Raw genomic sequence first — 72,089 nt, 5'->3', positions numbered from 1 at the left:
ATTCTTTTAGAAAATATATGGTGTTCTGTGAAGCTGCATTAGGTATGTATATAAAATGTAATTATCTGTTTTATGAAACCAGTACTTTAATGGCCAAAAGTAACTAAACCGTAAGTGTAACCATACATTCTCAAAGACAAGAACAACCAGAGAGCATGGGAATTAGAATCATCAATAACCATTTAAAAAACACAGAAATATCTTGATCTTAAATTGTACTTTAGATATATGGGGATTTGTAGATTAATATGTTGGAAATATTTAGTATCTCCCAAAGTTTTGAGTAAAACATGGAACTCAGTGAGGCTTACTATTGAAAGCAATAGGTCTCAGTAATTACATTTTAACCAATTTAAATCTTTGCTTCATTTACAACTTGAAAAATAATATGAAAGTAAATCACATTTTATATTTATAGGATTATCATTTTAACTTCAAAAACTTAAAGAAAATTGATTTTGAGATTACAAGATTGCTCAGTGAGTAAAGAAGTATCCCACAAAGCTTGAAGACCTAGATAAATCCTATGCACTCATATGGCAAAAGGAGAGAACAGACTGTTACGGGATGTCCCTGACCTACACATGCATGTCTTAGCACACATGTGTGCAAGCATGTGCACACACATGCACATACACACAAACACACACACACACTAATAAAGAAAAAGAAAATAATTTGTAAAATGAAAGCTAATTTTTAGACTAGTTTAGCACACAGTGCCTTAAGTCTCCATATGTGAATATTTGTATGTGGTTGTGAATTATGTGTGCATATTCATATATGGACATGTGTATGTTGAAGCTGAAGCTGAATGTATCTCTTGTCACTTTTCTTTTACTTGTCATTTACGCACTTGATTAGGCTGAGTGGCCTGTGCATCCCAAGGGTCTTTCTCTGCCTTATCATTGCTAAAATTTTGAGTGGCTACCACCTCTCCTTTATGTGAGTGTTGGTGATTCAAAATCACTTCATTATGTTTCTAAAACAAGCAGTTTACCAACTGATCTATATTCAAGGCTCTACTATTAAGTCTTTTAGGGACTTCTGCCATGCTTTCATAACAGTTCTATCATGGGAGACTCCACAATTAAGCAGGGAGTTCAATTTTGTCCACACAAGCATCAAAAGCCCTTGACTCTGATTTGCATACTAGTGGTCCTGAGGTGTTTTGTAAAATCTCTTAAAAAATTATATATTCCCAGCAGTTTGAAATAAGTTCTTTGCAACCTTCCTAAATCACGGTGGGTTCATGTCATCACTGAAAGTTGAAACAACAAATACAGACAGAGATCAAGGAAAGGAGAATTAGAAAAGCGATCTGAAATGTGATACGATTTCTGCAATCTCATGACCAGCTTTAACAGATGCATTATTTCTTTACAATAAGCAAAGCAAGTGCTTCCTCGAATTGGAATTTAATCCTATGGATGACACCATGAACACTGATGAAAGGATATTATACTGAGAACATTCCAGAATAACTTGATGATAAAGCAATAACAGGTACTGAGAGAATTGACTTGATATTGAGAGAAGTTTTACTGTGAAGGAAAATGTCAAAAATCATGATATGTTATGGAAAAATCTGCTGGGAAAAGAAAAGCCACTGTATTTGTAACTTCACTGCTGCCTCACTTTAAGAAGCAACTGTAGATAACCCAGTCTGCAACTACCACCACTCTGACATAGGCAAAGCCTTACACATCAAGGCAAAATCTTTCACCACCAAAGCTACTGTTGAGAGAACAAAAGTTTGTGAGTATTTTGTAGTTACATAGTATTTGAAATGTTGTATATTTACATTTAAAATACATTATTATTAATTGCAAACCTAAAAGAAAGAATACAGTAGAATATTATCAAAACTTCCATATACATAAAAAAGTTCACATGACTTCCTTCTCTGAGGTTCACTTTACTATTTTAGTCTCTAATCAAAACCATTGTAACTCTTAACACTGAACAGCATTTTAAAGAAAACACACAAACTGAAACTGAAAGACAAGCTCTTTCACTTTCGTTCTCTCTCTCTCCATATATATATATATATATATATATATGTATGTATATATATTCATATGTGATTAAATTTAAAAAGAAAGCCTGAGTTCTGTGCACATGCATAATAGTTAAAAACTTAACCAACTCTAGAATATGTTCGGAATAAATAATTTGCTATATCTAAAGTGAAATTTTTGCTTTCTTTGGAAACTCCATTGTGTCATGCGATGTTTTTTGGAAGCTGTCTTGTGAGAGGATGTTTAGCTGAAGCAGAGATGTAAGAGTACATTTTCCTGAAGCAGAAACATGGGAAAACATGTGATGTTTTGCTGGGGCAGATGTCAGAAAGGGTCTGTGGTGTTTGGAAAGATTATAAATGGAACCCCAGAAACAGTGAGAGGTTGCTCTTGCTTCCCTAATCTTCCTCGGGCTTTGCTTGTCTTTGTTCGCCATGCAACACTTTCTGGTCTTCATCACATTTCAGTAGAAGTGGCCAGAATCAGCAAGAAGACCATGAGAAGTTCTTTGGTACATCTCTCTAAGGCCAGCAAAGAGCAAGGGAGGACCAGAGAAAAAGTGATACCAGGGAAGCATTGTGCAGCCAATGAAGACCAGTTACATCCAGCAAATAGTTGCCTGTTGTTTTCACTGTCCAGGGTTTTTTGTTTTTCCAAATGAAATTGAGAATTGTTCTTTCCATGTCTTTGAAGTATTATGTTGGAATTTCAATGGGAATAATATTGAATTGTAGATTGCCATTTGTAGAATGTCCATTTTTACTATGTTAATCCTATCAATCTATGAGCATAGGGAAATCTCTCCATTTTATGAAGTCTTCCTTGATATCATTCTTAAAAGACTTGAAGTTCCTGTCATACAAATATATCACTTGTTTGGTTAGAGTTATTTCAAGATATTTTATGTTATGTTTTACTTTTGTGACTTTTGTTTCATTATTTTTTTGTCAGATCGTTTATCATTTATTTTAATTTTATATGCGACCATTATGTTGGAGTTATCAGCTGTAGAAGTTTTCTGGTAGAATTTTTGGGGTCGCTTATGTATACTTTCTTATCATCTGCAAATAGTGATACTTCAGCCTCTTTACCTATTTTTCCCCTTATCTCCTTTTGGTGTCTTATTTCTCTGGCTAGAATGTCAAGTACTATATTGAATAGACATGGGGAGAGTGGGCATCCTTGTCTTATTCCTGATTTTTGTGGGATTAATTGAAGTATCTCTCCATTTGATTTGATATTGACCATTGGTTTGCTGTATATTGCTTTCATTGTGTGAGCTATGGGCCTTGACTTCCTGACCTCTTCAATACTTTTAATATGAAGGGGTGCTGTATTTTGTCAAATGCCTTTTCAGCATCTAATCAGATAAACATGTGGTTTTTTCCTTTGAGTTTGTTTATATTGCAGAGTCAGTTAATGAACCTTCATAGATTGAACCACCTTGCATCCGTAGAATGAAGCCTACTTGATCAAGATGAATGATTGTTTCAATATGTTCTTGGATTCTTTTTGGTAGACTTTTTTCCGGAGCTGGGGACTGAACCCAGGGCCTTGCACCTGCTAGGCAAGGACTCTACCACTGACCTAAATCCCCAACCCCTGTTAGACTTTTATTTAGTATTTTTGCATCAATATTCATAAATGAAACTGGTATGAAGTTCTCTTTCTTTGTTGTGTCTCTTTGTGGTTAGGAATCAGAGTAATTGTGTCTTCATTGAATGAATTAGGTAGTGTTCCTTCTGTTTCAATTTTATAGAATAGTTTGAAGAGTGTTGGTAGTAGTTGTCCTTTGAAGGTCTGGTAGAATTCTGCACTAAAGCCAGCTGGCCCTGAGCTGCTTTTTTTTTCCAGTTCGGAAGTTTTTAATGGCTTCTGTTACCTTAGGGGAAATGAGCCTGTTTAGAAAGAATATTTACTCTTGATTTAAGTTTGGTATCTGTCTAGAATATCATCCATTTCATCTAGATTTGCCAGTTTTTGTTTTGTTTTGCTTTAGTTATGTTTTTTTTGTTTTTGTTTTTGTTTTTTTAGTATAGGCTTTTGTAGTAGGGTCTAATTATTTTTTGAATTTCCCCTGTTTCTCTTGTTATATTTCCCTTTTCATTTCTGATTTTTGTTAATTTGTATACTGTCTCTGTGAACTTTAGTTACTTTGTTTAGGGGTTTATCTATCTTGTTGATTTTCTCCAAGAACCAGTTTTTGGTTTTCTTGATTCCTTGTACTGTTTGTTGTCTTTGGTGTGTTTGCTACTTTTGGTTCTAGGTGTGCTATGAAGTTGTTAATGTGGAGTCTCTCCAACTGGTTTTTTAATGCGTTCTAAATTTTCTTAATCTTTTTTTATAGCCCAGACTTTATCCCCCTCCCAACATACCCTCTTACAGGGCACTAAGTGCTCTGAATTATTTTTAGAATTAACATTGTGCTTAAAAATCATTAGTTCATTAGACTTTTCTAATGTGTTTATAGTTACTTTGATTCATTGTTAACTACAGTTAGTAAAGAAAATACATAAAATGGATCTGTACTCATGATGTAGAGAAACTTTTTCTACAGTGTTCAATACTTACAAGAATGAGAAAATGAAAAGGTGTTTTATAAGTAAGTTTTAACATATTTCCCAGACTAACCAATGCAGTCAATAATGAACTCATGAAAATGGAGGGCTCTGATATTCTCATTTTTATATCTAAAAAAGAAAAGCAAAAAATAAAATTAATACTAGCACAGTCTTCACAGCTTCAAGACAGTATAACCTGCACATAAACTCTGTGTTTAAGAACACAGAACTCAGTCAAAATGTCTTCATCATTGTTTGCTTCAAGTGGTTTTATTTCCAATTCAATGTACATTATATTCTTGATGACCAACATACAATTGACTGGCAATGATATTCACAAAGTATGCATATTCTCTTGTGATTGCATGAATTACATCTATTTTTTAGACTGTATGACTTTAAATAATATTTGCTATTAGGAAACAATCATGAAAAATAGTTTGTATTCATGATAACTTTCTAAGTACTAATTCTTCCAACATCAAAATTAGTGGAAGTTAGAGAGCTTCATGTCAGTGACAGATTCTGACTTGAGGTTCTGAACTCCAATAACACATATGTAAATGCACACACACACACACACACACACACAAACGCACACAAAATAATTTAGGAACTAAACATTTGCACCTCTTAGATTTCCAGAGGGTTGTAAAAGCAAACATAGCAGGCTAGAAATTACATTGTACATAAATAAATTACTACAAGGCAGTAAACATCAATCTCTTCAAAAGTCTGAAAAACAGTATATCAAATGCTGTGAAAACTATTAGTATCGATAAAATATACAAAGAAAATTGTGATGCTCCATATTTCATTATATTTATACTTAATTATATTTAAGGATGTTATAGAAAATATTAAGACCTGTCCTAATTAGTTTCAAATGTTTGTGTAATTTACCAATGTCAAAATGATATGAAAATGTTAATAAGATACCATTCTCTGTTTATAATGTTTTCAAAAATACTACTTGTAATTCTATACTCTGGAGGATTCATGCAGAAAAGACGTATATTTAAAAGGGTAAGAAAAATCCAGCTATCCAGAAAGATTAAGATACATTATGTGGAAAAAGAAAATTCTTGAGAGCGATGGAGAACCAATAAAAATCCCCAGCATTCACTCAAAAGTTAAGACTTAGACAATAGAAAATTCTACATTTGAAAAAACACGTTGTAAGGATTTCAAAATTGGAGAGAAGTAAGTATATTTAATGAAGTAGTCATTTTAAGTAATAAACAGAATAAATAAAACCATCCATATGTAGACCATAATGAAAATGTTATTCTTTAAAGATGAAATCATTCAGAAACATTGCTATCAAAAAGAGACAGCTTAATAGTTAAGGAGTGACCGAATGACAGAGGCCATGTGATTTACAACAATAGGTGCCAAAAATGAATGTAGTAATATCTTCATGCTGCTAAGAGAAAATAACTGGAACATGTAATTTTAAACTCAAGCATAAAAAATTTCCAGAAGTTAGTACAATAAAAACGCTTTTCAGTGTCAGACACAAAATAACAGGAGATGTGACCACCCACCAAATCTGCTAAAAAAAAGTCTTTGAAAGAAAGCCACCAGCGGATGAATACATAAGAAACTCTGTTGGGAGCAGAAATTGATAAGATACAACAACCATGTATTGAAGAACTTGGTTAAAGAAAAAATTCTTATATTAAAAATAAAAAATTAGTTGAGTATTTAGATTGGATTTAGCATATTCTGTACTACATGATAAGATATGAGTGATAAGAATATTCTTACATTACGTTAAAGACATTTTTAATTATGTATCTTTCTCCCTTTTTCTCTGTGTCTGTCTTTCTGTCTCTGTCTCTTTGGCTCTGTTTCTTTGTCTCTTTCTGTGTCTGTGTCTGTGTCTCTGTCTGTGTCTGTGTCTGTGTCTGTGTCTGTGTCTGTGTCTGTCTGTCTGTCTGTCTGTCTGTCTCTCTCTCTCTCTCTCTGTGTGTGTGTGTGTGTGTGTGTGTGTGTGTGTGTGTGTGTGTGTGTGTTCCTGCGTTCAGGTGTCCTCAAAAGGCCAAAGTGTCAAGTTTTCCTCCTGAAGGTGGTCTTTCAGGTGACTGTTAGCCATGTGTATCAGAAAGGAAACATGGCTCCCCTACAGGATGCTTTCAACTCTTGAGCCATATCTTCAGAACTTTGGAAAATTTATTAGCCAGAAATACCTTGAAAAATTTTATAGCAGTCAAACCAACTAATAACAGAAGAATCATAACCAAACCCATAATAACTAGATGCATTGTATCAGTAAAAGACAAAAAGCTTAATATATTCTATACTCAAATTTGGGGTGTGCTGTTGCAAATGGTCAAAAATCATACACACAACTACCAGCAGACATGGTGTTTGAACAATATTTTCAATTCGTTCTAATGTAAGCGGAAACGGGGAGTAGGCATGATGTATCCATGAGGAGATAAACCTGTGGTTTTAACCTTGCAGAATGCTAAAATAAAAGCAAGCATAATCCTGAACTGCTTTGTTTGTTCTTGGTTTGTTTACCGAACCCTTCACTAAATAAAACTGTAAGTTAACACCAGCCAAACGGTATTGACTGGCTTTTGCATGAGGAACTTTACAGGACAGTTTCCCGAGTAGTTTGCTACAGCTAATCAAATACTATCTTTGCTCCTACTTGCTATCACACTGTGAAATTATTTTTCTCATGTTGGTTTGGAAAACACTAGTTTGCAGTTATTTTAGGAATTACTAGAACTAAAATTTAAAATTGTATCACACCTCATTTTAGTATTTAAAACTTTCACACATGAACTGTTTAGGTAAAATCCTGAAGTAAAATAAATAAAAGAAAATGAAGAAAAGTAAAAGAAAGGAACAAAGTGCTTCTTTGGTTTTCCCCTAAGAAGCAACATTCAGATCTAATTCCGAACTCATTGTGGAAATGCTCCACAATGAAGAGTATTCTTTTTGGCTCGGTCACCAAAAAAAAAAAAAAAAAAAAAATCAAGAAACAGATTTGATCGTAGCTACAATGACTAATAATCTGTGTACAATAAGGAAAATGTAATGTACTAATCTTGTGTCCATTTTGAAAGCTGAATTTAAGTTGTAAAACTTAAGGTGAAATTGTCTATGGCCTAGTCCAAACAACTACACAACTACTGATTTACCGGTTGAGTAATTTGCTGTATCTGAATAATAAATTATCAAACACTGAGCATATAAAGAGAAATATCCATCAATTTACAGGATCTTGACATATTGTCACATGACCACTGGAGTCACCACCTAGTGACTCCTCAGCAAAATGGCAAGTCAAGGGATGGATAGTTTGAGTTCTTTTATGTTTTCAATTATTTTTCCCAAGCTATGTTGCTGTTAGCAGAAATAATTATTTAAAAGATATATTTTATTATTTATTTATATGTATATGTATGTGTATATGTGTGTCTGTAAGTGTGGTTTTACATGTGTATGTAGTTAGCCACAGAAGTCAAAAGAAGATTACTGGAGTTTTAATTACAGGCATTGTGACCTATCTGATATTTTAGGGTCTACTAGAATTGCAGCAAAGGTCCAAAAAGTATGTTTTTTTCTTTTTCTTTTCTATTTTACTTTTTATTTTATTGGACTTTTTAAATTTACATTTCAAATGTTATCCCCTTTCCTGCTCTCCCCTCTGGAAATCCCCTATCCCATTCCCTTCCCTCTGCTCCTATGAAGGTGCACCCAACCTACCCATTACCTCCTGCCTCCCTACCCTGGAATTACCCTAAAATAGGACATCAAACCTTCATGGGACCAAGGTTTTCTCCTCCCATCGATGCCCAATAAGGCCATCCTCTTCTACTTATGCTGCTGGAGCCATCAATCGCTCCATGGGTGTTCACTGGTTGGTGGTTTAGTCCCAGGGATCTCTGTGGGTTCTGGTAGGTTGATATTGTTGTTCTTCCTATGGGGTTGCAAATCCCTTCAGTTATTTCACTCCTTTCTCTAACTCCTCTATTTGGGACCCTGTTCTCAGTCCAGTGGTTGGATGAGAGTATCTCCCTCTGTATTTGTCAGACTCTGGCAGAGCCTCTTAGGAAACAGCTATATCAGGCTTCTGTCAAAATGTACTTCTTGGCATCTGAAATAATGTCAGAGTTTGGTGACTGTATGTGTGATGTATTCTCGAGGTGTGGCATTCTCTGGATGGCCTTTCCTTCAGTCTCTGCTCCATGCTTTATCATCTCAGACTCCTGTGAGTATTTTGTTCCCCCTTCTAAGGACTGAAGCATCCATACTTTACTCTTCCTTCTTCTTGAGATTCTTGTGGTCTGAAAATTGTATCTTAGATATTTCAAGCATTTGGTCTAATATCTCCTTATCAGTGAGTGCATATCATTTGTCCTTCCTGTGATCCTGGTTGTGTTGAAACTGCTCACAGTTCAGCTGTCTCTGGGATCCTATGATTCTGAGATCCTGTGATCCTCAGGTCCTTGGAGTGACAGACCTAATCAAGCTATCTCAGAATGTTGTAATAGTGGGTGGGGAGCCAAAACCCTGGGTTTGCTCCAGGCACATATACAAGCTAAAAGAATCCCATTCCTCTGGTTGGGTGGAGTTTGGGTTTCTATGGTTCCTGTGGGAGTCCCAGTTATACTGGGTATTGGAAAAGATATTGTGGCCTCAAATGTGGGCGTCAGTGTGTCAGAGCTCCCATGCTTCTGGTTGTGTCCTATCTCATGGGAGTCTAGCTTCCTCAGTGATCCTGTGATACTATGATCCTGGGCATTTCAGAGCACCTGGGATTTGAGTTCCCTCTGGGACTTGTAAGAGTGGGTGCAGAGGCACTCAGACCTATGAGTTTTCCTCTTTCATAGCTTTCATTGTGTCCCATACGTTTGGCTATGTTGTACCTTCTTTTTCGATAAATTCTAAGAAGTCTTTAATTTCTTTCTTATTTCTTCCTTGACCAAATTATCATTGAGTAGAGCATTGTTCAACTTCCATGTATCAGTGGGCATTCCGTCATTATTGTTATTGAAGACCAGCCTTTTTCCATGGTGATCTAATAGGATGCATGGGATTATTTCTATCTTCCTGTATCTGTTGAGGCCTATTTTGTGACTGATTATATGGTCAATATTGGCGAAAGTACCATGAGGTGCTGAGAAGAAAGTATATCCTTTAATTTTAGGATGGAATGTTCTATAAATATCCATTAAGTCCATTTAGTTCATAACTTCTGTTAGTTTTTCAATGTCTCTCTGATTAATTTCTGTTTCCATGATCTGCCATAGATGAGAGTGGGGTGTTGAAATTCCCTACTATTATTGAGTGAGGTACATTGTACAATTTGAACTTTGGTAAGTTTCTTTTATGAATGTAGTTGCCCTTGCATTTGGAGCATAGTTATTTAGGATTGAGAGTTCATCTTGGTCACCCAAGAGGAGTAGAAGGCAGGAAATAATCAAACTCTGGGTTGAAATCAATCAAGTAGAAACAAAAAGGACTATACAAAGAGTCAAGAAAACCAGGAGCTGGTTCTTTGAGAAAATCAACAATATGGATAAACTTTTAGCCAGACTAAACAGAGGACACAGAGAATGTACGCAAATTAACAAAATCAGAAATGAAAAGGGAGACATAGCAACAAAATCTGAGAAAGCTCAGAAAATCATCAGCTCCTAATACAAAAGCCTATATTCAACAAAACTTGAAAATCTGGAGGAAATGGACAATTTTCTTGACAAATACCAGGTACTAAAGTTAATCCAGGACAGATAAACAATTTAAACAACCCCATAACTCATAAGTACATAGAAGCATTTATTAAAAGACTCCCAACCAAAAAGAGTCGAGGGCCAGATGGGATCAGTGCAGAATTCTACCAGACCTTTTCAGAAGACCTCATACCAATACTGTCCAAACTATTATACAAAATAGAAACAGACAGGACACTAACAAATTCCTTCTATGAAGCCACAATTACTTTTATACCTAAACCATACATAGACCCAACAAAGAAAGGGAACCTTAGACGAATGTCCCTTATGAATATTGACATAAAATTACTCAATAAAATTCTTGCAAACCAAATTCAAGAACACATCAAACTGATCATACATTATGATCAAGTAGGCTTCATCCCAGTTATGCAGGGATTGTTCAATATACAGAAATGTACCAATGTAATCCACTATATAAACAAACTCAAATATAAAAACCACATGATCATTCTTTAGATGTTCAGAAAGCATTTGACAACATTCAACACCCCTTCATCATAAAAGTCCCATAAAGATCAGGAATTCAAGACCCATACCTAAACATAGTAAAAGAAATATATAGCAAACCAGTAAATAACATCAAAATAAATGGAGAGAAACTTGTAGCAATCCCACTAAAAATCAGGAACTAAACAAGACTGCCTACTCTCTCCTTTCTTACTCAATATAGTACTCAAAGTCCTAGCCCGAGCAATCAGAAAATGAAAGGAGATCAAAGGGATACAAATTGGAAAGGAAGAAATCAAAATATCATTATTTTCAGATGATAAGATAGTAGACTTAAGTGACCCCAAATGTTCCACCAGAGAAATACTAAGCCTGATAAACAACTTCAGCAAAGTGGCTAGGTATAAAATTAACTCAAACAAATTAGTAGCCTTCCTCTACTCAAAGGATAATCAGTCTGAGAAAGAAATTAGGGAAATAACACCATTTGTAATAGTCCCAAATAATATAAAATACCTCAGTGTGACTTTAACCAAGCAAATAAAATATTTTTATGGGGGTTGGGGATTTAGCTCAGCGGTAGAGTGCTTGCATAGTGAGTGCAAGGCCCTGAGTTCGGTCCCCAGCTCCGAAAAAAAGAAAAGAAAAATAATTTTTATGACAAGAACTTCAAATCTCTGAAGGAAAAAAAAACTGAGGAAGATCAAAGAAGACGGAAAGACCTCCAATGCTCATGGATTGACAGGATTAATATAGTAAAAATTATCATTTTGTCAAAAGCTATCTACAGATTCAGTGCAATCCCCATCAAAATTCCATCTCAATTCTTCATAGAGTTAGAAATAGCAATGTGCAAATTCAGTTGGAATAATAAAAACACCAGGATAGGGAAACTATATTTAACAATAAAAGAACATCTGAGGGAATCACCATCCCTGACCTCAAACAGTATAACAGAGCAATAGTCATAAAATCTGTATGGTATTGGTACAGAGACAGGCAGATAGATCAGTGGAACAGAATTGAAGACAGGAAATGAACCCACACACCTATGGTTACTTGATCTTTGACAAAGGAGTCAAAACCACCCAATGGAAAAAAGAATTTCCACAAATGGTGTTGTTTCAACTGGAGGGTAGCATGTAGAAGAATGCATATCGATCCACTCTTATGGCCCTGTACAAGTCCAAGTGGATCAAGGACCTTGACATCAAACTAGATACACTCAAACTATTAGAAGAAAAAGTGGGGAAGATTGTGTAACACATGAGCACTGGCAAAAATTTCCTGAACAAATCATCAATGGCTTATGGTCTAAGATCTAGAATCAACAAATGGGACCTCATAAAACTGCAAAGCTTCTGTAAGGCAAAGGACACTGTCATTAGGACAAAACAGCAACCAACAGATTGGGAAAATATCTTTACCAATCCTACATCCGAAGAAGGGTTAACGTTCAAAATATACAAGGAACTCAAGAAGTTAAACTCCAGAGAACCAAATAACCCTATTAAAATGGGGTACAGACCTAGACAAAGAATTCTCAGCTGAGGAATATCAAAAGGCAAAGAAGCACCCAATTAAATACTCCACATCCTTATTCATCAGGGAAATGCAAATCAAAATAACCCTGAGATTCCACCTCACACCAGTCAGAATGGCTAAGATAAAAACTCAGGCGACAGCAGATGCTGGCAAGGATGTGGGGAAAGAGGAACACTCCTCCATTGTTGATGGGATTGCAAACTGGTATAACCATGCTGTAAATCAGTCTGGAGTTTCCTCAGAAAATTGGACATTGCCCTTCCTGTGGACCCAGCTATACCTCTCCTGGGCATATAACCGAACGATGCTCCAATATACAACAAAGAGACGTGCTCCACTATGTTCATAGCAGACTTATTTATAGTAGCCAGAAGCTGGAAAGAACCCAGATGCCCTTCAACAGAGGAATGGATTCAAAAAATGTGGTACATCTACACAATGGAGTACTTCTCAGCTATCAAAAACAATGGCTTCATTAAACTCATAGGCAAATAGAATGAACTAGAAAGTATCATCCTGAGTGAGGTAACCCAATTAGAGAAAAATACACATGGTATGCACTCACTGATAAATGAATATTAGCCTAAAAGTTTGAATTACCCTAGATGCAATCCACAGACCACATGAAGCTAATGTGAATGTGTCACTCCTTCTTAAAAAGTGGAACAAATGTATCCATAGGAGGGGATAAGGAAGCGAAGTTTAGAGCAGAGACTGAAGGAATGGCCATTCTGAAGCTGCCCCCATGTGGCCCATATATATATATACAGCCATCAAAACTAGATATGATGGATGAAGCTAAGAAGTGCATGCTGACAGGGACTGGATATAGATCTCTCCTGAGAGACACAACCTGAACATATCAAATACAGAGGAAAATGCTAGCAGCAAACCACTGAACTGAGAATAGGACCCCCGTTGGAGGAATTAGAAAAAGGATTGAAAGAGCTGAAGGGGCTTGTAACCCCATAAGTACAGCAATGCCAACCAACTTGAGCTTCCAGGGACTACACCACTACCCAAGACTATACATGGACTGACCCATGGCTCCAACTGCATTCAGAGCAGAGGGTGGACTTGCTGGTTACCAATGGAAGGAGAAGTCCTTGGTCCTGCCTAGGTTGGACCTTCATTGTAGGGGATCGTCTGGGTGGGTAAGTGGGGGTTGATGTGGAAGGGAACACCCTGATAGGAAAATGGGATTGGGAAGTGTTAGGGGGTTTATGGACAGAAAACCGTGAAAGGGAATAACATTTGAAATGTAAATAAAGAAATATCTAATAAAAATGCATAGATGCAGAGGTAGCACCCCATGTCTGCTCTTGGTGCCTGTTCAAACTAGAAGGTACCCAGGCCACTGGCCAATCGTGGATTCCTGTTTCTCTTGATCCCAGTGGTTCTAGTCACTCCTGGCATTGGGGCAGTTGTCTCCTTCCCACCTGTGATTTTGGACATGTTAGAGCACCTGGGAGTTGGGTTTCCTCTGGGTGTTGTGAGAATGGGTGCACAGCCAGTACCCATGGTCTGCTTTGGGCACAGTTTCAGACTCAAAGGAACCGTGACACTGGTTGGATATGGGTTCCTGTATCCCTGGAAGATATTGTGGCCTCTCCTGTGATCCTGGTTTGTCAGAGCATCTAGTAGTTGGACTCCCTCTGGGACTTGTAGGAGTGGTTGTATAACCAGGGTCCAAGGTCTTCTCCAGGTGCAGGTTTAAACTGTAAGGTACCCGTGCCACTGGCTTCCTGGATCCCAGAGTCCCAGTTACTCCAGATTTGGGGGCAGTTGTGGCCTCCTCACCTGTTGTCATGGGCATGTTAGTGCACCTGGGAATCGGGTTTTATCTGAGTGTTGTCATGAGTCTTTTTCAATGAGTCATTATCTGTGGTTTCAGGCAAGTTCAAAGATTTTATCCTGTCTCTAAATATTGGACCACCCTGGGTTCCTAAAATCACTTTATTGAAACAGTCACTATAACACAGTTTATAATAGTGATATTTATGTATGAGGAGGGATGCTCCATTAACTAGCTGAGCAAATGCTCCTGGGTTTGGAAGCTCCTATGTACATAATGCTAGTTGTCTTAATGTCAACCAAATTCTGAATTCATTTACATCTACTGAACTTCATCATAACACAATACAAGTTAAAATTGGACTAGAATCTAATGCAGTAACATGAAAACTTCCAAGAATCTTCAAAAGAGAGTATTTCAAACTTACACCTAACATGATACTGAAAACCAGATGTAACTAAACGACTAGACTGGAATAGCAAGCACACTGTCTATTTTCTGTAGAAAATTAATAGTAAAGATTAGCTTTGATATAGATCTAAACTGAACCAAAAGGAAATCTTACAGTACACCCACCATTTAAAGGGTTAAAACAAGGTTCAAAAAAGTAAACTGATATACAAATATATAAACAATATCCTAAGGAGAATAATATGTCAACACTACTAATTACCTTATAAAGTATAGGTGCATTCAATAATATAGACAATATCAATGACACATAAAAGAAAAAAAAATTGGATGCCCAGACATGGAAACATTTGTGGAGAGTCTTAATTAAGGGGTTCTCTGCAAGCACCAAGGCCAGCCAGTAATGATTTGAGATAGGCAAGAAGGAATTCTGGTTCAAAGGACTCAGTAGCTGGTTTTCAGTCCAATACCAAACAATTAATTTTAGGCATATTTAAGCACAACATAATTTGAAAAAAAGAGTTTCTTGGTGATAGTGAAATCCCATATCGATAATAGAATGAAGGCATGGATACATCGAAACTTTATCTAAAGTACGTGTGACATCTTCTATAAAAATGGCTTCCGTAAGTTAATTAATGGTGACATCTTAAGGATCTGAGGAAGATCTTGTATGATATCCGCCATACACATAGTACAAAGGTCACCAGGCTTTTTACTCACCTCCTCTCTGTATATAAAACAGGTCATCCCTCTCTTCCTCGGATGAGATAGCACTGTGTGTTAAAAAGTCCGGGTTTCCCAGGTACTTATCGGTGAGAAGAATAAACCCTATGCCTCCACCATCTGAAGGGGAAAAAATAGAAACAGCCTCGGGAAACACAGATAAAGTGAGAAGATTAAGGATTTAACAAAGATTATATTATCTTCAGTCAAGTAATAAAAAAAAGAAGTTTGCTCTTTGCCATCTCCTGAGACCCTGTACAAGAGGTAAACCCACTATGGAAAATAACCCCAACTAGTACTCATTTTCAGTGTCCAGTTTCATCCCTACAAACCTAGATTCCTACTCTATGCCTGACCCTTTACACAGATCCAGCCCCTCATTTGTCACAAAACGAAATAAATTTCAAGAGCTTTCTACTATAACACTAGGACCCAAGATCACAGCTATCTGGCCTTCTTACTGGCATGTCAGTATCTTTGAGCCTAGGTATTATGCCTTGTCTGACAGACTTATGCAATAGAAACTCAAGCTGAAACATAAACTCAGTGGATTGTAGTGATACATTTTAATAAAAATATATCTTGACACGTTCCTCCAACGACAGAGCTTTTGGACAATCTCATAGCAAAATTAATAGCTTTTGAGATGATAGACAACCACTGTGTACTTAATATGTGTTTGTACTGTGTATCCTCCCTGTTTTAGTCTAACTTGCTCTTACGATAATGTTATAGCCAGCTTTTCTATGTTTTGACTTTCCAATGTTATAAATGGTATGGCACATTTTAAATTATAAACTATATTTTCATGCCCCTTATCTAGAATAATGTGTGTGTGTGTGTGTGTGTGTGTGTCTGTGTGTGTGTGTGTGTCTGTGTGTGTGTTGCTGTTAATTGCTAGGAGCAGTCAACAGACTAAAAGGAACCTTATAAAACAAATATCTATCATAAATGTTGGAAGCAGCATGTATATAGGGTGATGATATATGTTTGCTGTTTTAAGTGCTTCTGGATCAGCTGTAATCAGGAAAATGATTTCTTCCCTTGTTAATATTTAAATGTTAAATATTTCCATAAAGACAGTGTAATCCCTTTCCAACTCCCATGTTTTATGTATTCTTCAGCAAACACAGAAGAGAGCCCTTTGTTATGGGCAGTCAGGCCCAGGAGTAAGCACTGCAAGGCGAATTACATGCATACAGCAGAAGAGCTTGAATAGGCCAGCAACCACAGAGTACAGACCGAAGGAAGATACCAGATTCAATTCTGAGCTTTTTCTTTGTCAAATGAATCCAAGAGGAAATGGCTTTTGTTACTCCTTACTGTGTCACTGATTATTTCAGTGTTCTCTGGAGACATTTTTAATATTTTAACTAATGCAGTCGCCTGTACAGCCTGGCTCCAGTGCAGAAAATTTGTACCTGACGTGTGTCTGTCTACCATCCTCACAAAAAGAGATGAGGTAGGTAATTGCCCAGAAACATGAAAGTTGCGGAATTTTATGCCTACAAATGTCTTAAAAATAATTCTAAAAGTGCTCCTAAATTATTGTTAAAATGAAGCACACTCTGAAAGCACAAAAAAAGTATGAACTCACAATTATGTAAAGTATGCAATCAAATTCATATTATTCTAACACTATTATCGTAATATATAAAGTGAAATTTTAATTCTGGTATAAAATTTTAAATATCAAATACTAAAATAATTATAGCTCTTTCTATTTAATGGGACACATATAAAAGATGATGGTTTTAAAGTCAGATAACATGAAATGTGAGAAGAGAGGTTATATTGTGTAAGTTTTATTTGCCGATAATATTAATTTGCTATAAACTTTCAAATACTTTTATTTTAGGAAAGTTTGTGCACAAGTTGGACTATCAGTTCAATTAAAGACATGGACTGCACAAAATCTATTAAAGAGAAATTGTACACACACACACACACACACACACACACACACACACATTTACAAATATCTGAAAAGGGTAAAAGTTCAGTCCTGGGAAATTGGCTCAGTGTGTACGAGGGCTTACCCAACAGCAGTAAGTTCTGAATTCAAATCTTAGCATTTACGTAACATGTTTGTCAAATATAGCTTAACCACAGCATAAAGGGAAAGAGCTGGGCCAATCCTAAGAGCAGAGGTCAGAGAAAAACAGAAAAGGGTATTTAATATTCTTTAATATTCTCTTCTGCCTTTTTGTGGCTACTCACTGGCAAGCATACACCAAAACTCAATAGCATGCATCACACACACACACACACACACACACACACACACACACACACACACACACACTTCAAAGTAGAACAGAAAGATGCAATTTCTAAAGCAAAGGTGTGACAAAATAATCAGAAATCAATATAAAGAAATTCAGAAGAGTGTCCTTGGCTGTGAATAATTACTCCAAATATGATTTACTCAGTTCTGCCATCAAATAAATGAGTGATGGAATGTATGACAGAAAGAAGATCCAGCAAACAGCCTCTTAGAAGAAATTTCTTGGGATCCATCTCATCATATACAGACACCAAACCCAGACAGTACTGCAGATGCCAAGAAGTGCATGCTGACAGGAGTCTAATATACCTGTTTCCTGAATGGGTCTGCCATTGCCTGACAAATACAGACACAGATACTCACAGTCAACTATTGAACTGAGAATGGGGTCTCCAATAGAGGAATTAGAGAAAGGACTGAAGTAGCTGAGGGCACTTGCAATCCCACAAGAAGAGCAACAATATCAAACTACGAGACCCCCAGACCTCCCAGGAACTAAACCACCATCCCAAGAGAACACAGGGATAGACCAATGGCTCTATCCACATGCATACTAGTGGATGGCCTTGTCTGGGAACAGTGGAAGAAGAGGCCATCGGTGCTATCAAGACTCGATGCCCCAATGTAGGGGAATGTCAAAGAAGGGAGGTGGAAAGGTGTGTGTGGGTAGGGGGGGGAGCACCCTCATAGAAGTGGGGTGAGGGGATGGAATAGCAGGTTTCTGGTAGGGGTTGGCTGGAAAGGGGATAACATTTAATGTAAATGGAAAAAATTCCAATAAAAGAAAGAAAAACAAGAAATTTCTCTCAGCTGCACAGGAACTCACAGTCTGAAGTAGAAAGGATGTGGAAGAAAGCACATGCAAATGGTTGCAAAATATGATCAATGGGCTCCACACATCAAAACCGAAATATTTGTCCTTTGAATGAAGTCAGCAATTATAAAATAAACAAAGTTTTCAACTAATCATTATTGTAAAAAATGATGCCGTGGTCACTAGAATTCCTTACCACATAATGCAAACAATGAAAAAACAATGCCAGCAATCAAAGACTCAAGTACGTATCAATCAGGACAGTATTTTATACAAAGAATAGTTCACCCAATAAAAAATTAATAGGAAACACTAAACAATAATAAAAGTATATATTAAATATCTGATATGCATGTATTATATACATAATTAGAAATAATTGTGTGTGTATTTTGCATGTATGTTACAGTACATACAACTAAGAGCCCAGGTTCTCTTCAACTCCTTATACATTTTCATGGATATAACTTTTAAGGAACCAAAATTGCTCTGTTTGCCTATGGCTTTAACCCCAACACTATACAAGCAGAGACAAATGTGATGATGAATTAAAGTCTAGCTTGATATTCATATTGAGCTTCAATTCATCCAAAATATTCAGTGATATACTGTGTTAAAATGGGAAATTATTCTGAATTTGGTAATATTAAAATAAAAGCAACCTTTTCTAACTGTGAGGATGACCATAACCTTGTGTGCAAAACTCAACGAAGAACATAACTTCTTAGTTTTTGGTTATCAAAAACTAAGGGTCAGTCCTGAAAACATAATACAGGTAACATTATGCAGGCAGAACAACTGTAAATTATGAATTCACTTATATATCTGTGTTTGCATATCTATATACATTTGTGTATGTAACAAATAATGGAACATGAATTTGAAAAGGAGCAAGTAAGGAATATAGGAAGATTTGGAGGGAAAAAAGAAAAGTAGTAAATGAATTCTATTATAAACTCAAAAATAAAAAAATTAAAATTCACAGTCAAAAATGAATATTATAGAAAAGATATATCTATATCTACATCTACATCTATATCTATACATATATATATATATATATATATATATATAGCATTAAGGATAAAGTTGACCAACGAAAAGTCAGAGAATAACTCATACAAGAAATATATTTGCATATATATGTGATAATGGGTTGTGGAATAACATTTTCCTAGGCCATATGAATTGCTAGTTTCTATTTTCATCACCATAAAGAACTTATAAAAATAAAATAGAAATAACACATCAAAATATACATAATGAAGCAAAAAATGTAAAATGAAACTTTGCAGCAAAATGAATGTATGTTAAAAATAGAAGTGTAATCACAACAGTATCAAAAAGGAAAGCAAAAGGGAGAGGACAAACATCAGAGTAGGAGAGTAGGTAGGAACAATTAAAAATACACAGTAGAAATTCAGTTTAAAAAAAGTTCAACTGGAGGTCAACATGTAGAAGAATGCAGATCGATCCATGCTTATCCCCTGTACAAAGCTTAGGTCCAAGTGGATCAAGGGCCTCCATATCAAACCAGATACACTTAAGCTAATAGAAGAAAAACTAGGGAAGCATGTGGAACACATGGGCACTGGAAAAAATTTCCTGAACAAAACACTAATGGCTTATGCTCTAAGATCAAGAATCGACAAATGGGATCTCATAAAACTGCAAAGCTTCTGTAAGGCAAAGGACACTGTGGTTAGGACAAAACGGCAACCAACAGATTGGGAAAAGATCTTTACCAATCCTACAACAGATAAAGGCCTTATATCCAAAATATACAAAGAACTCAAGAAGTTAGACTGCAGGGAGACAAATAACCCTATTAAAAAATGGGGTTCAGAGCTAAACAAAGAATTCACAGCTGAGGAATGCCGAATGGCTGAGAAACACCTAAAGAAATGTTCAACATCTTTAGTCATAAGGGAAATGCAAATCAAAACAACCCTGAGATTTCACCTCCACCAGTGAGAATGGCTAAGATCAAAAACTCAGATGACAGCAGATGCTGGCGAGGATGCGGAGAAAAAGGAACACTCCTCCATTGTTGGTGGGATTGCAGACTGGTACAACCATTCTGGAAATCAGTCTGGACGTTGCTCAGAAAATTGGACATTGAACTGCCTGAGGATCCAGCTATACCTCTCTTGGGCATATACCCACAAGATGCCCCAACATATAAAAAAGACACGTGCTCCACTATGTTCATCGCAGACTTATTTATAATACCCAGAAGCTGGAAAGAACCCAGATGCCCTTCAACAGAGGAAAGGATACAGAAAATGTGGTACATCTACACAATGGAATATTACTCAGCTATCAAAAACAATGACTTTATGAAATTCATAGGCAAATGGTTGGAACTGGAAAATATCATCCTGAGTGAGCTAACCCAATCACAGAAAGACATACATGGTATGCACTCATTGATAAGTGGCTATTAGCCCAAATGCTTGAATTACCCTAGATGCCTAGAACAAATGAAACTCAAGACGGATGATCAAAATGTGAATGTTTCACGCCTTCTTTAAAAGGGGAATAAGAATACCCATGGCAGGGAATAGAGAGGCAAAGATTAAAACAGACACAGAAGGAACACCCATTCAGAGCCTGCCCCACATATGGCCCACACATATACAGCCACCCAATTAGACAAGATAGATAAAGCAAAGAAGTGCAGGCCGACAGGAGCTGGATGTAGATCGCTCCTGAGAGACACAGCCAGAATACAGCAAATACAGAGGCGAATGCCAGCAGCAAACCACTGAACTGAGAATAGGACCCCCGTTGAAGGAATCAGAGAAAGAACTAGAAGATCTTGAAGGGGCTCGAGACCCCATATGAACAACAATGCCAAGCAACCAGAGCTTCCAGGGACTAAGCCACCACCTAAAGACTATACACGGACTGACCCTGGACTCTGACCTCATAGGTAGCAATGAATATTCTAGTAAGAGCACCAATGGAAGGGGAAGCCCTGGGTCCTGCTAAGACTGAATCCCCAGTGAACTAGATTGTTGGGGGGAGGGCGGCAATGGGGGGGAGGATGGGGAGGGGAACACCCATAAAGAAGGGGAGGGGGAGTGAGTAGGGAAATGTTTGCCCAGAAACCGGGAAAGAGAATAACACTCGAAATGTAAATAAGAAATACTCAAGTTAATAATAATAATAATAAAAAGTCAATGGAACTAAGAACTGATAATAAAAATGTAAAACAAACAAACATTAAAACATTTTACATTTCTATGAATGAGTGAATATTATATATTATACCTTTGAAATATAAAATTTCATTAGATGTTTTTATGATTTTGCTGTGAACATTTCTCTAATATCAAGCTGGGTAATCCAGAAGAAGTTATTGAATGTGTAGTGGAAGATAATAGGTGTAGTAGTCTTTATCATCAACAGAGGATAAATCTCAGGTCATTTTGACTAGATTTTATGTTTATTTTATACACTTACTGTTTGTCTGCATACATGTATTGCATCATGTGCAAGCAGTCATCAGATCCCGTGGAACTAAAGTTATGGATGTGGAGAGCTAGTAGGATGATTCTCTGAACCACATTCTGGGTCCTATGTAAGAGTGCCAAGTGTTCTAACCACAGAATGATCTCTCTCAGCTCCACACTTTAAGGCTTAGTTGGTAAGTTTTGGATAAGAACAATATTCAGAAAAGTAAGGTCTCAGGAACTCACAATCTGGTGGCTTTGGTGGAATAGTTTCCAGGCAAAAAAAAGCATTCTTTTCAAAATATTCCTAATGTTGAAAAGGACAATACAATCCACAATAGGTTTCAAAGCCACCCACAACCTCTACATTAAAACTAGACAAGGAGAGTGTAAGCAAATGTCTCTGAGAAGTGAATACAGATTTAAAAAAAGAGAGCAATCTCAACAGATCAAAGTATCAAACTGAACCCAACATCGGATTAAAATAATTTTTCTTCAGGATCAAAATAAATTTATCCATGACCTGAAAGGATCATGCAACATACAGCTTAACTAGTGTATTATTCTCTAGGCAAAGAATCAGCAGTAACATTTCTAGGGCCTTGTCAATGGCTGTAGAAAACACAGTTGACAAAATTCTACATCCTATCCTTACTTATACTCCCTTCTAATTAGGAATGCAGTTTAACTCTATGCAGGTTACATATTAAGCGTTCATAATAACACCTATATTCATCAAAATCATGATAAAGTTCTTTTTCTTGAGATCTCTGCCAGTGTAGCTGCTGATATTACATATAGCTCTACAAGTCCCAGTCAAAGAAGGTAAGAAAAGGGAAAAACAGGTATACAAATTTAAAAGTAAAATTGTTCCTATTTACAGATGACATAATCTAATATACAAAACTCCCAGTTTTCCTCTAACATCTCAGTGTTATTAAAGAAATTCAGCAAAATAACCAGATACACAATATAAAATCTCCATCGTGTTACTGTGATACAAACAAACCTTCTTCTGAGAGAAAACATAAAAGCAATTGAATTCACAATAGCATTGCACAAAATGCACAGGAAGAAATTTTGCCAAGCAGATAAAAGTTCTCTACAATAGAACCATTAAAAAATTTAGAGAATAAAAGAAAGAGACAAGTAAATGCAAAGATATTCTGATTTTATGAATATTATTAAAATGCCTGTAGTCTCTGGAACACTTTAGATGTTTAATGTGCAGCATATAAGATTCTAGAAAGAAAAAAAGTTATAAAATTAATTCAGAACCACAAAGCACCTAAAATTCTCAAACTACTCCTGAGCAAGACAAGGATGGAGTTATCTTTTTTCTTTCATTTCAAAATAGCATTATAAGACTTTCATAGTAAAATGAACTTTTACTGGAATAAAAATAGACATACATAAAAATGGATGAGAGTAGACAACCCAGAAATAAGTCTACTAATTTAGTCAGTTGCTCTTCAATAAAAGTTCAATGACCATTTAATGGGACATAACAATCTCTTCAGTACATAATGATATTTAAAAATCTGGATATAAACATGGAAAAAATAAACTTAAATCCTAATCTCATACCATACATAAATTCAACAAAATAAATACCTCAATATAGGATGCAAATGTAAAATATGAGATAGATAAAACAGTCCCTTGACATTGTTCATAATTTTGTACATGAATCCAAAACACAAGTACTGAATATGTATTTTTATGATTTAAAATTAAATAGTTTTGTGAAGCAAAGGAAATAACAATACTTTAAGTATATGTCCTAGAGAAAGTAGAAAGTTTCTGTCAATTACATATCTCAGAAATTTTTTTTACGTAAAATGCCTATAAACATCTCAGACAATTCAATTGCAAGAAAATTAACAGCCTAATTTAAAAGTGGATAGGAGAAATGTGTAGACATTTTTCTAAGGAAAACCTGCAAATTGCAGTAAAACAAATGCTCATCATCACTAATCTTCAGAGAAATTGAATCAAAACTGTAATATGATATTGCCTCCTGGCCTGTGAGAAGAGCTACTATTCGACAGATGAAGTTTGTGTTGACTGCAGTGAAGAGGTTTAGAGAAGGAATGTTCATATGCATATTTTTAAATATTATTTATGTATTGAAGAGATTGCACACTCTTGGTGAAAACATAAATTACTCCAACCCATTGATAAAAATATGATGGAAGGATCTCAGAAGCTTCAAAGGGATCGTTCTTACAGTCAGACTTACTTTACATATCCAAAGCAAATCCAGCGCTGGCCTTTAGGATCAGTTGATAGCCATGGTAATATTATATTTTTACAAAATGATGTAAATTTTATTATCCAATGACTTGCCTGTGATCAGCCTTTTATCTCTGTAGTAAGGACTGAAAACCCAAGGCCAGTGAGCCGAAAAGGCTAATCATTAAGGTGTTCCTTTTGTTCTCAACCTCTTTCTTAGTATCTGATGAAAGATAAAAATCCAAACTTATTTTGAGCAATACTCTGCCTCCAACTCTGGTCTGTAGACTTTTTTGCCTAGCATCTTGTGCTGCAGGCAAGCATGTTAGTCATTTAAGTAATTTTCTTAATTAGTGATTGATGAAGGTAAGTCGCTGCCCTTTGTGGGTGGTGCTATCCATAGCTTGGCGGTTCTTGGGTCTATCAAAGGGCAGGCTGAGCAAGCAATGAAGAGCAAGCATCACCTCCTGCCTAAAAGTTTCTTTGCTGTTTGAGTTTCTGTCCTAGCATCCTTGAATGATTAACAGTGATGAAGAAATATAAGTCTAGCCAACCCTCTTCTCCCAAGTAGCCTTGTTCATGTTGTTCTAGCATAGCAATTGTAATTCCTGCTAAGACAGTGTCTGTATATGACTCAGTTTCCTCACTTCATTTCATTCATATAAATGATGTTGAACTTTTGCAGGCACCTAACAAACTATTTTACTTTAAAAACCATCCTATAGTTTATTGATGGTAGATTCAGTTTAAACTTCAGACAAATTTGCTTTTAATTCCACATTTAATTTTGTTTCTGTGTTTCCTTAATGGTATTCCTAGTCAAAGTGATGTCTTCTTTATGTCACACATGGTATAAAACAGAATTGGAAGGACTGTACCCAAACATGTCAGTAAACAAAGGGCGGAAAGTATGTTTCTTTACGTTTCAATCATCCTGTGTGATTTGTCTTCATGCCTACTCTGGATCACTGTGGTCTATCAGTTTCGTTTGTTTATATCCTATGGTTTATGACTCAGATTTTACTACGGTCTTTAAATGAGTTTCTGGGCTATCTGTTTCAGACACATAGGGGTTCCTGTGCCTCAGGTCCACTAAAAATTAGAACTGTCTTCTTAAATAATACTCTTATTCAGTAGAACACACCTTAAACTTCCAGTCAGCACAATCAACCAGCACATTGTGAATTCCTGTGGCTATCAAATAGTGGCCATTTGGAAGGTTCTTCTTTTCAGGCTTGTTCCTTTTGATGATCTCCTATTCTCTGAAAATTCACACAAACTATATCTCATATTTCAAAGTTAATATAAATATATTGAGATTTCTTTGTGATAGAGTTCATGACTCTTAGTCTTTTTCAGTAGTTTATATGTTTTTATGATCAAATTCTAAAATAACTAGAATCACAATATATTACTTACATTTCTGTTGCTCTGACAAAATACCCTGCCATAAAACAATTTATAGTAGAAAAAATTTATTTTGGCTTTCAATTCCAGAGGGATAGAATATATAGAAGTAGAAAAACATGACAGCAGCATGGTAATAGGAGTAGGATCCTAGACAATAACAATTTATCAGGTGAATGTGGGTAGAGGAAGAGAGAACAAGCTAACAGTCTATGTTGGACAGTTCTCATTCAAACCATGACACTAACTGAATACTGTCAGGGGTTATAAAATTATGTAGTTAATTAAGTGAATGGATTTTTTCAAAAAAACATTTAAAAGAATAATGTTGTTGCTCTTTTAAGAGAATGCATGAACTTTAATATAAAATCCTCCTTAGTAGAAACAATAGCACAATCACATATAAAGTGAGAGGATAATTTTACACAATATATTATCAGACATAATTAGAAAGCTTAGCATCAGAAAAGTTGAAAGCTTCACTGTGAGTCTCAACAATAATACAATGAACAGGAATCTTTATAAGAATAAGAAAGCAGTGGAAAAGACAGTGTTTAAAATGTTCATTCTTGAATAAAAGAAGCTCAGAGATGTACAATTATAAGGAAGCATTCATTTGATAAAAAGATTTTTAAAAATTAAATGTTAAATTTAATTGTTTGCTTCTGTAACAAATTCATCATTGTCAAGAACAAAAGGGAAGGAAAGCAACAGCTATCTTCTGTAGGATTTTGATTATCTACCAAGTATTCTAGCTTAAAAAGACAGATTTAATGATGAGACAACAGAAAAAACACAAAGAAGATTATAAGTTGAAAATATTTCAACTTCGTTAGTTTTTAAAAACAATTACTTATTATCCTGACCATCATTTTCTGTCCATTGAAGAGTCAAATATCTAAAAAGCTAACAAGGGAATTCTCAGGGTAGATATGGCAAGTGAGAGCCATGAGTATACTTTTGAGGAATAAAACTGAAATATTATTTATGTACATACATGTATATACACATTAATTATGAAGAGCAAATTGTATATGTTGAAATTATTCAAGTTCATTTAAAAGAGTTGGCTTGAGATTTCCTGCAAATAGGACAACACACTAAAAATTCTGATAGATCCAAAACTTACTGTCTGTGAATGTGAATGTGAATGAGAATGAGTGTGAGTGTGTGTTTGTGTGTGTGTGTGTGTGTGTGTGTGAGAGAGAGAGAGAGAGAGAGAGAGAGAGAGAGAAAGAGAGAGAAAGAGAGAGAGAGAGAGAGAGAGAGAGAGAGAGAGAGAGAGAGAGAGGCAGCAGAGCTGGGGAATAATATAAACCTATGTGGGGGTAATTCTGGTGGCCAGACATGTGGATCCCCTGGAGATAAAATTACATTTCGATGTGACCTTCCTGCCACCAGACTTGGATGCCGGAAGACAATCTGAAGTCCTCTACAAGAACAGTATGATTTCTCAAATTCTAATTAATCTCTCTAGACCATGTTGTTGTTTTTCAATATATGTGAAATGTCACATGCTCTTTCAACTTTAATTAAAATGTTCCTTGGTATCTATGGAAGAAAAGAAAAGGATAGACAAACTATTCTTTCAGAATATGCTTGCAAACATTTGTATCAACAGATTGATATATCGGAGACATGGAGTGCTCTACTGGGAAATGAATATGATATCAAAATACACCTCAGCAGATGTATTTGCAACTGGGGTAAACATGCACAGGTGCATAAGTCATATTTGGCCATAAGTGAGAATATCAGAGTATACATTAGCTGTCTTTTGTTTGTTAATTTGTTTATTTCTACATAAAAACATTCAGTAGCCAACTCTCTCCTGCATAAACCAGAATTAAGTCAGAGTGGTGTGGTGGTAAGGAGGCACAGTTGGTTTTTAGAAATTTCTTCCACTTACTCAGTTCAATACTAAGATATATTCATTGATGCATAATTTATTATCCAATAATTAATGTTTTCTGCAGTTTATGTGATTAATTGCTTGAATTAAGCACAGATTTTTAAAATAAATATAATGAGTGAATGAGGGGTGGAGTATTTTTATCAAATGTATTAACAAGTAAACATAAGTCTTAATGCAACAATTATATATATTTGATGAAAAGTATTTTATTTAAAAAATAAAATAATGTATAATTAGGGATGTTAAGTTAATATTCAAAAATGAAATGAAAGTGTGTCCAGATACTTTTAAAGTATAACTATGTCATTCTAATAACAAAATTTGTTTTTCATTTCAAGTGAAAATTTATGAATCTAATATAATTCATGTTTTTTATGAATCTAAGATAAAGTGTACATGAAAATATTTGAAATAAAACATATGCCTACATAAAATAATTTAAGAGGAACACAAACCAGGACACCAGAAAAAATGAGAACCGACTCACATAGTGATCATCTGTCTTCAACATACACATCTCACAAACACATATTTACATACAATGAAAATAATTTTTCAAAAAGAGCACAAAGATTTGCAAATTTTGTAAACTTAGATCAATGAGATACATGTAAAATAATAAATGTTTATGTCAACACAGCATGTTACTTTCTAATATTGAATATTTCTTTTCTCACTAAAATATAACATTTAAAAATATATATTCATGGTATACTAGGTATAGACATAATTTTAAACAGAACAAAAACCATAGTAAGAACTATGGTTAACTATGATTAAGACATAACTCTTTGAATATGAGTTAATTGCTTTAAAATAGTGTATGGAGAGGGTTGGGAATATCCTCTTGGGTATGAGGGAGGAGGAATGGGTTGAGGAACTGTCAAAAATTTTAAAAAATTAAAAGAAAATAAAAAAAGTAAAAGCTCTGCACAGGTTTAGAAAAGTATCAGGCCACTTTTCTAAAATAATTCTAAGGCTAAGTGGAAGAAGAAGAGTGTGCTACCACTCACTAATGTGACAACATTTCTCATGGAAACATCAGCATCGGAGCTACTAGACAGCATGTTCCACTGCTGTCATCACACACTGTTCGATGTAGAGGAAAACTCACAAAATCAGATATGCATGCTAGCACATGACAGAGGTCCATAGGAGTCTATAAATTACTAAGACTGTGACTGAGAGCAAACTCTCATCGTGATAGGCTATTTAGGGGAACAAATGATAGGAACACTCACAAGTCTTGTTAGCGATATGGTAGCATGTGAAGAGTATCTAATTCAGTGTTCTCTAAATTATTGTGTTTTACGTACGTGAAAGAAAGTGTAAAAATGATAGCCACATCCCACAAGACAGAGAAAATGAGAACAAACTAATTAAGCAGGTGATGGTAAATTTCTGATGATAGTAAAGATGGACTGATTTCCTCTTTGAAGTTAGATGTAAATTTAGCAGTAGCAGGGACTCAGTTCGCACATCATTTTATTGTAGCTGATGTCACTGTCTTGCTTTTAACCTATGTACATCTTACATTTTAAAACCTGTGTAGTTTATGGAAAGATTAGCCATAGATATATTGATCAAAGAGTTGAAATTAATATAAAGAGCTCAAAGATGAAGGCAAGAGAAATGGGCCTGAATAAAGAATAATAAAAAAAATTGGAAAGCAAAATTCTGTGTGGGGTTTTGTAGGACACTTGAAGCTCCATGCAGTGATATGGTCTACAATGATTTTGCCACTTCCCTTGAAAAACTTAGTTTTTGAATATCACTATCATAATCATCACTATCAGAAAGGGAGGCTCGGGAAAAAAGGACATGATTTTATTTGGATACAATTTGGATACAGCTCTTCACTATTGACTTTGATTTACATTGGTTTTTGCATGTTTTGATGTCCCTACTACTAAGATTTCCGTGAAAGAAAAAGTTAATCTTATCTAGGAAACAAAAAGGGAAATCAAGAAGGAAAGGAAAGGGAAGAGGAGGATGAGGGTATGTGCAGGTAATAAGAAAAGGAATAATTAGCTTCCAGTCTCCTTCTGAACCCAGAGCTAAGTCTGTCACACAGCTCTCCATACCCAAGAAGTACACTCACTCTTAAACCAACAGGTGATACCACACTTTTGTTCAAATAACTGTCTAAAGATGGACCTGCCAGGAATACACAAGGCACAAGAACCACAGAGCAGCCTGGAAAAGGATCCTTCCTGTCTTTGTTTGCACACTGGAGCTAAGGCTGTCCTACAGTACTCCATATCCAAATCCTGCATGGAGAGAGTTGGTCTCCCAGTAGTGCTCTCACTCTTAAGATCATGGGTTCACAGGACCACAGGAGGGACAAGCTCCAGTCAGAGGTGGAAATTCCAACTAACACCAGAGATAACCACATCTTGCAAACACAAGAACATAAGCAACAGAAATCAAGGCTACTTGACATCAGCAGAACACAGTTTTCCCACTACAGCAAGTTCTGGATAGCCCAAAACACTGAAAAAGGAAGATTTTGATTTAAAATCACATCTCATGATGATGACAGAAGAATTTAAGAAAGATATAAATAACCTCCTTAAAGAAATACTGGAGAACACAGGTAAACAAGTTGCCCTTAAAGAGACGACACAAAATCCCTTAAAGAATTATAGGAAAACACAAACAAACAAGTGCAGAAATTGAAAAAATAGAAACAAACCTGGAATGATAAAACCTAGGAAAGAGATTAGGAGTCACCAAGGCAAATATCACAAACCAAATGCATCAGATAGAAAAGAGAATCGCAGGTGAAGAAGATATCATAGAAAACATTGACAAAATAGTCAAAGAAAATACAAAATTCAAAAAGCTCCTGATCCAAATATCCAGGAAATCCAGGACACAATTAGAAGACCAAGCCTAAGGATAATAGGTATAGAAGAGACCAAAGATTCCCAATATAAAGGGCCAATAAATATCTTCAACAAATTTATGGAAGAAAATTTCCCTAACGTAAAGAGATGGTCAAGAACACACAAGAAGCCTAAAGAACTACAAGTAGATTGAATCAGAAAAGAAATCCCTCCCATCATATAAGAGGCAAAACACCTAATGCACAAAGCAAAGAAAGAATACGAAAAACAGTAAGGGGGAAAAGTGATATAAAAAGCCAGACCTATCAGATTAGGCCAGACTTCTCAATAGAAACTATGAAGACTAGAATATACTGGGCAGATGTCATACAGACATAAGAGAACACAAAGGCCAGCCCAGGCTACTACATGGAGCAAAACTCTCATTTACTATAGATGAAAAAACCAAGATATTCCATGACAAAACCAGATTTTCACAATATCTTTCCACAAATCCAGCCCTACAAAGGATAATAAATGAAAAACTCCAAAACAAGGAGGGAAACTACACCCTAGAAAAAGCAATAAAGTAATTTATCTTTCAACAAACCCAAAAGAAGATAGCCACATAAACATAATTCCACCTCTAACAGCAAAAATAACAGGAAGCAACAATCACTACTCCTTAATATCTCTTAACACCAATGGACTCAATTCCCCAATAAAAATACATTGACTGACAAACGAGATACTTAAACAGTGCTCAGCATTTTGCTGCATACAGGAAAAATGTCTCAGTGACAAAGACAGACACTACCTCACAGTAAAAGGCTGGAAAAAAATTTCCAAGCAAATGGTCACAAGAAACAAGCTAGAGCAGCCATTAAAATACCAAAAAAAAAAAAAAATTGGCTATCAACCAAAAGTTATCAAAAGACAAGGAAAGACACTTTTTATTCATTGAAGAAAAAATCTACCAAGAAAAACTCTCAATTCTGAACTTAAATGCTCCAAATGCAAGGACACCACATTCATAAAAGAAACTTTACTTAAGTACAAAGCACACATTGCACCTCATAAAATAATGGAAAACTTCAACACCCTACTCTCATCAAAGGATAAAATATGGAAGCAGAAATTAAAGAGACTTAAAGAAACTGACAGAAGTTATGAACTAAATGGATTTAACAACTATCTATAGAGCATTTCATTGTAAAACGAAAGATTATATCTTCTTCTCAGAACCTCATAGTTTCTTCTCCAAAACTGACCATATAATGTGTCAAAAAACAGGCCTCAACAGATAGAAGAAGATTGAAATTCTCCCATGTGCATCCTATTAGATCACTTTTCACTAAAGACTGGTCTTCAATAAAAAAACAAAAATAACAGGAATTCCACATACACAAAGAAGCTGAACAATGCTCTATCCAATGATAACTTGGTCAAGGAAGAAATAAAAAAAGAAATTAAAGACTATTTAGAATTTAATAAAAATGAAGGCATAGCATTCACAAACCCATGGAACACAATGAAAGCTGTGCTAAGAGGAAAACTCATAGCTCTGAGTGCCTCCAAAAACAAACTGGAGGGAGCATACAATTACAGCTTGACAGCACACCTGAAAGCTCTAGAATAAAAATAAGCAAATAAACCAGAAAGAAGTAGATGGCAAGAAATAATCAAACTCAGGGCTGAAATTAACCAAGTAGAAATAAAAGAACTATACAAAGGATCAACAAAACTAGGAGCTGGTTCTTTGAAAAAAATCAACATGATACACAAGCGCTTAGCCAGACTAACTAGAGGGCACAGAGACAGTATCCAAATTAACAAAATCAGAAAAGAAAAGGAAGACATAAGAACAGATACTAAGGAAATTAAGAAAAAATTACCAGATCCTACTACAAAAGCCTACTCATCAAAACTTGAAAATCTGGATGAAATGAACAATTTTCTAGACAGATAATGGGTACCAAAGTTAAATGAGGATCACATAAACCATCTAATTTGACCCATAACCCCTACAGGAACAGAAGCAGTCATTAAAAGTTTCCCAACAAAAAAACCCAGGGCCAGATGGGTTTACTGCAGAATTCATTCAGAACTTCAAAGAAGACCTTAACACCAATACTTTTCAAAATATTTCCCAAAATAGAAATAGAAGGAACACAACCCCATCTTTATATGAAACCTCAATTATACTTGTACATTAATCACATGAAGACCCAACAAAGAAAGAGAACTTCAGACAAATTTTACTTATCAATGGAAAAATAATCAAAAAATTCTCACAAACCAAATCCAAAAACACATCAAAGCAACCATTCACCATAATCAAGTAGGCTTCATCACAGGGATACAGGGATGGTTCAATATAAAAACTCCATTAATGTAATCCACTACATAAACAAACTCAAAGAAAAAAAACTACATGACCATCTCATTGGATGCCAAAAAGCATTTACAAAATTCAACATTCCTTCATGATAAAAGTCTTTAAAAGTTCAGGAATTGAAGGTCTATACCTGAACATTTTAAATATAACAAACTAATATCAAACATTAAACTAATTGGAGCTAAACTTGAAGCAATCTCACTAAAATCAGACTAGACATGGCTGCCCATTTACTCTCTACTTATTCAATGTAGTCCTTGAGGTCCTAGACAAAGTAATTAGACAGCAAAATGAGCTCAAAGGGATACAATTGGAAAGTTAAAACTCAAAACATCACCATTGCAGATGATATGATAGTATATGTAATTGACCCCAAAATTTCCACCAGATAACTCCTACAGTGGAGAAACAAATTCAGCAAAGTCACTGGATATAACATTAACTCAAACAAATTAGTAGTCTTCCTCTACTCAAAGGATAAACAGGCTGAGAAAGAAATTAGGGACATGACACACTTCACAATAGTCACAAATAATATAAAATACCTCTTTGTGACTCAAATGAAACAAGTGAAAGATCTTTTTGGCAAGAACTTCATGTCGCTGAAGAAGAGGTTGAAGAACATTAAAGAAGATGAAATGATCTCCCATACTCATGGATTAGCAGTATTAATATAGCAGAAGTGGCAACCTTGCTGAAAGCAGTCAACAGATTCAATGCAATCTTCATCAACGCCAACTCGATTCTTCATACAGTTAGAAAGAACAATTTGCATATTCATTTGGTTAAAAAAACAGGATAACAAAAACTATTCTCAACAATATAAGAACTTCTGGGATAATCTAATCACCATCCCTGACCTCAAGCTCTATTACAGGGCAATCTTGATAAAAACTTCATGGTATTGGTACAGAGGTAGGCAGGTGGATCAATGGAATAGAATTGAAGACCCAGAAATGAACCCATATATCTATGGTCCGTTGATTTTTGCCAAAATACCTAAAAGCATCCAGTAGGAAAAAAGACAGCATTTTCAGCAAATGGTGCTGTTTCAACTGGTGTCAGCATGTAAAAGAATGCAAATCAATTCATTCTTATCTCCCTGTGCAAAGCTCAAGTCCAAATGGATTGAGGAGCTCTGCATCAAAGCAGATACATTGAAACTAATAGAAGAGAAAGTGGGGAAGAGTCTCACACACATAGGCACAGGGCAAAATTTCCTGAACAGAACACCAATGACTTATGCTCTAAGATCATGAATAGACAAATGGGACCTCATATGACTACAAAGCTTCTGTAAGGCAAAAGACGCTGTCATTAGGATAAAACGGCAATCAACAGAATGGGAAAAAATCTTTACCAATCGTACAAGTGATAGAGGGCTAATATCTAAAATATACAAAGAACTCATGAAGTTAGACTCCAGAGAGCTAAATAACCCTATTAAAAATAGGGTGCAGAGCTAAACAACAAATTCTCAGCTGAGGAATATCAAATAGCTAAGCAGCACCTAAAGAAATGTTCAACATCCTTAGTGTTTAGGGAAATGCAAATCAAAACAACCCTGAGATACCACCTCATACAATCAAAACAGCTAAGATCAATAATTGAGCTGACAGCAGGTCCTAGTAAGTATGTGGAAAAAGAGGAACACTCCTCTTTTTGTGGATGGGATTGCAAGATTGTCCAACTACTCCAAAAATCACTCTGTCAGTTCCTCAGAAAATGGGACATAGTGCTACCTGTGGACCCAGCTGTACTCTTCCTGGGCATATACTCAAAAGATGCTCCAACATATGACAAAGACACATGCTCCACTATGTTCAATGTTTATAGGAGCCTTATTTATATTAGCGAGAAGCTGGAAAGAATCCAGATGTCCTTCAACAGAGGAATAGATACAGAAAATGTGACACATTTACTCAATGGTGTACTACAGCTATTAAAAACAATGACTTCATGAAATCCATGTGCAAATTTATGGAACCAGTAAACATCATTGTAAGTGAGCTAACCTAGTCACAAAAGAGAGCACATGGTATGTAATCATTGTTAAGTTGAGAATAAGTTCAGAATAACAAGATCCAAGTCTTAGATCATATGAAGCTCAAGAAGAAGAAAGACCAAAGTTTGGATGCTTCAGTCCTCCTTAGAATGGGAAATCTCATACTCATGGGAGAAAATACAGGGACATACAGTGGAGCAGAGACCGAAGGATAGTCCTGCAGAAATTGACCTACTTGGACATCTATCCTATATTCATCCACTAAACCCAGTCACTATTTCAGATGCTAAGTAGTACTTGCTGACAGGAGCCTGATATGGATTTCTCCTTAGAGGCTCTGCCTGAGCCTTATTAATACAGATTAAGGTGCTTATAGCTAACCATCAGATTGAGCACTGGGACCGCAATGGAGGAGTTAGAGAAAGGACTGAGGGAGCTGAAGGGTTTTGATACCCATTGAAAAAACAACAATATAAGCTATTCAGATACCCCATAGCTCTAATAGACTAAACCACCAACTAAAGAGTAAAATTGCGAGGATCCGTGGCTCCTGGTGTATATGTAGCAGAAGATAGGATCAATAAGAGAGGGATCCCTTAGTCCTGTGAAAACTTATTTCCCCATTGTAGGGGAATGACAGGATGTTGAGGTGGTAGTGTATGAGTGGGAGGGGAAACATCCTTATAGAAGCAAAGGGAGGAAGGATGGGAGGTGGGGGAACCAGGGAATGGGATCAGATTACAAATGTAAATACATAAAGTATCAAAAAATAAAAGAAAAAAATCGGTCTGGAGAGATGGCTCAGTGACTAAGAGCACTGACTGCTCTTTCAGGGGTCTTGAGTTCAATTCCCAGAATTCACACTGTGACTCACAAATATGTGTAATAGAATTGATGGTTTCTTCTGGTGTGTCTGAAAACAGTGATAGTGTACTCCCATAATAAATATTTTAAAAACAAAGTCACAAATTCAATAGAAAAACAATAAAAGTTAAAAGTTCAGACAAGGAAAAGGAAAACTTACTTTTTTCCAATGGAATCTCACAAGAGGAGTTGGAGAGGAAAATGAGAATGGCTATTGCCAAGATACATTGTATATGTTTATTAGATATCAAAATACAGAAATAAAACCAATGCATTCATTTCTCCCAGAAAATATATCTGTCCTGATCCCCCAGACACATATTGTCTTCACCCTTCCCAGTCATAGTAGGTAATAAGGGAAGGTCACCTACCTAGCAGTAGATGGTCAACACAAAACTAAATAAATGACTTTTGCAGGGGTAGATATTTTATTTGTTTTGTCTCATATTTAATTGTTTGGGCATTTTTGTCTTATTTTTCTTTTTTAATGTATATTTGTTTGGCTGTTTTTCACATTATGGATTTTTGTGTATGTCTGCATTTGTTTCATAGGTATTTTAACTGTATTATTCTCTATTGTTGGGTTTTGTTTGTTTTTTATCTTGCATGCTTGCCTGTTTTCTAGAGAGAGAGAGAGAGAAGGAAAGGGAATGGATTTGGGATATATATGTCCCGAGAACACTGCAGATATTCAAGAAGCAGACACTAGTATTATAAAACCAGTTAGATTATTGACTATGTTTGAGAATTCAGAAATGACAGCTTCCTAGCATTCTCCATCATGCAATCTCTCTATTAAAATAACAAAAACGGTTCAGGAGACAGAGAAGTGGTTTCCTGTTATTATAAGAAAAAGATCATTTCCTACACAGAGATCACTTCCAGCCTAGTACTGATCATGGAACATCAGTTCTATACAGTCATCAGAAGACAGAATAGGAACGTAAATTGCACCATGGATGATTGTCAGTTTAATATTCGCCATCGTTATACTCTCAGGAAAATGGGATGGATTTATATTTAATATAATAGTGCGAAAATGATACTTGTTGTAGCAGCTAATATTATAAACATTTGCTCTAAAAATGGCTCTGTCTGAACGCAATATCTGTGTTTGAGCCCTTTGCCATTACTCCTTGTGAGAAGACAATTTTATTCTGTTTTTTTAACTCAGCTGAATAGGCATGCACAGGGACTCTTGTTCATTCTATACGAATACTTTAATAAAATAAGAATTTAGATGAAATATCTTAATTTCAGAAAGTGACCCTGTGTTGTATATATTTATAGTTCCACAAAAAATCAAAGATAAAGGTGGATTTGGGGAGAAAAATGTGACGTTCTTAATAACAGTGCTTGAGAACCAAACTGAAATACTCAGAAATAGGAAAATGTTAATGAAAAGTTTTGATAAACTGCCTAAGGCAGACTGCTGAATTAGCTGTGATGAGACTATGCCGAAGAAGATACACAAAGGCTGGCACAATTTAGTTTCGGGCCAATGAAAACAGATGAAGAGGTCTGTAGTCCAAAGTTCCTTGTTGATTCTTGCTTGCTTCATCCTTGGTTTGCTGATTTGATTTGTTTTGGACTTCAGAGCAGACATGCTTTTAGAGCAGAGAAACAAATTCAAGCAAAAGGCAAATGGTTTAACAATCTGGAAGGAAATCACATTGGTGGTTGAATAAGCTCCCTTAAAGAAGTAATATGAGCTGATGTCAGGAGCACGCTGAAGGATTGACCTGAGACAAAGGGAGGTTACATAAATTGGGAAACTTGAGAGTAGAGAGATTGATATCTGTGGTCAACAAGGAAGACTCAAGACAGTGAACCTTATTTCAGTGAGGATTACTAAACCCATTGCATGATTCTCACCGGTACTGACACAAGCTTGGTAAGAATGAGGATAGCACAGGATCCTCATATTTAACCGTTTCATGTGAATTCCTGATTAGAAATGCAGAATAGAGAAATGGCAGACAACTCATGGTACTCAGGAGAGAACAGATTTAATTATTAGAATACTAGATTTTATTCAGTGGACCTGAAGAATAAAAACAAAAAAGAAAATACATGGAAAAAACAGTATTTTATGCAAAACGCAGTTTTTAATGTAGACTATTGAGAATAAACATGTTTGATTTCCATTTTTGACCTATTAACTAACGTGCAATACTCAGCCTTTTGTTAAAAACAGACTTTTTCTTTCTAAATCAAGTTTTATGTATTGACATGCTTTAATTTTGGGGTTTATATCACAGTTAGGATAATTTATTCACATTCATGTATAATCACTTTAACTTTGAAAATGCCTACCTTAAATGTCACATACTGTCACTCCTGTGGTGATCTTAGCAAAGAATTAGTAGGGTTGTGGGTTAAACTTGAAGAATCTCTAGAATCTAGGAAATTAGAAACAGGCCAGCAGTGGAAAATGGAGTAAAAGATACAAACTGAGTAGAGATACATGAACACAGGAATATGAAGGGGAAAGACAATACAGAGGAAATGAGTTTGGTATGGAAGAGGTAGGAATGTTTGGCAGAGGAAAGATTTTGGAAAAGAATGTGTAATAGTAACAAAGTATGGAAATTCCACAAAGAAACTTAATATTTTAGTACCTCTATGCTTCTATGACTGTCTTTCTTTGTCTTTCAGTCTTTTCCTCCTTTCTTCTCTCACTCTTTCTCCTCTCTCTTTCTCTCTCTCTTTCTCTCTCTCTCTCTCTTTCTCTCTCTCTCTCTCTCTCTCTCTCTCTCTCTCTCTCAAATGTGTAGTGCGTGTATAAAATTCCAGTGAAAGATTCAACATAATTCCTCTTGAGTTGTTTAAGTATGTATCATAGATAATCAGATAATAAAAGTTATTGACACTATTCCTGGTTGCTCACTAGAACTTGGTGGTAAGTTGTTAACCTTGAAAGCACATGCACTTGTTCAAAGGACATGGAAAAATCAGGTTAGTAATTACCAACAAAGTCCTTTCTGGAGCTTTTAGTTTCTTTCAGTGTATTAAAGATTCCAAGTAGCTTGCTGAGGTATAGTTTAGTAGGATTTCAAACCTTGAAGGAGGATGTATGGAACAGGCAAAGGAAGACTTGGTCTAAGAGGTATACTCCACAAAACACTGGTACTGAGACAACTAGGCCATCTTTATTTATACAATTACCTTTTTCATAGCTGAAAAGTTGTGTACAATCATTTTCTCATTTTCCCATGTATAATCTCTTTCAAGAATTTCCTATGTGTAACAATAATATGCATACTGTACTTTCCCCCATCTGCTCCTCTTCAATCTTTGTGATTTCCTGCTAACCAATGAACTGTACCAAGAAAGAGGAAACATGTCTTCTGCAAGCAGTTAATATCCAACCCAGAACATTGATACATAACCCAACAACCAGGATTGGTAACAATTGCAGTTAGAGTATAGAGGAATCATCAACTATATACACAGGAATTGATGATTTAATTATTGTCACCGAGCATCTCCCCATATTCTAATTTGAAGATCTAATTCTTCTAATGCCAAAAGCTGTCAGGAAATTAGTAACCCAAGTCAGTTCCTCATCCCTGCTTGGCTCACCTTCGAATGTTCCCATCACATCTTGGAACCAATAATCCAGCAAAGTTTCTCTAACATTTTGTTAATTAACCATCTAGCTATTTTCAGAAACAGATTGGTAGGGAAATTCTTGTTAGAGTTAACTTCTCAACCAAAGTGAACATGCAGATGTACCCATACCAGGGCTTTTTACCAGGCCAGGGCCTTGTTTTGAGTCAAGCACATCACTGTCATATACGAATGGAGGATTTGTGAACTAGTCCACTCTGACACAGACAAAGATAAATCATAGTCCAAAGATATTTAGGGTTACTGTATAATAATAAAAATTTTACTTATCTAAGTCTAAGTTACTATGCTACCATAGTTGATTTACTTATCTATGTCTAAGTTACTATGCTATGCTAATGTAGCTGACCTGCCTTCTGTGTTCCTCTGAGACCAGAAGAAACTGCAGTCTCTGGCACTTAGCATCTCATTCTGAAACAGTAGGAGATAAAGTAAAGGATTCCTTGCTAGAGCCTTTCTTTTGTCCCTATGCCTTTTGCTTGTCAGGCTAAGGGGAAGTTTGGAGCAATGAAATTCTATTAAACCAAGAGAAGTGAATAGTGCTTGCAGAGGAAAACCTTTTACATAGGCAAACATTCATAAACTTGTATAAGTTCATAGGCTGATTCATGAACACGTATTTATACATTTCCACTATACTAGTTGGGTCCACCTTGCATGAATTCTCATAATTACATTCGTACACATACACATGCATACATTCTCACAAAAACATACTTACATACACACATCTATACTTACATATGCATATGAAGCAAAAGACCAAGCACTGGTGCAGAAAGAACTCACTCATTCTGGGTGAAAAATGAGCTCTGATCTTTATTTTATTGAGAAAGAAAAAGCTTCTGCCCTTTTAATGCTAAATGAAATTAACCTAAGTGTGTAAGAAGAAAGTTTGTTCCTTTTAATAAGACTAACCCTGCCTTGTTATTAAAAAATGACCTGTTCTGTCCCATAGCGAGAAGCCTGCCTGCTCCTTCTGTTCTCTGCAGCTTTTTATTTATTCCTCTTTTCCTCTGCATTCTGCACATTGCTCTCTTAGTATTTTATCCCTATAGATAGAGACCTATAGTCTCTTAAGTTATCCCACTCTGCAATCTCCTTCTAATCTTGTTCTCTCTTCCTGCTCTCTTGTCCCAATAATGCTCTTATTCGCAATACCTTTTTCTCCCAATGCAATGTCTTCTAAGATCTTCTTGAGTTCAGTTCTGTCTAAAAAGTATTCTAAAAGAGACACCGCCGGAACCTGAAAGAAACAGACTGGATAAACAGTTCTCTGCACCCAAATCCCGTGGGAGGGAGAGATAAACCTTCAGAGAGGCAGACAAGCCTGGGAAACCAGAAGAGACTGCTCCCTGCACACACATCTCGGACGCCAGAGGAAAAAGCCAAAGACCATCTGGAACCCTGGTGCACTGAAGCTCCCGGAAGGGGCAGCACAGGTCTTCCTGGTTGCTGCCGCTGCAGAGAGCCCCTGGGCAGCACCCCACGAGCGAACCTGAGCCTCGGGACCACAGGTAAGACCAAATTTTCTGCTGCAAGAAAGCTGCCTGGTGAGCTTGGGACACACGGAAGCAGAATTTCTCTAGGACGGGGCACGTTCTGTGTTTACCGGAAGTACCACACCCGCGGATCCCGGCCCGCAGCAGCTCTCTGCTCCCAGACCCCGTGAGAGAGAGACCCAACTGCCTGGTCAGGTGGGCACTCCTGAGGCTGCAGAGCGCAAGAGACAACCAACACTGCTCACCCCTGCCCACATCTCTGGCCCAAGAGGAAACTGTATAAGGCCTCTGGGCTCCCGTGGGGGAGGGCCCAGGAGCAGCAGGACACCTGCCTGAGACACCGCCGGAACCTGAAAGAAACAGACCGGATAAACAGTTCTCTGCACCCAAATCCCGTGGGAGGGAGAGATAAACCTTCAGAGAGGCAGACAAGCCTGGGAAACCAGAAGAGACTGCTCCCTGCACACACATCTCGGACACCAGAGGAAAAAGCCAAAGACCATCTGGAACCCTGGTGCACTGAAGCTCCCGGAAGGGGCGGCACAGGTCTTCCTGGTTGCTGCCGCTGCAGAGAGCCCCTGGGCAGCACCCCACGAGCGAACATGAGCCTCGGGACCACAGGTAAGACCAAATTTTCTACTGCAAGAAAGCTGCCTGGTGAACTCAAGACACAGGCCCACAGGAACAGCTGAAGACCTGTAGAGAGGAAAAACTACACGCCCGAAAGCAGAACACACTGTCCCCATAACTGACTGAAAGAGAGGAAAACAGGTCTACAGCACTCCTGACACACAGGCTTATAGGACAGTCTAGCCACTGTCAGAAATAGCAGAACAAAGTAACACTAGAGATAATCTGATGGCGAGAGGCAAGCACAGGAACCCAAGCAACAGAAACCAAGACTACATGCCATCATCGGAGCCCAATTCTCCCACCAAAACAAACATGGAATATCCAAACACACCAGAAAAGCAAGATCTAGTTTCAAAATCATATTTGATCATGATGCTGCAAGAAAGACATGAACACACTTAGGGAAACACAGGAAAACATTAATAAACAAGTAGAAGCCTACAGAGAGGAATCGCAAAAATCCCTGAAAGAATTCCAGGAAAACACAATCAAACAGTTGAAGGAATTAAAAATGGAAATAGAAGCAATTAAGAAAGAACACATGGAAACAACCCTGGATATAGAAAACCAAAAGAAGAGACAAGGAGCTGTAGATACAAGCTTCACCAACAGAATACAAGAGATGGAAGAGAGAATCTCAGGAGCAGAAGATTCCATAGAAATCATTGACTCAACTGTCAAAGATGATGTAAAGCGGAAAAAGCTACTGGTCCAAAACATACAGGAAATCCAGGACTCAATGAGAAGATCAAACCTAAGGATAATAGGTATAGAAGAGAGTGAAGACTCCCAGCTCAAAGGACCAGTAAATATCTTCAACAAAATCATAGAAGAAAACTTCCCTAACCTAAAAAAAGTGATACCCATAGACATACAAGAAGCCTACAGAACTCCAAATAGATTGGACCAGAAAAGAAACACCTCCCGTCACATAATTGTCAAAACACCAAACGCACAAAATAAAGAAAGAAGATTAAAAGCAGTAAGGGAAAAAGGTCAAGTAACATATAAAGGGAGACCTATCAGAATCACACCAGACTTCTCGCCAGAAACTATGAAGGCCAGAAGATCCTGGACTGATGTCATACAGACCCTAAGAGAACACAAATGCCAGCCCAGGTTACTGTATCCAGCAAAACTCTCAATTAACATTGATGGAGAAACCAAGATATTCCATGACAAAACCAAATTTCCACAATATCTTTCTACAAATCCAGCACTACAAAGGATAATAAATGGTAAAGCCCAACATAAGGAGGCAAGCTATACCCTAGAAGAAGCAAGAAACTAATCGTCTTGGCAACAAAACAAAGAGAATGAAAGCACACAAACATAACCTCACATCCAAATATGAATATAAAAAGAAACAATAATCACTATTCCTTAATATCTCTCAATATCAATGGTCTCAACTCCCCAATAAAAAGACATAGATTAACAAACTGGATACGCAACGAGGACCCTGCATTCTGCTGCCGACAGGAAACACACCTCAGAGACAAAGACAGATACTACCTCAGAGTGAAAGGCTGGAAAACAACTTTCCAAGCAAATGGTCAGAAGAAGCAAGCTGGAGTAGCCATTCTAATATCAAATAAAATCAATTTCCAACTAAAAGTCATCAAAAAAGACAAGGAAGGACACTTCATATTCATCAAAGGAAAAATCCACCAAGATGAACTCTCAATCCTAAATATCTATGCCCCAAATACAAGGGCACCTACATACGTAAAAGAAACCTTACTAAAGCTCAAAACACACATTGCACCTCACACAATAATAGTGGGAGACTTCAACACCCCACTCTCATCAATGGACAGATCATGGAAACAGAAATTAAACAGTGATGTCAACAGACTAAGAGAAGTCATGAGCCAAATGGACTTAACGGATATTTATAGAACATTCTATCCTAAAGCAAAAGGATATACCTTCTTCTCAGCTCCTCATGGTACTTTCTCCAAAATTGACCATATAATTGGTCAAAAAACGGGCCTCAACAGGTACAGAAAGATAGAAATAATCCCATGCGTGCTATCGGAGCACCACGGCCTAAAACTGGTCTTCAATAACAATAAGGGAAGAATGCCCACATATACGTGGAAATTGAACAATGCTCTACTCAATGATAACCTGGTCAAGGAAGAAATAAAGAAAGAAATTAAAAACTTTTTAGAATTTAATGAAAATGAAGATACAACATACTCAAACTTATGGGACACAATGAAAGCTGTGCTAAGAGGAAAACTCATAGCGCTGAGTGCCTGCAGAAAGAAACAGGAAAGAGCATATGTCAGCAGCTTGACAACACACCTAAAAGCTCTAGAACAAAAAGAAGCAAATACACCCAGGAGGAGTAGAAGGCAGGAAATAATCAAACTCAGAGCTGAAATCAACCAAGTAGAAACAAAAAGGACCATAGAAAGAATCAACAGAACCAAAGGTTGGTTCTTTGAGAAAATCAACAAGATAGATAAACCCTTAGCCAGACTAACGAGAGGACACAGAGAGTGCGTCCAAATTAACAAAATCAGAAATGAAAAGTGAGACATAACTACAGATTCAGAGGAAATTCAAAAAATCATCAGATCTTACTATAAAAACCTATATTCAACAAAATTTGAAAATCTTCAGGAAATGGACAATTTCCTAGACAGATACCAGGTATCGAAGTTAAATCAGGAACAGATAAACCAGTTAAACAACCCCATAACTCCTAAGGAAATAGAAGCAGTCATTAAAGGTCTCCCAACCAAAAAGAGCCCAGGTCCAGACGGGTTTAGTGCAGAATTCTATCAAACCTTCATAGAAGACCTCATACCAATATTATCCAAACTATTCCACAAAATTGAAACAGATGGAGCCCTACCGAATTCCTTCTACGAAGCCACAATTACTCTTATACCTAAACCACACAAAGACACAACAAAGAAAGAGAACTTCAGACCAATTTCCCTTATGAATATCGACGCAAAAATACTCAATAAAATTCTGGCAAACCGAATCCAAGAGCACATCAAAACAATCATCCACCATGATCAAGTAGGCTTCATCCCAGGCATGCAGGGATGGTTTAATATACGGAAAACATTCAACGTGATCCATTATATAAACAAACTGAAAGAACAGAACCACATGATCATTTCATTAGATGCTGAGAAAGCATTTGACAAAATTCAACACCCCTTCATGATAAAAGTCCTGGAAAGAATAGGAATTCAAGGCCCATACCTAAACATAGTAAAAGCCATATACAGCAAACCAGTTGCTAACATTAAACTAAATGGAGAGAAACTTGAAGCAATCCCACTAAAATCAGGGACTAGACAAGGCTGCCCACTCTCTCCCTACTTATTCAATATAGTTCTTGAAGTTCCAGCCAGAGCAATCAGACAACAAAAGGAGATCAAAGGAATACAGATCGGAAAAGAAGAGGTCAAAATATCACTATTTGCAGATGACATGATAGTATATTTAAGTGATCCCAAAAGTTCCACCAGAGAACTACTAAAGCTGATAAACAACTTCAGCAAAGTGGCTGGGTATAAAATTAACTCAAATAAATCAGTTGCCTTTCTCTATACAAAAGAGAAACAAGCCGAGAAAGAAATTAGGGAAACGACACCCTTCATAATAGACCCAAATAATATAAAGTACCTCGGTGTGACTTTAACCAAGCAAGTAAAAGATCTGTACAATAAGAACTTCAAGACACTGAGGAAAGAAATTGAAGAAGACCTCAGAAGATGGAAAGATCTCCCATGCTCATGGTTGGCAGGATTAATATAGTAAAAATGGCCATTTTACCAAAAGCAATCTACAGATTCAATGCAATCCCCATCAAAATACCAATCCAATTCTTCAAAGAGTTAGACAGAACAATTTGCAAATTCATCTGGAATAACAAAAAACCCAGGATAGCTAAAGCTATCCTCAACAATTAAAGGACTTCAGGGGGAATCACTATCCCTGAACTCAAGCAGTATTACAGAGCAATAGTGATAAAAACTGCATGGTATTGGTACAGAGACAGACAGATAGACCAATGGAATAGAATTGAAGACCCAGAAATGAACCCACACACCTATGGTCACTTGATTTTTGACAAAGGAGCCAAAACCATCCAATGGAAAAAAGATAGCATTTTCAGGAAATGGTGCTGGTTCAACTGGAGGTCAACATGTAGAAGAATGCAGATCGATCCATCCTTATCACCCTGTACAAAGCTTAAGTCCAAGTGGATCAAGGACCTCCACATCAAACCAGACACACTCAAACTAATAGAAGAAAAACTAGGGAAGCATCTGGAACACATGGGCACTGGAAAAAATTTCCTGAACAAAACACCAATGGCTTATGCTCTAAGATCAAGAATCGACAAATGGGATCTCATAAAACTGCAAAGCTTCTGTAAGGCAAAGGACACTGTGGTTAGGACAAAACGGCAACCAACAGATAGGGAAAAGATCTTTACCAATCCTACAACAGATAGAGGCCTTATATCCAAAATATACAAAGAACTCAAGAAGTTAGACCGCAGGGAAACAAATAACCCTATTAAAAAATGGGGTTCAGAGCTAAACAAAGAATTCACAGCTGAGGAATGCCGAATGGCTGAGAAACACCTAAAGAAATGTTCAACATCTTTAGTCATAAGGGAAATGCAAATCAAAACAACCCGGAGATTTCACCTCACACCAGTGAGAATGGCTAAGATCAAAAACTCAGGTGACAGCAGATGCTGGCGAGGATGTGGAGAAAGAGGAACACTCCTCCATTGTTGGTGGGATTGCAGACTGGTAAAACCATTCTGGAAATCAATCTGGAGTTTCCTCAGAAAATTGGACATTGAACTGCCTGAGGATCCAGCTATACCTCTCTTGGGCATATACCCAAAAGATGCCTCAACATATAAAAGAGACACGTGCTCCACTATGTTCATCGCAGCCTTATTTATAATAGCCAGAAAATGGAAAGAACCCAGATGCCCTTCAACAGAGGAATGGATACAGAAAATGTGGTACATCTACACAATGGAATATTACTCAGCTATCAAAAACAACGAGTTTATGAAATTCGTAGGCAAATGGTTGGAACTGGAAAATATCATCCTGAGTGAGCTAACCCAATCACAGAAAGACATACATGGTATGCACTCATTGATAAGTGGCTATTAGCCCAAATGCTTGAATTACCCTTGATCCCTAGAACAAACGAAACTCAAGACAGATGATCAAAATGTGAATGCTTCACTCCTTCTTTAAATGAGGAAAAAGAATACCCTTGGCAGGGAAGGGAGAGGCAAAGATTAAAACAGAGACTGAAGGAACACCCATTCAGAGCCTGCCCCACATTTGGCCCATACATATACAGCCACCCAATTAGACAAGATGGATGAAGCAAAGAAGTGTAGACCGACAGGAGCCGGATGTAGATCGCTCCTGAGAGACACAGCCAGAATACAGCAAATACAGAGGCGAATGCCAGCAGCAAACCACTGAACTGAGAATAGGTCCCCTATTGAAGGAATCAGAGAAAGAACTGGAAGAGCTTGAAGGGGCTCGAGACCCCAAAAGTACAACAATGCCAAGCAACCAGAGCTTCCAGGGACTAAGCCACTACCTAAAGACTATACATGGACTGACCCTGGACTCTGACCCCTTAGGTAGCAATGAATATCCTAGTAAGAGCACCAGTGGAAGGGGAAGCCCTGGGTCCTGCTAAGACTGAACCCCCAGTGAACTAGACTATGGGGGGAGGGCGGCAATGGGGGGAGGGTTGGGAGGGGAACACCCATAAGGAAGGGAAGGGGGGAGGGGGATGTTTGCCCGGAAACCGGGAAAGGGAATAACACTCGAAATGTATATAAGAAATACTCAAGTTAATAAAAAATAAAAAAAAAAATAAAAAAAAAGTATTCTAAAAACTTTTCCTCAGTGCAGTTCCTCTCTCAGCTTGGTTATTCTCATCTCACATCTGACTCTTCTCTTTGTCCTCAGCATTTAAACATCGCTCAGAATACATACATGATCACATATTACAAAGTTCATCACAAGTTCACACAAAAAATCAAATCATAAATTAAAATAGAAAATTACAACAGAGAATGATTACATGCATATCCATTAGGAGTAATTGTTTGGATAAACATCCGTCACCTGTCTCAACTCTACAGGTTCACTTAAGGTTTCACACCATAACTAAATTATTAGTGAAGTTTTGTATAGATAAATTCAGTCAATATTTCATCCTCTGCACTAGCACCTATAAGAAATCATTGGTTCCCTCTGTATGACATTTGGTTAATTGTTTTACAACCTCTTGGAATGTTCTCTGAGTAGGAGAAAGTCTGATTACCACCTAAGAGCAATTAACTGATGACACTTGGGAGACTGGCAGAGTTCTCAGTGCAGTTTTTGACTATCAGAACAAGACTTAATAGGAGTCCCACAATATAAAGAGCTAATAAAGAGCTTAATAATCACTGATACAATTTTAGGAATTCTTATACGGTCATATTAAGACTTAAGAAGTCATCTATTTGTCTATATAGCATCACTATAAGACAGTACATCTTCATAGATCTGCAGAAATCTGCTCCAAAGGCGTGTGCTATTACTTAATGATTGTTATATGTGTTTAATAATAACAGGAAAAGCATTTCAATAGCAGGACGCTTTCCTAAAATGAATCTCTTACAGCCTTGCTTAATAAGGGTGAACTGGTCACAGACTATATAATAATCTGAGGCAAGCCATCTCAGGGTGATCACCTGCTAGTTATTAGCTTGTCCCATTATGGCTCCTGATACCTAGCCAGAATGCATAACTATAATCATAACACTTTAAATACTGAGATAAGAAAATTCAATGCCAAAACCTTGTGGGCACCTTGTTTCAAATCAGTGCAAGCTATCAAAGGAAGCAAAACAAAATGAAGCTAAACAATATAAGAGCAAGTAAAATCATAAAACAAAATAAAGGAATCAGTAGATTTACCTTCTTTTGTGGAATCTGCCCACAGTCTGGGAGAAAGCAAAATCCTTCATATGCTGCTTACTATAAATCAGTCATTAATCTAGCTGTGTGGAAACAGAAAATTAGATCACAGTTTTCATGAGTGGACTACTACTGTTTCATAGGCAAGTTTTAGGAGCATAAATCACAGATTTGTGCAAAAAAAGGCTGGCAGACATGAGAACACTTTGAGAGCACTGAATCTACATGTTAAAAGTGAAATATTACAAGTTGGTTCTTATAAGGAACTGAACTCCAAAGATGTGCCCCCAAGTCAATGAGTCTTTGAGAGATTTTAAAAGATGTTCCATATGGGAATGTTGAAGGCAATGTCAGTCTATGTATAAGAAGAGGAGAATATGGATCATGGTCAAGTAAACAACCAAACAACTAAGAAATTATCAGAAGTTAGGAATATTTGTATTCATAGTTAAACTATTTCTAATATGGGTCACCTAAAATATATAAAACTAAACACTTAGATAAGAGAGTGAAAGTGCATATTAATGAAAAATATGAAAATTAGCTAAAATCTACAAAGAAAGTCCTGAAGGAATGCAATTAGACTAATTGCAGAATCCCAGAAAGCAGACAGACTATCCTAACCAGATAATGCAAGACAACAATGAAGACATTTCTCAAGGGCATAGAAAGAAGGTGCTTGTCCTGAACATTCTTTATCCAGAGGCACAAATTAATCAAAGCATGCATTTTTAGTCGCAACAAAATGCTACAAAGGATATAATATATAAACTACAGTGTTTCCTGTGAAGCACAGTCACAGGGAGGGATAAAAGATGAAATGGAACAAGGACCAAAGGAAGGAGCATGGCTAAACATTGATGTTTTCATTTATTTTATTAGTTATTGGATACTTTCATAGAATCATATTCACCCCTTATTGAATTCCAGATCGACTTTCATCTTCACCATTCACCACCTTTCTATTTTGTTTAACCCAACTAGTCCTCTGTATTCTGACCATATACTTTTGAATGTGTCCCTTTTTACAGCAGTGTCGTTGACTTAAGTATCACATCCTTAAAGTTAACCAACTCTTCATCTCTGAGCAACTATCAGTCATCAGGATGCTTAACTTGGGGTAGGATCTCTTGCCCAACTCCCTTTTTCAAAATGGGATTTGTTTTGCTTGAACTTGCAGAGGTCTTGTGCATATTGTCATAAGCACTGTGACTGAAAATGTGCATGTAAAAATTACACTACAAGAAGACATCCTGAAATAAATTCTTCAAATAAGAAACAAAAATCTTTAAAAAGGTTTTGTACATTCATGTGTAAGCATGTCTGTGTGGATAGTTATACAGAAGGGTCTGCAGAAAAGGAGTGACAACTTGAGTGATATTTTAAAATCCTAGACATTCGGCTACGAATTTAGTCATAAGGAAAATGGACATATATAACCTATACTATCTTCCCTGTTTATTAGGTTCACTATGATATTTTAAATGTTAATGTTACATTGAATTTGACAAAGAAAATTTGGATCTACCGATTAAGAAGAAAACCAATTTGAAATGCCATAGAGTCTAAAGTCCTCTTTTCAATAAAGTAACAATTTCTATACATGAACCTAGAGCCATTTTAAAGTATTATGGGTATTATAGAGCTTGTAAGAGATTAAGGCTTAAAAATCTATGTTCAATATTTAAATTACAAAAACTTAATAGTTCTTGCCTGAAGACATTTTATAAACTTTTTCAAAGGACCAGAACAAAGGAACCAGGTTATTTCTGCAATATCATGTATATCAAATAAATAATATGAAAATACAGCAAAATATGTAGAACAGATAAAATTGTAAGCAAAATTTAATCCTTTTTTAAAAAAATGTGTTTGCTTATTTATTTTACTTTGCACACATACAACAGTGTGAATGCAGAAATCAGAGAACAAGATGTAGGAGATGTAAGACTTTCTTTCCTCTAGTACACGAGTCCTGGGGTCTGAACTAAATCTTCAGACGTGCATGGTGTGTACCTTTATCTATTGGGAGATCTATGCTGACCTCAGGATTTTTGTTTTGTTTTCCTTTATTTTAATTTGGTTGTTGTCTGCTGTTTTGTTTTTTAACCTAAGACATATTTTTATAAAAAGAAACCCAAGCATATTGAAATGACATTTCAACATGTAAGGGTGATATTGCACGAAGCAGAAAATTACAAAATTAAAAAAATAGCTAGGGATATCACATCAACAGGACAATCCATGCAAAGCAACCCTCCATTCATTTTCACACGTACATAAGAATATTTCAAATACTAGTTACTTTTTTAGCTTCATTTTATAAATTTCAAAGTGAAAATTAAAAGAAAAATATTAAGGTATGTGTTCTTTGGGGTTATCAGGCACTAATTTTTGTTGATTTGAGATGTTGCATAAGCCTTTTGTAAAGTACTTTTTTTATTTTCCTAATAATCATATTATTAAGAGTCTGTGTATTTTACTTAATGTGAATTTAAATTAAAAAATATGGAACCCTTTCATTTCCCTGTCTCCATTCTCTTTCTTTTCTCCCTTCTTTTTTGCTTGGCTACTCCCACTTTTCTTATGTTATTTCCTTCATTCCCTTCAGGGATCCAATTTAGGCATTCTTTGCCAACAAGCTTTGCATTGTAACCAGTTCTACATTTACAGTCTTCAGGCCTCTGCTTTGTCCTTGTTTTTTTTTTTTTTCTTATTTTTACAGGAGAAATCTCACAGTTCTCCGAGTGTTATGCATCCGGCTTTTGAAAGTTTATGTGTGTTTTAGTAAAGAAAGTTTACTTACTTGGGAGTGTATTTAGGCTAACTCATAAAATTGTCCACACAAAATCTATAAACCTTTTACTCTTCACTGAAATACTGTGTTCATATATAACATTACCTATTAAGAAAGCCACAGCAGAAATCTCAGCCCGGTGTCTGTCAACATATTCTTCAATGGTGATTGACAAAGTTCCACTGAACTGTGATGTGTTCATGTAGTTCTCTGAGATCTCAGTTTGATTTTTCTCCCCATAACTTTCAGCTCCTACTAGGTAAGTTTTGCCCCATCACTATCTCTGTCTCTGATACTTGACAGAGGACCAGCATGTGATGATTGCTTAAGTGAGAATTCTTTGAATCAAGAAGGCAGTAAGGTTTCCACCAGAAGAGACATTCTCTTCTGGAAGTTTAACCTGAAAACTATGAAAGGCTTTCAACAATCTCTGAAGTCTTGCACAGGGCACAGCTACAATTACACATCCAGTTTTAACATGAAAATTATTTGTGAGCCACACTCAGCATAAAATCACAAACTAGAAATGCTTTTTTCCAGATATTTCTTGTCTTTCTGGATATATATGACTGCATTTTCACTGTGACCTAACTGACTGTCTCAACACTGGTCCTTTTACTGTTGAGTTACTTAATAGACACATGAGGCTATCTATGTTTTCCCTCTGGCTTGCAAATGGCTTTATCTAGTCTGTGAAAATTAGTAAAAGCTCTGTAAAGGGTTGGAAAGGCAGTCCATTCTGATAACAAGAAAACTTAATTAGATAACACTTAGCTTCCTTCGAAGTATATCAACTTCTAACACACTTAACAGTTAACTGTGAATGTCTGAGTCCATTCAACCATACATCTTCTAGTTACTTTTAAAATTTAAAATCTAGAGATAATATTGAGTCCAAACATATAGTGTTTCATGTGTTTGAAAACAAAACTTCCATATTGCTGTTTTAAAACTCATAAGTAATAGGGATAATGTAAACACCATCAAGTCAAAATTGTTCATTCATCTTTAAACCCTGAATTAATATGAGATAAAAATATGTGTGGCAATAAAACTCCTATCAAAGACATGATTATATTTTGCATCTATGTGAAGAAAAGAGGGAAGTGATTGTCAATATTTTTAGTGATATCCAAAAAAAAAATCATTTCAGAAAAGCTTACTTTTAATCAACAAAATTCTACCATATTAAGTAACTATAAACTGATGAATCACTAATGCTAATAAACGGACCAAGAATTTAGGTTATAATCATAAACTTATTATTTGTTATTACATATGATAAATAACAAATATGCAGCTGCCAGGGGTGGGTCGTGGGTAAACCTGTAGAAAGTCCCAGAGACATTGGATGGGGAAGACTCCCAGGAATCAATGTTGGTTATCTTAGTCAAAATCCTTAACAATGGGAATATATAACCTGAAGAGACCACCTCCAGTATATAGGCCCCCAGTGTAGGAACACTAACCCATCTTGCAAATATTCTACCTAAAATTGTTCCTATCTGAAGAAATGCAGAGACAAAATGAATTAGAGACTGAATGAATGGCTAAACAGTGACTAGTCCAACTTGGGATCCATCCCATGGGTGGGCACAAAACCCTGGCATTTGCTGATGCTATGTTGTGCTTGCAGCAGGAGCCTAGCATAATTGTTTTCTGAAAGACTCTACAAGTAGCTGACCAAGATAGATGCATATACTCACAGACAAGTCTTAGACTGATGTCAGGGACCCTTATGGAAGAGTTAGGGGAAAGACTGACAGAAATGAAGGGATGGAACCCCCATAGGAAGACCAACAGTGTCTAACCTGGAAACCCAGTAGCATCCAGAGACTAAACCACCAACCAAAGGCCATACAGGGGCTCGTCCTAGTAATCCTGAATATATGTAGCAGAGAATAGCCTTGTTCGGTCTTAGTGAGAGAGAATGTGCCTAATTTTTTTTTATTAACTTGAGTATTTCTTATATACATTTCGAGTGTTATTCCCTTTCCCGGTTTCCGGGCAAACACCCCCCCCTCCTCCCCTTCTTTATGAGAGTGTTCCCCTCCTCTTATAGAGATTTCATGCCACCAGGCGAGAGGATGACCACCAGGGGGCATCCTCTCAGAGCCAAAGGAGGGGACAGGGTGTGGGGAGAACTCTGGGATGGTGACTGGGGGCCAATATTTAGAAAGTAAATAATTAAAATAATAAAATATAGATAATAATAATAATAAATTAAGAAATAAAAATAATAAATTATAAACAAAAATAAAATAATAAAATTTAAATATTTTACACATAAACCCTGAATTTACAATATTTCTTACCATTCTCTTCCATATATATTTTCTTCATAACACCAATCAATTTCATTTCCTCTTCTTTAATTTTATATTAGATATTTTTATTTACATTTTAAATGTTATCCAATTTTTCAGTTTCCTGTCCATAAACCCCTATCCCATTCCTCCCGGCTTCTTCTATGAGGGTCTTCTCCCCGACCCATCCTCCCACCCCTTTCTGCCTCTCCAGCCTGACATTCCATTATTTACATAATAAAATATACATGTGGCACGCTGACTTAGTTTACTGTTTTTCATATGTTTATATGTATATGTGCTTAGGAGTATCCCCTTGGGATTAAATAACCACAGGTACTTGTCCCTTAACTATTGAATCTTACTTTCTTATCATCTATAAATAGTCTATCACTCTTCATCTAGGGGAAGGGATGTATGAAAATCTCTTATATCCACACTGGCATTGTGTAGGCCTTATTTATATAGCCATGAAGTTGAGATGTTTTAATGCTGCTTCTTTGTGACATATAGAAGACACTATGACACAACACACGTATCAATTCTCTTCAACCATAGACCATACATGGTGGGTCTTCTATCTTAACTAACTCTAGGTAGGAAATCTCTCAGAGACAAAACATGGGGAGTGTCTTCTTGGAGATTCCAGAACTTATAAAATTGGTTCTAGATATTGATATTCTTGTCAATGATTTTTCCTAAATCTTAGATATAATGGTTGTATATATAGATGTAGATATATGAACTGGGGTTAGGCTCCCCAAGGTCACATGGTTTTTCATTTTGACCAGTAATAGATTTCTCTGAAGGCTTCTATTCACTTTAAAAACAAAGATTCTTGGCTAAAGGGTAAGAGGTACAGTTACCTACGTGTAAATAAGTTAGTATTAAAAGCAGCTACAAAGTATAATGGTTTAAGAAAGTGGCCAGAGAAGGTTAGAATCCATAACCTCACCAGTAATAAGTAGGTGGTTTTGTTTGCTGTTTTTATATTTTTTGAAAGCCTATGTCTGAATTAAAGTTGTTTAGACATTGGCAAAAACTGAACTACTGAACTATTTCAATTAATATGAAATCAAAAAGTAAATCACACCCATGGTAGCTTTACTCCCTGCTGAAATACACCATTTAAACTTTGACATGCATCCACTGATAAATGTAATATTTATACTACTGTCCTTGAATTTTTCATAGAGTTGCTGAGATTAGTTGAGAGAACACTCAACAAAATGCTTTGTCGTCAACACGAGGTAATATAGTAGAAATGAGTGAGAGCTGTGGACTCCAATGGTAGGCTATGAATAATCAGCTCAGTGGCTATAATTAAAGCTAATGGCATAACTCATTTGGAATAATGCTTTTGAGGGTAAACCCATACATCTCAACTGGCTCTCACAAAGACTTAAATAACCCCATAAGGTCCACTGTCTGAAGTAATATGAATTTTCTGAGTGTAGACATGTCGACTATGATAGTATTGGCTACCAACTTGACAGATTCTAGAATCTCCAAAAAGACAGTCCTTGTGCTTTATCTGTGAGAAATATCCTACTTTAGTTATTTGAAATAGCAGGACCCACTTTGCATTTTCTATGACTACAGACTAAATAAAAAAAGAAGGTTAGCTGGGTACCAATATTCATTACACTACTTCTCGACAGTAAGTTCAATATTCTCAGCTGCCTGAAGGACCAACAGGCACCTGTCCCCCCAGGCACCACTGCATCCTTTTACTGCAAGCCAAAATAAACTCCTCATTGAGTTGCTTTGGTTAGGAATGTTGTAATAACAACGGAAAAAGAACCAATACACGAACATCAAGGTAGTTTGTGTACAGAAACTATTGAGTGTTTCCTCTCCTGGGAAACTAATAAGTATATAGATTCACTGGGTGGTGATACTTTTACCTTGATTATGTCACTTGCGGTTGCTTACCAGGGTTGTGTGCTTATTTGTTATCGTATGAATTAACCTGAAATTGAGGATTGTAATTGATATATGGAAAAAATAGAGTGTTGTGTGGTTCAAAGTGCCCTTTCAAACCTGGTGTATGAATGAACAGAGTACTGCACAAATATAGCCTAATGTAGCTTGATTTCAGCACATGCGGTTTAAAATACAACCTAACAGCAAAGTGTTACTCTGCCTTGCCCAGGTTATATAATCCCAACCTTAATTATCATGGAAGCGGGAGTTGTTTAGAAACACAGTGGCAGATTTTTATTTTATTTGAGCAAAGTCACTATAGAAATGAGCCTTAGAAAAGATCATCAATTGAGATTTTCCTACATGCCGTATGCAGTTCTCTGCTGTGATATTTTCTTCTCTTTCTAATTGATTGTGAGCTGGTCAATTATTATTCACTTTCTATACTCAAAATAGTAGGTTACTGCACATGGAAATGTGTTCAAATAATTTCAAAATGTTTCTCTGACTACAATAACCACACAAACACACAAAAAGATATGTACAGAGACAAAAAAGAAAGAGCAGGAGAGAGAGAGAGAGAGAGAGAGAGAGAGAGAGAGAGAGAGAGAGAGAGAGAGAGAGGAGGGAAAGGAGACACAAATGTATTTCTCACAACCCTTAAATTTGGTAATACCTTGTCTAAGGTGCCAGAAGATACAGTTTCTGACCTGGGAACTTCCCTGATTCCAAGATAACAGAGTGATCTTCCACCCACAGACAGCAGACAGCAGATAGTACTTTGTTGGCAGGACAGGAAAGATGTATGGGGATTTTCAGTTATCTACCTCTCAACATTATAGTAATAGGGATGAATTTACTTTAAATTAGTTTTGCAGAGACACAAACATAGAAATCATAGCAAACCCTCCATTTCTATTTTAGCTTTTACACTAAATGATTACAATACATGGCTGTTGCCTCTCAATAACATTTACCTCCTAATTCTTTAATTACAGAATCAAAAATTCATTTAAGAGCAGTGAAAGGCAGACTAAGAGCATTTGTAAGCAGTGCTAACAGCAGGGAAGGGGCTATGCCTGTGCTCAGACTAATGAGACCCATACAGACTCAGCTCTCAAAAACAACAGCTTTATGAAATTCATAGGCAAATGGTTGGAACTGGAAAATATCATCCTGAGTGAGCTAACCTAATCACAGAAAAACACACATGGTATGCACTCATTGATAAGTGGCTATTAGCCCAAATGCTTGAATTACCCTAGATGCCTAGAACACATGAAACTCAAGACGGATGATCAAAATGTGAATGCTTCACTCCTTCTTTAAAAGGGGAACAAGAATACCCTTGGCAGGGAATAGAGAGGCAAAGATTAAAACAGAGGCAGAAGGAACACCCATTCAGAGCCTGCCCCACATACATATACAGCCACCCAATTAGACAAGATGGATGATGCAAAGAAGTGCAGGCCGACAGGAGCCGGATGTAGATCTCTCCTGAGAGACACAGCCAGAATACAGCAAACACAGAGGCGAATGCCAGCAGCAAACCACTGAACTGAGAATAGGACCCCCGTTGAAGGAATCAGAGAAAGAACTGGAAGAGCTTGAAGGGGCTCGAGACCCCATATGTACAACAATGCCAAGCAACCAGAGCTTCCAGGGACTAAGCCACTATCTAAAGACTATACATGCACTGACCGTGGACTCTGACCTCATAAGTAGCAATGAATATCCTAGTAAGAGCACCAGTGGAAGGGGGAAGCCCTGGGTCCTGCTAAGACTGAACCCCCAGTGAACTAGATTGTTGGGGGGAGGGCGGCAATGGGGGGAGGATGGGGAGGGGAATACCCATAAAGAAGGGGAGGGGGAGGGATTAGGGGGATGTTTGCCCGGAAACCCGGAAAGGGAATAACACTCGAAATGTATATAAGAAATACTCAAGTTAATAAAAAAATAAAATTATAAAAAAAAAGAAAAGAAAGGTGTGGGATCTAGAGGAAACACAGGCTAAACAGGCACATGGGCTCTAATTCTTCCCTTGATTTTGTCCCTGTGCCCTTGTGAATGACATAACCAGCTCTCTAGGCTCTCGATAAGCAGAAAGAAACCATCTAGATGGCAGCTCTACAGCAGAAATGAAGAAGAAATAAACAGAGTTTGGGTTGTCGTGGAAAATCATTCTAAATCACACCTAATCAAGTTATTTTTAGACAGAAAATTAACTTTAAAATAATGCTTATTTTAAATCCAGCATCAGAGTAAGAGGTGAGCTAAAACTGTTTTCCTGGATGTTTATTGGATAAAATCTTTGAAAAAGGTACAAAAGAGGTACAAAAGAGGAATAAAAAATAGCAAATATTGAATTTGTTCTATTTTTAATTGAATTTACTGAATTTGAGAGTCATTTCTACAGTAACTTCTCAAATTATGATTAGTTTGATATTTAACAATTTTATTTCCTGTGCAAGTATAGCTCTTAGAGAAATGAAATATGGACTCTTCTATCTCCTTTATTCTTTCTTGCTCTATCAACAACTAAGAAATTATAAACATTGTTCCTTTGCCAGTTTGGCAGAACTCCCCAAACTACCACCATGGTTTCTAATATGTATTTCCTAAAACTCGTATATGCTTTCTAATATAATATATAAAACCTCTAGTTTCATAAAACCACAATGTTGAACACACACACACACACATATATATATATATATATATATATATATATATATATATATATATAGAGAGAGAGAGAGAGAGAGAGAGAGAGAAAGAGAGGAGGTCACAAGCTAATAAAATGTGTTTCCACATGCACCGCAGCAAAAGCAACTGTTCATGCCATGGAGTCCTGCTTCAAATAATAAGTTTTCCATACACTTTTCTTTATGAAACAATTTTAATACTCTCTACATTTGGATTCAAGCTGCTTTGTGAAGATTCTCATATATTGTGTGATCTGTAATCCTGAACCAGTATCATATTTACTTTTTGTTAATTTTCTCTGTTATTGTTGTATTGTTTTGTTTCCAAGAACCTGGTGGCCTGTAGCTCAATATTTATAATGGCTTATAACTCAATATTTATAAGAACGTACTCCACCTCTAATATTTCTGCCATAAAATGTTAAGGATAATACTCAGAGCCTTGTGAATCCTAAGAATGTGACTGGTAAATGAGCTCCATTCCAGATTCCTTCCTATCCTAGATACTAGTTCTCAGTAGAGCACCATATCACATGTCACCCTGGAAATCACAATTCTTCTATAGTAACGTTTGAGACACTGAATACTTACATAGCTCTAAATGTACTTGGTATTTTTGATATTAAGAAGTAATAAAATTCAATTAAAAATACCTTTCATACTTTCTATTAAATGATTGATTTTTTTTCCAGTCTGGGGATACGGGTCAAAAGTTCAGGGCACTGACTACCCTTTCAAAGGACCTGGTTTTGATTCATAGAATGAACCCAATTGCTGAAAAGCATCTGTAACTTTAGTTCCAAGGGAACTAATACCCTCTGCTGGCCCAGACATACACATGGTGCACTAACATGCAATCAGGGAAAACACCCTTGCAAATAACCGTAAACAATTCATATGAGAGAATTTGTCTTTGACACCTTCAACACAATTCTCACAAACTGCTTTGCTATTTAATAGGGTCACAAAAGAATTGCTCACACACTTGTTTGAATTTTGACTAGCTTGATCTTATGCAGGTCTTGATGTATTGAAGGGTGCTGTGAATGCATGAATCCAGAATTGCTCCTTTCGAGTCCAAAAACCACTGTTTTACAGTAGCCCTCTCCAATCTCTTTCCCTTAACAATTTTGAAAGGAGATTTAGCTTATTAAATATTATATCACATTAATAGAAAAATAATCTTATATAAGGGTTATTTATATCTACATCACACATATTATGCTTTAAGTTTTATTAGATCATGGGAATTACTTTTTTCACTAATATACCTATAATTTCAACAGGATATCTATATTTTTGGAGGCAATAAAGCTAAGAATGCCTTATTCTACTTCCAAACTTTTGCCATACCTATAGACATTTGCTTTTTTTTTTCAAAACAATGCCATCCTCTGCTATATATGCAGCTGGAGCAATGGGTCTGTCCATGTGTACTTTTTGAACGGTGGTTCAGTCCCAGGAGCTCTGGTTGGTTGGTATTATTGTTCTTTTTTTAAAATTATTTATTGTATATTTCTTTACTAACATTTCAAAGGTTATTCCCCTTCCCAGTTTCCTGTCCATAATCCCCATCCCCTTTCATCCCCCTCCCCATTATACATCCCCCTTATTGCCCTCCCCCATATTTCCCTGCACTGGGGGTCCAACCTTGGCAAGACCAAGGGCTTTCCCTTCCACAGGTGCCCCAAGACTATTCTCTGCTACATATGCAGTTGGAGTCCTGGGTCAGTCCATGTATCGACTTTTGGTAGTGGTTTAATCCCTGGAAACTCTAGTTGGTTGGCATTTTTTATGGGGCGGCAAGCTCCTTCAACTCTTTCAATACTTCCTATAATTCCCCCCAAGGGGTTCCTATTCTCAGTTTGGTGGTTTGCTGCTAGCATTGACCTCTGTGTTGGGCATGGTCTGGATGTGTCTCTCAGGAGAGATCTATATCCAGTCCCTTTCTGCATACATTTTTTTTAGCTTCATCAATCTTATCTAGTTTTGGTGGCTGTATATGTATTGGCCACATGTGGGCAGACACTGAATGGCCATTCCTTGAGTCACTGCTCTAAATTTTGCTTCCTTATTTCCTCCTATGAATATTTTCCCTCATTAGGAAGGAGTGGGAGCATCTACATTTTGGTCATCCTTCTCCTTGAGCTTTCTGTGGCCTGTAGATTGCATCTTGGGTAATTTGAGCTTTTAGGCTAATATCCATTTATTGAGTGCATATCAAATGTGTTTTTCTGTGATTGAGTAACCTCACTCAGGATATTTTCTAGTTCATTCCATATCCCTATGAATTTCATGAAGTCATTGTTTTAGATAGTCAAGTAGTATTCCATTGTGTAGATGTACCACAATTTTTTAATTCATTCCTCTGTTGAAGGGCATCTGGGTTCTTTCCAGCTTCTGGCTATTATAAACAAGGCTGCTAAGAACATAGTGGACCATGTGTCATTGTTGTATGTTGGAGCATCTTTTGGGTATATGCCCAAGAGAGGTATAGCTGGGTCCTCAGGTAGTAGAATGTCCAATTTTCTGAGGAATCTCCAGACTGATTCCCAGAGTGGTTATACCAGTTTGCAATCCAACCAACAATGGAGGAGTGTTCCTCTTTCCCCACATGCTTGCCAGCATCTGCTGTCACCTGAGTTTTTGATCTTACCCATTCTGACTGGTGTGAGGTGGAATCTCAGGGTTGTTTTGATTTGCATTTCCCTGATGACTAAGGATGTTGAACATTTCTTTAGGTGCTTTTTGGCCATTCGGTAATCCTCAGTTGAGAATGTTTTGTTTAGATCTGTACCCCATTTTTTATAGGGTGATTTTGGAGTCTAACTTATTGAGTTCTTTGTATATTTTGGATATTAGCCCTCTATCAGATATAGGATTGGTAAAGATCTTTTCCCAATCTGTTGGTTGCCATTATGTCCTAATGACAGTGTCCTTTGCCTTACAGAAGCTTTGCAGTTTTATGAGATTCCATTTGTCGATTCTTGATCTTAGAGCATAAGCCATTGGTGTTTTGTTCAGGAAATTTTCCCCAGTGCCCATGTGTTCCAGATGCTTCCCTACTTTTTCTTTAATTAGTTTGAGTGCTTTTTAAAGGAGAAATGAATAGAATTTTAATCTAAGTAGTTAGGTATAAAGTAAACATGCAATCAATGAAAAAGTAATAGAACACGTCATTAATTAAAATGTATAAAACGGATGAATTGAGCTTCATACTTGGGATTGAACCTGTGCAAAGATAAAATAAAAATGTAGAATACAAAGTGGTTGTGATGAACATGGTTCTTCTCAAATTACTACATTAGCATGTCCTAAGCACATCGACTTGCTTTAGACATATAATAGTGGTTGGAGGTTAGATGCTACACTTTATTATATATTTATTTTGAACATCTGTGATCCTGCATAATAGGAAACTCTTTTTTCAGTATTTGAAGTATACTGCCCTAGGCATTCCATTGGTCAGTAAGACCAGTGAATGGTTGTTTTGGAAATAAGATGAGACTACTTTCTATGCCAGACTTCATAGCATGGAACTATTAGCTCCATGCTTCACAGGATCCCTTTATAGAAAACTGACAGAAAACAAAGTATGTCCCCATGTGTTGTACTTGTTGACTCACATTACATATTGTTTCCTCAATAGACCCTGTGGCCAGTCTTCATTTTCTTTGAGGAGTGCTGTGTGATCCCACTCATTTATGAGTATATATTGCACAATTATTGCAATGGATAGAGACAATGTTAATTTTTTAAATCTCTGAAAAGTAACAAATAACAAAAATAATACAAATCCCTTCCTAACAATCTAAGTTCTCTTTAGAAATGAAAAACATTTATATATTGAGTTCTGCTAACCTTAAAATATTTTTCACATGAACTTAATATATTAATAAGAGATGATAAGTCATCTCTCTACCTGGGATGAAAAGAACAACAGAAAATCTATGTTAAAGCAACTTATCCAATTAAATGCTGCTCACGGAGTGTTGTTAGTTCAGGCATTCCTTAAATAACCTTCCCAGCCATCTGATGACATCCTTGTTATTTGTGCAGTGTCCTAAATCAATGTGCAAGGATGTCACCTGAAGGAAGCAAATTAATTATAAGCTCTTAATGAGCCTAAAAGCTTGTTCACTTCACTAAGACACTTTATAATCTCCCAGAATACAATGTTACAGCCAGAAAATTACACCTAAATATGCATCAACCATCTCTTATTAATTTATATTTACTCTTGATACTGAAGATTAAATTGTCAAGAAAAACTCAAATTTATTCAAAGTATGAATTAATATATTGTACAAATGCATCACACTCTACACTTATGGATGGAAAAACTATTATAAGTTGAAACCTACAATTAAGTCATTAAATGAAAATGTATTTATTCTTCTCCCAAATTTTATGACTTTTAAGAATACTCTGAGGGCTCAGCATTTCTTATATTTCTTAAGTTTGGGAATGACTGTCAAAAACTTAGAATATAGAAATAAGTCTGTTACTTGTTCTCTGAATCTATAAAAGGGGAAGACACTCTTTATTTAAGAGTTCAATTCACTTTATTTTTTCTTTATTTTTCATTCTGAAATTAATTTTCCATGTCACCTACACATTGTTTACTAGCCTCAATATATGAACAAAAAGGAAATACTCATATCTAATTAAGATATCACCTCATAACTATTTTAGAATCTATTGCTGTACATAAAATTGTTTTTGAATAACAAGCAATGCAAATGTTCTGTGTAGACCCTGTTTCTGCTTATTTTTAAAACAAAACAGAAACAGGCCTTTTCTTGTTATATATAGACCACGCCTTCCTCAGCACATCTATCTAGGATCAAGAAACCTGAGGAGAGCATTACAAATGAGCACAGTGCAAGAAAATCTCCCCAGGCATGGTGTGTTTCAATGAAATAATTACATGGTTAAGAGATAAAGAGGTTAAAGCTAGACTGGACTAAATAGTGACAGTGACAGTTCAACTCCAAAACTGTGTATGTGGTGTGTGTGTGTGTGTGTGTGTGTGTGTGTGTGTGTGTTTTACATATACATATAATAAAACTGAATCTTGATATAAACATACATACATACATATATGTATATTCATAGACACAGGTATGTATATACATAGGTATACACGTACACAATAATGTGTGAATCCTTTTGAAACAGCTGAACTCCCCTCCACCTTCATTGTCCCTGTAACCTGCTGAAGCTCTTGCCATATATCCATGACTCCTTTGCTTTTAGTGCTGATTCAATGATATCTCCAGACAGAATTTTGATCATTCATTCCTTTCCTGGTTGACAATTGGCTGTATCCAGTATTCAGTCACTATCTCAACAATGGTGCTGTGAGTACTTAAGCATAAACCTTTGTGTGGACATCCTTCCTGTTATCCGGTGGAAATACCTAAAGTAGGAGTCAGAGTTAGAGGTAAGCATATAGTGACCATTATAAGAAACTGACAATGATTTCGATGAAGACTTGTGAACTCTTGTCTTTTCAAAACCACCATGTGAAATTTCTGATTGTTCACATTTGTCACTGGCAGGTGCTGTGCTTATTATTATGTTGTTTTAGAACATGTACCATGAAAGAAAGACCTTAGTGCTCTTATTTTTCTGATGTCTTATTAGATAATGATTTCATAAAATTTTATTTGCCTACTTGTTCGTTGTATTTAGAATTTTTGAGGTCACAACTCTATAAATATGTTTATTTTATTCACTTTGAATAGTATTGAGATTCTCTTTAACTGTTTTGCTTATGTATATATTCCAGCAATACATCCTTGATCATGTAAATATTTTACCAATATAGTTTCTACTTGTGGACATATTCTTTCCTTAAAAATGTACTTTTTTATTTCTTTTTTGAAAATGTTCTTTATTTCTTTTTATTTTTTTAATACTCCAGATTTTATTTCTATCCCCATATACACTCTGACAGCTCCCCATCCCAAACCCCACCCTCACACCCCCTGTGTCCATGAGGATAAACCCTAACCAACCCACCCTACCAGACCTCTAAACTCACTGGAGCATCCAGTCTCTTGAAGGTTAGGTACATCATTTCTGACTGAACCCAGAGTCCTATGACTGAATAATTCTCTGCTTTATATGTGTTGAGGGCCTCAAATCAGCTGGCAGTGTATGCTGCCTGGTTGGTGGTCCAATGTCTAAGAGAATTCAGAGGTCCAGGTTAATTGAGGCTTCTGGTCCTCCTACTGGGTCACCTTCCTCCTCAACTTCTTCCAGCTTTTCCCTAATTCAACCATAGTGGTCAGCAGCTTCAGCTCCTTGTTTAGGTGCAATTATCTGCATCTGACTCTTTCAGTTGCTCGTTGGGTCTTTTGGAGGGCAGTCATGATACGTCCCTTTTGGTGAGTGCTCGATAACTTCAGTAATGGTGTTAGGACTTGGGGCCTCCCCTTGAGCTGGACTGTACTTTGGGCTTGAGTCTGGACCTTCTTTTCCTCAGACTCTTCTCTATTTCCATCCTGCAGTTTCTGCAGGAACAATTATGGGTCCGAGTTTTGACTGTGAGATGGGAAACCCATTCCTCAGTTGACGCCATGTCTTTCTGCTGGAGGTGGGCTCAACAAATTTCCTCTCCCCACTGTAGGGCATTTAATCTAAGGTCCATTATTCTGAGTGCTAAGAGTCGCTCACCGTCCGGGTTTCTGTACATTCTGGAGGATAGCCCCACCTCCTACCTTCCAAGGTTACCTGTTTCCACTCTTTCTGCTGGCCCTCAGGGCTTAAGTCCTTTTCCCCTACCCAATGCCAGATCATGTTCCTTTCTCCCCCTACCCCACCCCAGACCCCTTTTCTGCTCAGGTTATCCTTCCCTCCCGCTTTGGCATAACTTTCTTCTCCATTCCAAGTCACTGAGGTGTCCTCACTTGGCCCCTTCAGCTGGTTCACATTTTGAGTTCTGTGGACTGTATCTTGGGTGTTCTGTACATTTTTTTTTACTAATATCCACTTATTAGTGAGTACATACTTCATGCAATTTTATATTTTTTGGATCTCTCAAGAAATTTTTATTCTATTTGCTGATTCAAGTACTCATGCCTTCCTTAAAACATAATGAAGTGTCCCTTCTTCTGGAAGTTTTATAATTTCACCATGCATTTAGAATCATGATTCAGTTCCATTTTCCTGCACAAGGTGTTGTCTGTCAAACATATATTTTGATATGAATAACTATTTTCTGCATATTTACAGAAAAACTACTGTTTTCTAGCTTAAACATAGAGAGTGCTTCGAAATCTCAGTTGACTATGTATTTGGTCCCACTCCTGCAGGCTGACTTCCAATGTTCAGTTTTAGAAATATCCTGAAATTTGTTTAAATTATATTTCATTGCTTATTGAAAAATAATCAAGACTATCGGATTCACATTTCTACCATTGCCTGGATGATCAAAATTCCCTTAATTTCCTCTTCATGCTTTTTAATATAACATTATATGTGATACTTTTGCTTCTCTGTTATTTGGCACACTAGTTTTTATTGGGCATGACTTTTCTTTTGTCTGAAGAATATCGAATGCTTGTTCTCACAGGTGAAAGAGTTGAATGAATGATGGTGATGATTATTCTAAGAATTTGCTTGTTTGAGAAATGTCTTATCTAATTATAGGAAAAATATTTATTGTGTCGAGAATTTCAAGTAAAGTGGCACTGTTTCCAATAGGTTTTACATGTTTTCTTTCCCCAATGATGCTTCCTTGGAGTGTCTTCCTCCCAGACTTTATATCATGACGTACCCCAAACTACCTAATTACTCACTTACATAGGAAAAGCTTCCCTTGACAACGCTGTGCTCCTGCATCTTCTCTTGGCAGGTTATTCACTCTGATTAAGGCTCATAAGAGTCTGTCTCTCTTGCTTTTCTTGACATAGTGTCTCTTTGCAGACAAGGTTTTCTTTGAACTTTAAGTGCCTCTGCCTGGGCCTTCTGATAGTGAGCTTACAGGTCTCTTTCCCCACTATTCTAAGGGATCTCATGTGTCACACCATCCTTCTGAAATTGCAACCTGGTTTTAGATTATTCAGTTCAATTTCTTCATAAAGTACACAATTTTCTTCAACCATTTGTATAGTATTTTCAACATTTTTAATTTCATTCAAATACATTAGAGAACATCATTTTTGTCCTGCATCCTTTTCTTCATTCTTTTCTTTATATTTCATCTTGGGTGCTTTGCAGTAGTATGTCTTAAATTGCATTCTTATTTTAATATTGGTCTTAATTTCATCAAGAGCTGATTTTTTCTTTTAATCTTGTATACATAATATTTTATGTCTTAAGCTTTATTAGCATATTATCTGATTCTTTGATTATCAACTTTGCTTTTTTTTAAATTATTGGATATTTTTATATACATTTCAAATGCTATTCCCTTTCTCAGTTTCCTGGCCAAATGCCCTCTATTATATCCCTCTCATCTTTTTCTATAAAGGTGTTCCCCCTCACCAACTACTCCTACTTCTGCCTCCCCCGACATTCCCCTACACTGAGGGGTCTAGCTTCTCTTTGCACTGGTGCCAAAGAAGGCCATCCTCTGCTGCATATGCAGCTGGAGCCATGAGTCCAAACATGTGCAGTCCTTGGTTACTGGTTTAGTCCTTGTGAGGTTTGATTGGTTGGTATTGTCCTTATAGGGTTGCAAGCTGCTTCAGCACCTTTGATCCTTTCTCTAATTCCTCCAACGGGCACCCCGTTCTCAGTTCAATGGTTTGCTGTTAACATTTGCCTCTGTATTTGACATGCTCAGGCTGAGACTCTCAGGAGACAGCTATATTAGGCTCCTGTCAGCATGCACTTCTTAGCTTCATCAATATTATATACTTTTGGTGGTAGTATGTATATGGTCTGTATACCTAGGTTGGGCAGGCTCTGAAAGGCCATTCCTTCAGGGTCGGCTCCAACCTTTTTCTCCATATCCCTTCCTATGAATATTTTTGTTTCCCCTTTTAAGAAGGACTGAAGCATCAATACCTCAGTCCTTCTTCTTGAGCTTCATTTGGTCTATGGATTGTATCATGGGTTATTTGTGCTTTGGGGCTAATGTCTACTTATCAGTGAGTGCATACCATGTGTGTTTTTTGTAATTGGGTTACCTCACTCAGGATGATATTTTGAGTTCCATCCATTTGCCTATGAATTTCATGAAGTCATTGTTTTCCGTAGCTGAGTAGTACTGCGTTGTGTAGATGTGCCAAATTATTTTGTATCCATTCCACTTTTGAAGGGCATCTAGGTCCTTTAGAGCTTCTGGCTATTAAAATAAGGATGCTATGAACATAGTGGAGCATGTATCTCTTTTGCATGTTGGAGTATCTTTTGGGTTTATGCCCAAGACAGATATACCTGGATCCTCAGGTAATGCAATGTCCAGTCTCCTGAGGAAGCTCCAGACTGATTTCCAGAGTGGTTGTACCAGTTTGCAATCCCACCAACAATGGAGGAGTGTTCCTCTTTCTCCATATCCTCACCAGCAGCTGCTGTCACCTGAGTTTTTGATCTTAGCCATTCTCACTGGTGTGAGGTGGAATATCAGGGTTGTTTAGATTTGCATTTCCCTGATGATTAAGGATGCTGAACATTTCTTTAGGTACTTCTCAGATATTTGATATTCCTAAGCTGAGAATTCTTTGTATAGCTCTATATCCCATTTTTAATAGGGTTATTTGGCATGCTGGAGTCTAATCTTGAGTTCTTTGTATATTTTGGATATTAGCCCTCTATCAGATGCAGGATTGGTAAAGAATTTTCCCAATGTGTTAGTTGCCATTTTGTCCTAATGATGGTGTCTTTTGCTTTACAAAAGCTTTGCAGTTTTATTAGGTTCCATTTGTTGATTCTTCATCTTAAAGCATAAGCCATTGGTGTTTTGTTCAGGAAATTTTTCCCAGTACCATGCGTTTGAGACTCTTCCCCATTTTTTCTTCTGATATTTTAAGTGTATCTGGTTTAATGTGGAGGTCCTAGATCCACATGGACTTATGTCAATTTGAATTCTTCTACACGCTGCCCTCCGGTTGAACAAGCACCATTTGTTGAAAATGGATGTTTTTGGCTCCATTATCAAAGATAAAGTGACCATAAATGTGTGGGTTAATTTCTGAGTCTTCATTTGTATTCCACCAATCTACCTGCCTGTCTCTCTACCAATACCATACAGTTTTTTACTACTATTGCTCTGTAATACTGCTTGAGGTCAGGGACGGTGATTCCTTCCTTTATTGTTGAAGATAGCTTTTGCTATCCTTTGTTTTTTTCTTATTCCAAATGAAATTGCAAATTGCTCTTTCTAACTCTATGAAGAAATGAGTAGTTTTGATGGGGTTGCATTGAAGCTGTAGATTGCTTTTGGCAAAATGGCCATTTTAACTATATTAATCCTGCCAAACCATGAACATGGGAGGTCTATCCATCTTCTGAGATCTTCAATCCCTTTCTTTAGAGCCTTGATGTTTTGCCACACCGATACTTCACTTGCTTGGGTAGAGTCACACCAAAGTATTTTATGATATTTGTAACTATTGTGAAGGGTGTCATTTCCCTAATTTCTTTCTCATCCTGTTTATCCTTTGTGTACTGGAATGCTACTAATTTGTTTAAGTAAATTTCAAACCCTACGATTTTGCTGAAGTCATTTATCAGGCTTAGTAGTTCTCTAGTGGAACTTTTGGGGTCACTTAAGTATACTATCATATCATCAGCAAATGTTGATATTTTAACTTCCTCCTTTCCAATTTGTTTCCCTTTGATATCCTTTTGTTTTCTGATTTCTGTTGCTAGGACTTCGAGTACTACATTGAATAAATAGGGTTAGAGTGAGCAGCCTTGTCTCATCCCGGATTTTAGTGGTATTTCTTCATGTTTCTCTCCATTTAGTTTAATGTTGGCTAAAGGTTTACTGTATATTGCTTTTACTATGTTTAGGTATATGCCTTGAATTCTTTCCAAGTCTTTTATCTTGAGAGGTGTTTAATTTTGTCAAATATTTTCTCATCATGTAATGAACTGATCATGTCATTTGTTTCTTTGAGTTTGTTTAAATGTGAATTACTTTGATGGATTTCCATCTATTGAACCATACCTGCATCACTGGGATGAAGCCTACTTGATCATGATGGATGATTCTTTTGATGTGTTCTTGGATTCGGTTTGCAAGAATTTTATTGAGTATTTTTGGATCGATATTCATGAGAGGAATTGGTTTGAAGTTGTCTTTCTTTGTTGGGTCTTTGTGTGGTTTCTGGATAAGAGTAATTGTGGCTTAGTAAAAGGAATTTGGTAGTGCTCCTTCTGTTTCTGTTTTTTGGAATAATTTGGACAGTATTGGTATAAGGTGTTCTATTAAGGTCTCATAGAATTCTGCTCTAAACCCATCTGGACCAGATGGGTTCTTTTGGTTGGGAGACTTTTAATAATGGCTTCAATTTCTTTAGGAGTTATGGGGTTGTTTAGATGGTTTACTTGTTCCTGATTTAATTTTGTTACCTGGTATCTGGAGGAATTGTTCAGTTCCTCCAGATTTTTCAATTTTGTTGAATATAGGCTTTTGTAGTAGGATTTGATGATTTTTCTAATTTCTTCAGTTTCTGTTGTTATGTCTCCCTTTTCCTTTGTGATTTTGTTAATTTAGATAGACTCAATGTGACTTCTGGTTAGTTTGGCTAAGGGTTTATCTATCTTGTTGATTTTCTCAAAGAACCAGCTCCTGGTTTTGTTGCATATTTATATAGTCCTTTTCATTTCTACTTGGTTGATTTCAGCCCTGATTTTGATTATTTCCTGCCTTCTACTCCTCTTGGGTTGATTTATTTTTGTTCTAGAGCTTTTAGTTGTGTGGTCAAGCTGCTGATATTTGCTCTCTCCTATTTCTTTTTGGGGTTAATTAGAGCTGTGAGTTTTCTTCTTAGCACTGCTTTCATTGTGTCCCATAATTTTGGATATGATGTGCCTTCATTTTTATTAAATTATAAAATGTTTTTAATTTCTTTATTTCTTCCTTGACCAAGTTATAATTGAGTAGAGTGTTGTTCACCTTCCACGTATATGTGGGCTTTCTGTTATTACTGTTGTTGAAGACCAGCCTTAGTCCATGGTGACTGGATAGTATACATGGGATTATTTCAATGTTCTTGTAGCTCTTGAGGCCTTTTTTGTGTCCAAATATAGTCAGTTTTGGAGAAGGTATCTTGAGATGCTGAGAGCAACGTATATTATTTTGTTTTAGGATGAAATGTTCTATAAACATCTGTTAAATCCATTTGGTTCATAATTTCTGTTAGTTTCTCTATGTCTATGTTTAATTTCTGTTTCCATGATCTGTCCATTCTATCATTCTATCTGTCTATCTGTAGAAAGATACTTTGTAAATTTGGTTTTGTCATAGAATATCTTGGTTTCTCTATGTTTGGTACTTGAGAGTTTTGCTGGATATACTAGCCTGGGCCTCCATTTTTGTTCTCTTGGGGTCTGTATGACATCTGCCCAGGATTTTCTGGCTTTCATAGTCTCTGGTGAGAAGTGTGGTATAATTCTGATAGGTCTGCCTTTATATGTTACTTGACCATTTTCCCTTATTGCTTTTAATATTCTTTCATCGTTTTGTGCATTTGGTGTTTCAACTATTATGTGACTGGAGAAGTTTCTTTTCTGGTCCAAACTATTTGGAGTTCTGGAGGCTTCTTTATGTTTACGGGCATCTCTTTCTTTAGGTTAGAAACACATTCTTTTATAATTTTATTGAAAATATTTACTGGCCCTTTAAGTTGGGAGTCTTTACTCTCTTCTTTAACTATTTTTCTTAGGTTTGATCTTCTCATTTTGTCCTTGAGTTCCCAGATGTTTGGGGCAAGGAGCTTCTTTTGTTTTAATTTTCTCTAAAGGTTGTGTCAATGTTTTCTCCAATATCTTCTGCCCCTGAGATTCTCTCTTCTATCTCTTGTTTTCTGTTGGTGATGCTTGGGTCTATGACTCCTCATCTCTTCTCTAAATTTTCTATCTCCAGGGTTGTCTCCCTTTGTGATTTCTTTATTGTTTCTTTTTCCATTTTTAAAATCCTGGATGGTTTTGTCTAATTCATTCATCTGTTTGGTTGTGTTTTCCTGTATTTCTTTAAGGGGTGTTTGTGTTTCCTCTTTCAGGGCTTTTTCTTGTTTTCCTTTGTTGTCCTGTATTTCTTTAAGGGAGTTATTTATGTCCTTCTTAAAGTCCTCTATCATCATCTTGTGGTGTAATTTTAAATCTTAGTCTGGGTCTTTAGTTTTGTTGGGATATCCAGTGTTTGCTTTGGTAGAACAACTGTGCTCTGATGATGCCAAGTACTCTTGGTTTCTGTTGCTTAGATTTCTGTGCTTGCCTCTTGCCATCAGATTGTCTTTGGTGTTAGCTTGTCTTTCTGTTTCTGACAGTGGCTAGACCCTCCTGTAAACCTGTGTGTCAGCATACCTGTAGACCTGTTGTTTTCTTTCAGCTGGTTTTGGGAACAGAGCGCTGCTCCTGGATTTGTGTGTCCTGAAGCCTCCAGGCATGTGGCTTGGAGCAGAAAAGTTGGTCTTACCTCTGCTCTCAGGTGTGTCACTGCTCCAGGCAACTGGCTTTCAGCCATGGGCTCAGATAGAAACCAAAAGTGTCCTGCCTCTGTCTGCTCCTAGGTTCTTGTTTCCAGGGGGCACTAGACAGGTTCTTGGACCAGGAATGTGAGCAGAAGTGGCAGTCTCCATTGAGCTCTCAGGATTGTCCACACTTCTGAGAGTCTAACTCTCTCCCAGACAGGATTTGGGTACAGAGAGCTGTGGGAGCGGTTCAGCTCTGGGCACAGCCAGAAACTGGAAGTATCCTGTCCCAGAAGACTTCTGTCTTTGTGTGTCCTGAGGCCACCAGGAGGGTCACTTCGAGCAGAAAAGTTAGCCTTACCATTGCTCTCAGTTGTGTTGGTGTTCGGGGTGACTGGCTCTTGGAGCGGGCAGAAACTGAAAGTATCCTGCCCCAGACTTCTCCAGAGTGTACAGAGGCACTATGCTGGTTTCTCTTAGGTCAGGAATGCAGGCAGAAGTAATTGCCTCCTCTG

Source organism: Rattus norvegicus, chromosome 4 (genome assembly GCF_021556685.1).
Source record: "Rattus norvegicus strain SHRSP/BbbUtx chromosome 4, alternate assembly SHRSP_T2T, whole genome shotgun sequence".
Lineage (NCBI taxonomy): Eukaryota > Metazoa > Chordata > Mammalia > Rodentia > Muridae > Rattus > Rattus norvegicus.
The sequence above is the reverse complement of the archived record's forward strand: the minus strand, read 5'-3'. Positions refer to the sequence as shown.